Source organism: Pteropus medius, unplaced genomic scaffold (assembly GCF_902729225.1).
Source record: "Pteropus medius unplaced genomic scaffold, Ma_sr-lr_union100, whole genome shotgun sequence".
NCBI classification, from domain to species: domain Eukaryota; kingdom Metazoa; phylum Chordata; class Mammalia; order Chiroptera; family Pteropodidae; genus Pteropus; species Pteropus medius.
The window spans coordinates 25,820,889-25,892,977 of record NW_024355205.1 but is presented as its reverse complement, the minus strand read 5'-3'; the positions used below and the strand labels follow the sequence as shown (position 1 = coordinate 25,892,977).

The 72,089-nt window shown below is 35.9% G+C and overlaps 3 protein-coding genes across 7 annotated transcripts in view; 1 reads left to right on the top strand and 2 right to left on the bottom strand.

Annotated features, from left to right (window-relative positions):
* Positions 1-19,823: 19,823 nt before the first annotated feature.
* GABPA (GA binding protein transcription factor subunit alpha) lies at positions 19,824-53,000 on the bottom strand. 4 transcript variants are annotated; one of them, XM_039857991.1, is made up of 10 exons: positions 52,371-52,721; positions 48,001-48,103; positions 44,609-44,753; positions 41,455-41,539; positions 39,265-39,510; positions 30,698-30,892; positions 26,967-27,020; positions 25,888-26,028; positions 25,463-25,655; positions 19,824-20,508 (listed from the first exon to the last, which is right to left on the bottom strand). In XM_039857991.1, exons 2-10 carry the CDS (start codon positions 48,075-48,077, stop codon positions 20,280-20,282), a joined length of 1,365 nt encoding a protein of 454 aa, XP_039713925.1. In that variant the 5' UTR covers positions 48,078-48,103; positions 52,371-52,721; the 3' UTR covers positions 19,824-20,279. The 4 variants fall into 4 exon arrangements, with proteins under 4 accessions (XP_039713925.1, XP_039713924.1, XP_039713926.1 ...); XM_039857990.1 differs by lacking the exon at positions 52,371-52,721 and adding an exon at positions 52,872-53,000 and having other exon boundaries at positions 19,916-20,508; XM_039857992.1 differs by lacking the exon at positions 52,371-52,721 and adding an exon at positions 49,860-49,882 and having other exon boundaries at positions 19,916-20,508.
* On the top strand, positions 52,330-62,057 carry ATP5PF (ATP synthase peripheral stalk subunit F6). Of its 2 annotated transcripts, XM_039857994.1 has the most exons (5): positions 52,330-52,462; positions 52,898-52,953; positions 56,487-56,657; positions 61,214-61,338; positions 61,879-62,057. In XM_039857994.1, the coding sequence occupies exons 3-5, from the start codon at positions 56,494-56,496 to the stop codon at positions 61,914-61,916; spliced, it is 327 nt and encodes a 108-aa protein (XP_039713928.1). In that variant the 5' UTR covers positions 52,330-52,462; positions 52,898-52,953; positions 56,487-56,493; the 3' UTR covers positions 61,917-62,057. The 2 variants fall into 2 exon arrangements, with proteins under 2 accessions (XP_039713928.1, XP_039713929.1); XM_039857995.1 differs by lacking the exons at positions 52,330-52,462; positions 52,898-52,953 and adding an exon at positions 52,971-53,086.
* Positions 62,058-69,434: 7,377 nt separating this feature from the next.
* The window catches only part of JAM2 (junctional adhesion molecule 2), a 51,641-nt gene continuing 48,986 nt past the window's right edge, over positions 69,435-72,089 (bottom strand). The window contains exons 9-10 of the mRNA XM_039857260.1: positions 71,792-71,834; positions 69,435-70,141 (exon numbers count right to left, since the gene is read on the bottom strand). Coding sequence (XP_039713194.1) covers positions 70,109-70,141; positions 71,792-71,834 — 76 coding nt within the window. The 3' untranslated portion in view covers positions 69,435-70,108. The remainder of the gene's footprint in view (positions 70,142-71,791; positions 71,835-72,089) is intronic.

Below are 72,089 nucleotides of genomic sequence, written 5' to 3'. Positions count from 1 at the left end.
TTTTTACTTTTCCGGTTTACATCTTATTATCTATCACTGCTTTGTGTTTGGAACAGAAAGGATGTCCAAAAGAGTGATGTTAGCACCCATACGAATGGAAATTCTGTATTAATTCAGTATTAAAGGACTTAAAAGGAAAAATACGATTTTAATGGTTGGAATATTTTATTGCAGTGTTTCGAAAGTGTTGAAAGGCATAGTAACTATGTGCTCTGATAAGTAAGAGTTTTTAACAACGCTGTGTCCAGTGGCTAATAGGTGGTATTTTAAAAGACTCTATGTAAATAGTCCACTAAACATTTTATTAAGTGTCTTGTGATTTCTTTTTTCTTTGTGAAAACTGGGCTTATATCCAGACTCATAGTCTTTTCACTATCTCGAGAATGGCAACAACCAATGAGGAAAATTAAAATTTCAAAGGGCAACTACTTAGCCAAACCATTAATGGCAGATACAGAAAGCAACAGAAAAATAGAATATCCGAAGATGGATGATCTTATTCCTTGGAGGTTGCATGGAGAAGAAAATGGAGAGGTACCTATCTCCTTATAGCAATCAATTATGGGGAGAAAGAAAAACCCATGCCACAGGGAATGATTTTTTTCCCTTAAAACGTATTTTTAATTTTAGGTTCATGCTTTCTAGGTATGCTGCTCTTGACAGTTTCTCCAACAAAATTCATGCCGAGGTGGAAGCTTTTCTTGAAGTATGCAGTTCTTACATTGAATTTAATGAAATATTAAGATTCTAAATTTTAAAACATTAATACAATTGAAATGCCTTATGTATAACTCAAAGCCTTATGTTTGAGAAATTTTTAAGCTGGAGTTCATCAAACTGATTTCTAGCTTATTAGCATATCAACGATAGTCTAACTATATTAGACACGCTACTGTTCAAATAACAGGAGATATGGAATGATGAATAAAATCACCGTATGGCTCTTGGTCCCAATTATAAAAAGGTTAGCATTATCTCAAACTCTCATTTTCCTGTAGTGCGTTTAAGAGTTATTTCTTTATAAGCAATAGATGTATGTTTCCGGATGTTGTCAATTAGAAGAACTTTGGTACTTTTTTCAGAGAGTTTTGTGGATGTTGTGTGTATGTATCTGAGTCTAAATATAGGCACAAACACGTGCATACACGACATATATATTGGCTGAGTGAGCTCTGTGAAAAAAAAGAACATCCTTAGCCCAATTCTCTTAGGAGATCCTTTACAGATTTTTTTTTTAACATCCCTGTTTTTAGCTATAGAAATTGCTAATCGTGCAAAGAATGCTATAAGGTTACTTGCTTAACATAAAGAGGAACAGTGAACCCCATAAGCCTCTCATACTGAAAACCAAAATACAGCAGCACTTTGGGAAGGAAGTATGTGGTGAGGAAGGAAACACCAGCCTCAGAGCCGGGTAGGTTTAGACCGGCCCGTCTCTGCCGCTGATCCGCCATGTAAACTTGGGGACTTTGTGAACTTCCTTCCTTGCGTTTTCTTACATGTAACATGAAGACGATCCCTGGCCTGAACACATGCGTGACGCGGACACTCACATGAGGATGTATGAATAAGAAAGCAAGTGACCTGCAGTGTAAACTAGATATCTGAAGATGCAAGGCCTGTCACCTTCCTGTCTTATCTGATGTAACTTAGCTTTAGCTGGTGGATACTGGTCAAGAAATTTTATTTCCTAAACTCTTCCATTGTTTCCTGCTTCTCTAGGGCCCCTGGTTATAACCTAGTAAAACTCCTCAGATCATTAGTTCTCTGTTTAACTGCTCTGTGACTTGGCTATCAGGAAGGGATAACTCAGCCCATCGTTCATTAGACAGAAGTTTAACATAGCATGTGAACACATTTTACAGTGGTAAGAGCTCTTAATAACTACAGCAAGGCATCATTTTAGGAACTTTAAAAATGAACCTCAATAAAGTGACATCTGGAGAGCAACTCGTCATCATGCAGTTGCTGAGAAACTTTGCATTAAAAACCTCTGACAATGGTAAAAACTCATAGTACACTGAAAACCAAGGCTGATAACCAGATGCATGAATCTCAAAGATATACCACACTTTGCAAGAAAGAGGAAGTCAAAATAGTGAAATTAATCAGCGATCCGCCCTCTGCCCTAGCCCACTTGTGGTACCTTCCAGAATCATCTCCTTAACTTGCTCTCAACTCTTAACCAGTGGGCCAGGACCCAGAACAGGGGTATAAACCCATTCCCCCCCAAGAGTAAAGTTTTGTCCCTAGACACAAAACTTGCTTTTGTCCCTCACGTGTATGGCCAACCCATCCCCCACTCAAAGTCTGACTAATGAATAAAATGGTGGTGATAATCATCATCACAACAGCCCAGGGACTGTTGAATGAATCAGGGACTGTTGTCATTGATTTTACAGGTGAAGAAACCAAGCCCTGGTCAGTCTGCCTTCAAATCTGATGTGAGAATAAAATGAGCTTCCTTTCTTGTTTAAGCTCCTATTAATTGGGGATGTTCCTGCTCCTAACTAGGGATCCAGCAATATAATATCATCTTTTCTAAAGCTGATTTATGCGGTCCATGTTTCTCTTATCTTTCAAAATTACTTAAAAAAAAAAAAAAAGCCAGCTTTTGTCAACCAAAGCAGTTTTTTCAATTCTCTGGCCATGCCGAACTTTCACTTTATAAATGCTATTTCCAGAGGTAACCTTTCTGTCTTTTCTCTATGTCCTTACTTTGGTGTCCTCTTTACACCTGGTCTATTAAAAGCTATAACCTTATTTCTGTCCTGCCCCATTTGGAAATGGCTGGGAGGTGACTGCTTCGAGATCTGAGATAATTTCATATTCAAGAAACCCAAATAAGCCTTGCCTGGGCTTTGGCCAGGTGCCATCTGAGCCTTCCCAAAAGCGTGGGTATTAGTGCTGCTCTCACGGCTCTTTAAAAGAGCAGATCCTGCCAACTTGCTTAGTAATGAGGCCACCTTCTCAAGCCATATATTTAATTTTTAAAAATAAACTTTATTTATGTAACAGTTTTAGATTTACAGAAAAATTGCAAAAGTAGTATAGAGAATTCAGAGAGATCCACATGTTCTACAGTCATTTCCCCTTATTAACACCTTATATTAATTAGTATAGCAATGTGTCACAACTATTGTACTTTATTAACTAAAGTACAGCTTTTCATTCATTTCATTCAAATGACTTCATTTATTTTCCTTATTGATTCCCTATTTTTAATTTCAATTTCAATGACTTCCGTTCTAAATTTTTTTTCTCCTGCTTGGTTTAGCCTTCAATGCTTGTTTTTCTCCAGTTTTCTAAGATGAGAGCTAAGATTATTTTTAGATACTAATTCTCTTCTAATATATGCACTTAATGTTTTAAATTTCCCTCTAAACACTGCTGCTGTCACTACATTCCAAGAATTTTGATAAATTATATTTTCATTTTCATTTAGTTCAAAATATTTTGAGTATCTTTTAAGACTTTATCTTTGACCTGTGACTTACTTAGGAATGTGTTGCTCAATTTCCAAACATTTTGGGATTTTCCAGCTACCCTTCTAGTTTAATTCCATTGTGATCTGAGAACATGCTTTGTATGTTTGTTTGTTTGTTATGTGCATTTCATGGTTTATCTTAGTATATGTTCCATGTGAGCTTAAGAAGAATGCGTATTCTGCTGTTTGGGTGAAGAATTGTCAGTTAGATTCCGTTGATTGATGGTGCTGTTCAGATCAGCTACATCCTTGCTGATTTTCTACCTGCTTGTATTATCAGTTACTCAAAAGGTGAAGTATTGAAGTCTCCAACTACAATAATAAATTTGTTTATTTCTCCTTGGAGTTTTATCAGTTTTTGCCACATGCATTTTGACACTGTTGCTAGGTACATAAACGTTAAAGATTATTTTATCTTCTTTCAATACTTTAGCTATTTCCTTCCACTTGCTTCTTGGGGTTTTCTTGTGGGAAGTAATGGTAATCTACTGTAATTCTTATCCTTGTTTCTCTATAGGTGAGGATTTTTTGTGATGATTTTTCTTTCAATATTTTCTCCTCATCCTGGTTTTCTGCAGTTTAAATATAGTATGCCTATGTGAAGATTTGTGTATTTATCTAGTTAATGGTCTCTAAGCTTTCTAGATCTGTGGTTTTGTGTCTGTCATTAACTCTGGGAAATTCATGGCTATGATTGCTTCAAATATTTCTCCTGATTCATTCTCTTTCTTCTCCTTTTGGTATTCCAATTATGTGTATGGTATTCCTTTTGAAATTATTCTGTAGTTGTTGGATGTTCTGCTCCATTTTATTCTTCCTTTCTTTCTCTTTGTATTTCAGTTTGGGAAGTTTCTCTTGGCAAACTTTCGAGTTCACTGATTCTTTCCTCTGCCATGTCCAATCTACTAATAAGCCTATCAAAGGCATTCTGCATTTCTGTTACAGTGTTTTTGATCTCTAGCATTTGCAATCGATTCTTAAGAGTTTCCAATTTTCTGCTTATATTTCCCATCTGTTATTGTGTGCTGTCTACTTTTTCTATTTAAGTCCTTGACATATTAATCAGAGTTAGTTTAAATTCCCTGTCTGATAATTCCAAAACTCATGTCATATCTGAGAGCGTTTCTGATGCCTGCGTTGTCCTTTGGGCTTTGCATTTTTCTTTTTCTCTTTTCTTTTCTTTTTTCTTTTTGCCTTTCAGCATATCTGGAATTTTTGTGGTCATTGTTAAAAGCCAGACATGAGGTATCAGATAATAGAAGCTAAGGCTATAGGCCCTTGAGTGAGTCTTTATGTTGATCTGATTAGAAATTGGGCTGTGATTAAAGTTTACTGTAACTGTAGGTGCCCAACACTTCAGATTCCTCGAGTGTCTTTATTGTTGTCCCCTCTATTAACTCTCAGCTTCCTTAAGAACTCTTTAGATAGAGTCTGAAGCTTGCAGCTCTTTATTTCCTAAGAAGGTATAACAAGGAAAGACTGGGAATCGAAACATTGTGATAGCAATCCACTGATATATTGGAACACTGTTTGTGTAGCAGTCCGGTTTAGGGGAACAGAAGCATTCTATAATACTATGTTTAATCCCAGTATTTCAGTGGGCTGGTGTCCCTGGGCTGTGACCTTCACAAATGTTCCCTATCTTGCTTTCCTTCTTCAGTGAGATGACTAGAAGGAGCTGCAGGGGGAGAAATGCCCTTCTCCAGTTGAGATAAGGCCCTGATTAAGTCTTTTCCACTGGAGAGTTCTTTGTTATGGAGACTGCCCTGGGTGTGCTTCATAATGCTTACTCCTCTCTCTCTCTCCCTCTCTCCCAGGCCAGGAGGGGATCTTTCTGGACTGTTCATTGTGAGAACCTGATGGATTCCTGGAGGTAAAACCTATGACAGAGTGGGAGTCCCCATTAGACTGGGCCCCCAAAGTTTTTAACTCTCCAGCTAGTCCACAGCAGCTTTTAGCACTTAAAATCACCAGTTAAGTGTTTCTACCAGTTTACAGTTCCACCGTCTTCTGCTGGAGTTGAAACAGCTAGTGACTATGGCATTGAATTCACTCATCTCTCCAGATTTCGCTTGGCCATTCCCCTGTCACTGTAGTTCTGTGATGGGTGCAGGAAAAGTCGTAGATTTTCAGTTTGTTTGTCTTTCTCCTATTGCAAGGACAGGAGTGACAACTTCTGAGCTCTTTACATGTCAGAGCTGGAACCAGAAGTCCTCCGGATATTTAATTTTAATTCTTTTATTCTTCTAAACTCAAGAAGAAGAAGCTGTGAATGTGACACAATATTCCCACAGTAATGATATACCCAAAGTGTGGGCAGAAATATTTTCAACTTGCCCTGGTACCGTATCCAAAAATAAGCGTAAATACATCGTATCAGAATGCACAGCTTTAGGCCAAGAATTTCATGCTGCTAGTGATTTGTTGATGTGCTTGTCACACTTAGACTGCCATCTCCACTCCGCAGGCTGTAGTTTTTCCTCTCTTTTCCTCTCCTTTCCTCCCCACCAATGTTGAATATCATTTACTGAGAATATATACATACACACACACACACACGCGCACACACACACTGACAGCTCTTAGAGTCATGAAATACTTTTGTGTGTTTTGTTAAGCTGTTTCCTACTGTGATATAAAACCTTATTTTAACATCTCTCGTTTCATTTTCTATGGACTTGGAAACTTAAAACTCCTTGTCTCATTGTAAAACAGACCCTGGAGGTTCCGAGTCAAAAAAATCAGAACTGATACTATGGTACAGAGTTTACAGAGGCACCAAAAAACCCAATGACTGAGGTAAATAATGTTTCAATGCAATATTTTTTAAATGAGCGCAAAAACATCTATGACGAACAAAATGTAAACGTTTTTAAAAACATCGGAATCAGTATATTATCTTGTCTAAAGACAGCAACTCCTTCACACATGGGACAAGCAAGGAACCGACTCTTTAATTGCTCACAGCATAGCTGAGACAGCTTACAGTCTTTGATAAGACTTTACACAAGGTTCAGGGGTTACAGAAAGTAATTTCAATGCAGTAGATAAGTAGTTTTACTTTAGCTATCAATGGATACGATGCTCTCAGAGCTCTTCAGACAAGAATCATCCTTATCAGTGCCTTGGCCCAAACTGCCTGAGGATAGAGGGTATCTTACCCTGCACTGATAGTAACCTTGAGTTTGTCTCCTGATATTAGTGTCCATCCAGCAGAAGATCTACACAGCAGAACCAGGATCCATCACTTCCTTCCTATATCTTAACTTTAGAATGGCTTAGATTCAAAGCTAATCTAAGGACTGAATTATCAGTTCTAATTCCCTCCTTTAGAGTTCATTTGTTCCTGAGATAATTGATAGTAAGACTATCCTCTTTGTTCAACAAAAGTCTTGGCTATAGGGCTTTGGATTTGTAATAGGGCATGAGTAAGAAATTATATCAGAACACATTAGTACTACATCAGAACATTTCTCCAAATATGGATAATTCTGTTTTAATAGCCCCACAAACAGCACATCAACAGCATGGTCCAGGCTGAATTCCATCTGGGCAGCATAGTTCCCTGTTCATGTGAGGTGCAGATCAGGCTTCATGTGGTTTTCACCAACATGTAGTCTCTCTCCTGACCACTTATGAACAACTTCTCAAAAAACAGAAGCAACAAAAACAAGAAACACACACACACACTCCAGAAAAAAGAGGAGCCGATCAGAGGCATAGTGCAGTTTAAATTTAAACAGAGAAATATGATCCTCTCTCTATAAATAATGCTACTCTGCCTTAACTCTCTCTCTCTCTCTCTCTCTCTCTCTCTCTCTCTCTCTCGTTATTACACAGACAATTCTACATCTTGAGGACTTCCTCTTCCAGTTTAAGGTATCTGCTTAATATATGCATAATCAAATACTCTCTTCTGCTGGTTTCCCCAGAACAGCAGCCTCATGATGTACTCAGGTCTTCACTTCCTGCAAGGTTTCCACCAGTGTGGTTAAGGTTTTGAAAATATTGGAATCAAATTTTAATTAGAGCACCAACTTACAACATCTTTGTCCTCTATTTTGGCAGATCAGCACCTGTCACTAATAAAGATTTCAAGATTTCACTGGTCTTACAAATAAGGGCAAGTCTATGAGATGTTTATAAAGTTAAATGCATTTAGTTTAAAGAATACTCCTTTGTTCCTTGATTATATTCTTATTACCTCTTTTTTTTCTGTTAAATTATTTCTTTTATTCAATTATGATAAAATCATATATATTTTTTTAAATTTCTGATTTGGCTAAATAAAAGTTTCAAACCATGTGTCACCCACTTTGTGTTGGACTATGGGCTGAATTGTGTTCCCCTAAAATTTATATGTTGAAGTCCTAACCCCCAATACGTCAGAATGTGCCTGTATTTGGAGACAGGGTTTTGAAATAGATAATTAAGTTAAAATGAGGTCATTAGTTTGAACCCTTACCCAGTATGACTGGTGTCCTTATAAGGAATGATTAGGGCACAGACACACACAGAAGGAAGATCAGGGAAAAGACGGCCAAGAAGAAAGGCCCCAGAAAGAACCAGCCTCGCTAACACCTCGATCTTGGACTTCCAGCCTCCAGACTAAGAGAATAAATTTCTGTTGTTTAAACCACCCAGTCTGTGGTACTTGGTTATGGCAGCCCGAGCAAAATAATATAGTGTCGTCTGCATCATTTCCATAATTTCCCCTCCATGAAATCCCCAAATTATAGGAATCTCATATCAATTTATCATGGATCAGTTTTGCCTTATGAAGGGGTGAAAAATATTTCCTTTATATCTCCTAGCACAGAGTCAACATTTAATCAACATTTGTTGAAAACTTAGGATACAGAGAAAATTCTCAGAAAGATCACCAGAGGAATTAATTAACTAAAAAAATGCTTCAACGCACTCGCAGCAGACAAACTGGCAACTGTCAGCAATAAACCCAAATATGAAAAACGAGATTCCTTGTGACAGAATTTGCTTCACAAGGATGATTTTCCTTTACAGATTCTGTTTTGTAAACAGAAATCATCTTTTCTTCTCTTTTTTCTTTTCTCCATTTCACTCTTGTCATTATTATCATCTCAATTCAAGGAATTTTCCCCCGCCTCCTTCACGGCCGGAAGTTACTTTACAGATACTTTCTAGGAACCAAATATGTCTTCTGAACCATCTACTCAAGGAATCCCATTCAAGGCCCATTTGCAACCATGTCCTGGTCAAGGCCATGGAAACCCAGGTCCTCCCTGTGCCTTTAAAAGCCATTTTATTATTTCCATGCTTATTTTGAAATACATATGAGGATATTGAAAGACTGGTTTCCCCATTTCTCCATCTCAGGCCTGAGCGCCTTCGCCACAAAGTCTGCCTCAGGCTTCTCTCTCAGACCATGACCCTCACCGATGGAATCCTTTGGCATCCAAAGTTGTTGGCGGTGATAAAGGGCTGCAGAATCCTGATTTTCTCCAGCAGAATTCCAAACAAGTGTTGTCTTCCAGGCTCATCATTATTGCCTGTTCACAGGTTTAAAACAGAAACGATAATTCTTAGTTCATGTGTTTGGTTCTGGCTTTGCTACCAATGACATCTCACACTATTGCGTTGAATGTCCTTCAACTTTTCAAAAACCTTTTCTTCGCTGAGGTCATCAGTACTTTGATATGGAAAACTGAATTTCAAACAGGTCAGGTTTCCTGATTTTAGGCAGAACAACAACAATGACAAAGAAGAGTCATTCTTTAAAGCAACGTAAAAGGCAACTTATAATCTTAATTAGGAAAATCACCTTTCGCATCAGGTGCGACAACAGGAAACGGTCTAAAACAAAATTCTCCTTGAAAATCATGGTCGTGGGGAGGCAGGTTTCATAACAGCAAACATTTGTGTGACCTCAGCTTGAGCACTTTCCACTTGCTAATATCACAATATGCTCTGTGGGGAGTGTTAACGAATACATCTGTTTGCCTCCCTGCGCAGCTGAATAAAATCTGAAAACAGATCTGTTTTCCCATTTCAGGAAAATACCATTAAATGCTTGTTGATGAACAGTGTTTAGTTACGTAAGTGCCTTTACCTTGCCATATAAACTAACACTAAAAGATACAGGCGTCCCTAAACGCCTGTTAAAACACAAGGACACAGTATTTACTTTGAAGTTGGAAAGTGCCCAGGCTGACATTTTGTTCTAACTTCTGTTAATTTTCAGACACTCTGAACCATTACCACTCCTTTTAATAAAACACATTGTCTTTGCTTTGGACTTCCTCTGTTATCTGTCCTGACTTTCTGCAGCGAGAGAGACAGTAGTACACCAGCTCATTGTCAGAAATGTAGCCTGGAGAGGTCTACTTACTAATTTTGAAAGAGCGAAGAAGCAAGACTAAAGGCTTGAAATAAGCTACCTCCATGCACGACGGTAGTTCATAGCATGGAGGATTTACCTGCTATGTCATTGCAAAGAGTAGCAATATCAGCAGCTTCCAAACTCATTATAGATGTGTTTGTTTGCTGACTCATATGTGATCAGATAAATGCATTCGCTCAGCAATTCTGATTCCAGGAATTGAATTCAGATGATTTGCCTTGTTCCCATTCCCCAAGATATATGCTTCTTCTTGATTCGGCCATATTATTAGATTTATACCTTCTTCTTTATACTGCTTTATGCCAGATGTTTAAGATGCCTTTGCCATAGTGACATCAACTGGAAAAAGTTGGAACTAGAATCTCTAAGCAACACAGAGATCCCCAATTTCATATTTTTCTGCATTACTTATAAGTACTACTCAAATAATCCTTGTGTAAGTAACCACAAAAATCATTTCAGCTGGTTTTGGAAAAGGACATTTCAAGTTCAAGCATAAATAATTAAAACAAATTTTTATTGTTATGAAAATAACCATGAGAACTAACTTGTCCCTATTTTTTGACTCATACTTTGGAAAATATACTGGCAATGATGATAATGAGTGATTCTTAAGTTGGCCTTCGTATTTTAAAAAAGTAAATTTCTAAATAAATTTAGTATAAAAACTAATAAGCAATTAATACTTGATACTTTTAGATAAACTTTTTGGAATAGTAATTCATTTATTAGGCAAACATATTTTAAAATCAGATACATAAGGTATCAACAATGCGAGGGCTATAGATATGCATGAATCTTAGGTATTCTCTATCTCTTGAGAATTTACAGTACAACTAGATAAACAATTTACAATACAGTTGGATAAAACCTGTAAGATATAGGCTGTGTTTATTGCCATAAATGAATGCTACAAAAATTTAAAGAAAATCAGTTAGCATTTTAGTTGGAATTTGAAGAATGAGTAAGATTTTTTTTTAAACAATGCAAATAAGTATTACTTTATTATTTTTTATTCATATAAGTAATCTTAAGCTTCATTTGGGAACTAGGCTTGCTTTTTAAGCTTCGTTCCAGGGAACCGAGGCATCTGTATACACACTATACGGATGCCAGCATCTTTAGTTGCTAGTCTTCTGAGAACCAGATGCCTCGTGAAGGACAAGATTCCCTTCTATGTCTGGTCCTGTGTGAGCTCCAAGCATCGTTCCCTGTGCTCCTGGCAGGTGCTTTTTTCCTGAGTCTTGGGTAGTGTCCTCCCACACCTGTACAGGTCAGTACTCAGCAGAAGGCTCTGGGGAACCGCCCTCAGGTCTCCCGAGCTCTGTCTCTGTGCAGCCCTCTTCTCTCTCTGGGACTCTAGCTGTCTTTGCTCTGCAGGCGTCTCTCCCCGAGTTCCCACACTCTGTGCTGCCTGCTGAAATCTCAGTCCACGCAGTAAGCTGAGGCCATCGTAGGGCTTCTCTTATTTGTTTCCCTCTCTTATGATCCGGAGCTTGAGCTGCCTGAAAAATGTTGTTTCATATTTTTTTTCTGATTTTACATTTGTTTAAGAAGGGAAGATAAATCCAGTTCCTGTCTGTTCTTACTCTGAAGGCTGCCTTTACAACAGATATTTATTTCTCACGGTTCTAGAGGCAGGATACCCAAGTCAGGGTGCCTGTGTGGTCAGGTGAGGGCGCTCTTCCAGGTTGCAGACTTCTCATTTTACCGAGGGTGGAAGGGGCAGAGGCGCTCCCTCCCGCTTCCATATGTCTCATTCATTAGCGAGGAGCCCTCATGACCTAATCATTCCCCTAACGCCCCACCTACTAACACCATCACATTGGGCATTAGGGTTTCAACATATGAATTTGGGGGACACAAACATTCAGTCCACAGTACCCTGTTACTCCACCTTGACCGTAGTGGAAATGTGACCACAGTAATACATTTTCATCGTAGAAAATCTGGACTCTACACATTTGTTAAGCACCAAAATAATTCACAATTGTATCACCTAGAGCTAACAAATGTTTAAATTTTTGTGAATTACCTTCCAATTCCTTAAAATTCCATACAGATATACTCAAATGGACACACACACAAACACAAGGTCAGCTGGGAAGCTTTTCACACTGTAAGATTTAGTTAAGTTTTTTGGTTAATTGCCTCGAAAACCAATTACTCAAAATGTTTGCGTGTGAGGCAGAGATCATGCAGTGCAGGTAGGGGTGAGAGAAGGCTACATACTATACGGATGCCAGCATCTTAATTCCTCATTCGATATTAATCTTGCGAAAGGTCACAGACACATTGCTCAGCCTTCCTATAGTATAAAATAACAAAATAATAAATGTGTAACATCAACGACATAAATTTCTACCTCAAGAAGCCAGAAAAAATGATTATACTAAACCCAGACAAGAAGGAAAGCAATAAAGATAAAAGCATAAATCAATAAAGTACAAAACAAGTAGGAGAGAAAATTAACCTAGCCAAAAATTGATTCTTCGAAAAGATTAATAAAATCAATAAATCCCAAACAAGACCAAAGAAGAAAAAAGAGACAAACCCAAATTATCAATGTCAACAATGAAAGCAGGTATCACTATAGACAAAGGATAATAGCAACTAACGCCAACAAATTTGACAACTTAGATGAAATAGACAGATTTCTAGAAAAAATGTAACATATCCTAACTGACTCAAGATGAAATAGAAAATCTTTTCTGTATCTATTCAAGAAAATTGAATTTGTTATACAAAATTCCCAAAGAAAACTCTAGAGTTAGATGATTTCAAGTAGTGAATTCCATCAAATATTTAAAGAAGAAATAATACCAATATTACTCAAAGTTTTTCAGAAATTAGAGAAGGAAACACCTCCAACTTATTTTATGGGGTCAACATTAACCCACTACCAAAGTCTGACAAGAAAAGAATTTTATGGGCCAATATCCTCTTAAACATAGACCCCCCACCCCCCAAAAAAACATCCTCAACAAAATACTAGTAAACCAAATACAGCAATATATCAGAACAATGAAACATCAGAACCAAGCAGGGCTAATTCCAGGAAAGCAAAGATAGTTTAACATTCGAAGCATAATCAATATAGCTCACCATATTAAAAAAGCCTCTTCCGAAATCTACGAGTGCTTCTGGCTTAGCCAATGGGTTAGTAGCAGTGTAGATGGAAGAGAGGGGATGGATTTGATAGACATTAGTGATAGAGTACTTCCTGATAGATCGGATGTAAGGTTGAGGAAAATAGGGAATCAAGAAAAAATTTAAGTTCTTTCTTTTGAGCAATTGGGTGGATGGAGTGCTATTTACTGAGAAGAGAAAACTGGGAAGAGCAGAAGTAGGTTAGAAAGTTAAAAGTATCGTTTTTGATATATTTAGATTGAACTATCCTATTATGCATCCTTGTATGCTGTTGGAGATATTATTCTTAGATTCTAGTAAAGGTCAAGTCTAGATGTTAAGATTTACAATCTCTTAAATGGTTTGTAAAGTTATAGTCATCTAATATGAGGTTGGAGAAAGGGAGTCCAGTAAGTCCTGAGCCCAGAAAGTAGAAACCATTGAGGTGGGACGATCAGGTGAGCGTAATTTCAAAGAAAGTGTGTGCAAGAAGGAGGGGATGGTCAATTTAGGACAATAAAATATAGGATTTTTGTTGGGCAGAAAAGTGGGAGGAAAAGGAAAGATAAAGAGAAAAAGCTTTGCAATCAGAGGGACCAGAATGAAATAATAAGTTCCTATTCATGCTCCACCCAAACGGAGACACTAAATTGAGCTGCTAGCTATCAATTTTGGGGGAATGGAAAAAATATAAAAAGATTTATTTCTCCTGAAATATCCTGTGTCTGGAGTAAAGGTTTTCAAAGCACGAAAATAACTCCTTCGGATTCCTAAGACAGCTCTTTTGCAAGCTGAGATAATCACTGACTTTCAGGAGTGTATCCAGCTTCCACAATGTATCTAATTTACTCTCAATAGATCCCACTGGGTGGTACAAGTTCAACTATTTCTCATCTGAGAACACTTCGGATCATTCTGTTTCAAAGATAATTGCCAATGACTTGAAAACCAAATAGCTACAGCAAATTCTATCTTCACTGCGAAGTGAAAATGTAGAAAACAACCTTTTATTTATCTTTGCAAAGAAATGTGGCACTATTATTTTCTCAATGGCAATGCGATGAGCTAACTTTCACAGAAGAAATGAAAGTTTATCAAATCTATATCATGGAATATTTCAGCCCTAAACCCACCCAAGTGAATGTTTTCTCCTCTGAAAACTGACTTCTATTTGCTAAGTTCTTCTGAAGCTTACCGCTCTCAAATAGTTCATTGCTTTGCTTCCATACTGAGAATTTGACAAGAACTTGTCATAAGAATTCTGCTTGGCAGCTGCTTTTTTTCAGCTTATGGAACAAGAAAGGTTAGTATGAATTCTGAGTCTCTGAATAATACCTTAACTGGAGGATATTCCTGCCATTTCTGGAACTCTGCACCAAAAATCTTGACTTAACAAGACTGCAAGTCATTGGATCCCCTTCACTTTTTCAAACCTAAACCACTGATATATTTTCACAATGAGATTTGGGATCAATTAATCGAACAATCTAAAATTTCTATTTTGGAGAAAACATTTGAATGCAAAAGCATTTCTACAAAGTTATTTCTCAGATTGATTTTAAAAATCAAATGTATTATGGAAAAGAATTAAACATTAAAATGGTGAAAGGCTGTTTTCCTTTGTGATTTCTGTTACCCAAATATGAACCCCTCTACTGAGCGTGTTTTATATTACCATGCATGCTTCTAAAAAATAAAAAATTTCATTTTATTGTTTTTTCAGAAAGATAAAATACCTTAATAAAAACATATTTTTTAAAAGCAACGAATGTACATGATTCCCTATCTTATGGATAAACATACATGATAAATAAAATCATTCTGGCATTTTCAATCAATTTTTTTTTCTCTATTTCCCTGTTATATTGATGCTGCCAATAATGGCAGAACTGAGTTTCGATGGAATTATGTCCTAAATAACCGTAAGTAAAAAGCATTTCTATAGTACAATAATTTATCTGTAAGTGATATGATGCCATTCACTATGTGTTTTGAGGACCAATGCCACAAATAAAGCACTTCTTATACATTGAGGTCTATTTAATACTTGTTCTTTCATTTATGCCTACCTATATCCCAACTTTCCATTCACTGAAAAATAACCCTCCTTGCTCTCCACCAACACCCTCCCCTCTCCCCATCACTCAGATACTGGAATGACAAAACCCAAATACTTTTACATAGAATGGAAATGGTCCCAGATTGGGTGGGAGTCAAGAGAATGGATTCTAGCTCAGCTCTGCCCCTGGAGTTCTGTGTAACCCTCAGTAAATCACTTCACCTTTTTGACAGTTTCTCCATTTTAAAGAAGTAGAAATCAAAATGAAATTTAATTGTCGTCTGCCACATTGCAAGGATTTAAGTGTTTGATAACATGCAGTGTTGGAGACCATGTGTAGAATTTCTTTCATTTCTTAGCAATCTGTGTGAAGTCATGCACAAATTTTGTTATATCTATCCCTAATTATTTCATGTTTTTAAATACTATTGTAAATGGTAGCTTTTAAATTTCAACTTCCACTTATCTATGTTACTGGCATGTAGAAATAAAATTGAATTTTGTATATTGACCTTGTACCTTACCAAACTCATTAATTCTAGTAGTTTATCTGTTCTTCAGGATTTTCCACATTGATCATGTCTTCCACAAAGTTTTATTTCTTAACAATATGTATGCTTTTTCTTGCCTTATTTCACAGGTTAGATCTTCAGTTAAGTGAATAGAAATGGTGACCGCAAATTTCCTTTGTCTTTCTCCAAATCTTAGGAGACAAAGCATTATATACGATGTTAGATGTAGGTTTTTCAGATATTCTTTATCAGGTCAAGGAAGTTCCCTTCTAATTCTAGTTTGTTTGTTTGTTTGTTTGATCATGAATGAATAATGAATTTTATTGTGCACATTTTCTGCATCTACTGAGATGACCATGTTCCCCCACCCCACCCCCGACTTGCTGTGTTTTGTTTGGTGAGTTACACTGATTTTTAGAATTCTGGTAATTGTTTTTAAAAAATTTCAAATTGTAGTAACATACATAAAATTTACCATTTTAATCATGCTTTAGTGTACAGTTCAGTATAGTCATTGCTGTGTAACCAGCTCTTTTTCATCTTGCAAAATTGAGACTATACCCATTAAATAATTCTCCATTTTCCCCTCCCCCTTTTAATTCATTTTTTATTTTACAAAAATTTCAGTCTGTGACCAATTGAATTTAAGTGTTCCTTAACCTCAGAAAGTTGTAAAAGCAGTGTTCTAAATCAGTTGGTTTACGAGTGGTAAAAAGCATTTTAACACATGCTTGGACTGCAAATTAAAGTTTAAAGTCACACACGAAAAAAATTAGTGTCTTGGGAGAACAAATATATCTCACTAGTTTCCTAACTGATGGTTTTCATCACTTCAGACAAGGTAAAATTAGATTGTGTGTTTTTTAAAGAAATTTATTTCATGCAAACCATAACTTCTTTAAGTACTAGCACTTGACCATAAACAAAAGTGCAAGTCACATTTGGTCCTGTCCCCTTGGATTCCTACTCTGGTCCTAGCTGAAGCTTCCTGTTGTTAAAAATCAAATATATTTTTTTGATTTACAACACAGTAATTTTTTTAATTAAAAAAAGGCTTTACTAAGAATTTCTAGTTGAACAATCATAGGTTCACCTTTTGACAAGTACTCAGTCTTAGCATTTCTTGTTATTATTCTAAAATGGTTCAGCTTTGTGGATGGGATTTATTTTCTCAAAAAAGAACGAACTCTACCATCCAATTTTAGTTCACGGAATCTGTTCATCACAAATTGATAGTTTTAAAGTATATGCGAATGACATATACATCAGATGTGAACTGTCATATTTTCATCCAACCGAATATCCCTAGAATTTGACACTGTTTATAGGAATAAAACTTCTTAACAACAGAGAAATATACTGTATAATAGTTTTATTTTTCTCATTTTACTATTTTTACATTTTATGCACAAATATTTTTATCTGAGTAAAAATAGAAAATAACTGTTTTATGTAAAATTACAAAAAAATAAAAACCACAAAGAAATACATAATTGTTATTATGACAGTAGAAGTGTCTGTATTTAAAGAGTAAAAATGTATGCAAAAATCCTCCTCCCTTTTACAAAAGACTGAGAATATTTTTTTTTCTGGCAGCAAGTGAAATATCACTGAAATATCAATATTTTTACACCCTCTAAGATATGAAGACATTAAGTTAGTCATAGGTTGTTTTGCAATTATTTCAAAAACATTTTTGTGCTATATCAAAGATATACTAGTTATTTTTAAAAGGCAGTAGAATAAAATAAAATAGAGACCTCACCAAAAATATTTGGAGGTATAATCCTTTAAAGAAATATCATAGTTGTGTTTTACCATTAATCAGGGGAGAAAAACAAGTAAACAATTTTTCCTCATTAACTGACAACAGATTGATTCAAAAAAAAAAAGTGATGAGTTAATTCATAAGATCAACCACACACAGCAATCCTGCCTAATTTGTTTGATTTTCGGATGCTGACACAAAGTTCCAAACTTCAGGACAGCAAAATACCCATGAAAGTTGGCTCAATGAGATATTCATGTGGAAAACAAGTTTTAAAATAAAAGTTAACATTTCATTATTCTTGTACTTAAAAGGTACAAAAAAAAAAAAATGACCAATAATTTTGTCTTTCTTCCTTTGAATATACTGTAAATTCTCCTATGGAAAATTCATTCATAAAAACATAGCAAAGAATGAATAGCGTGAATACTTTCTTCCATAAGTTACTATTTAATAAAAGAGAAGACTATCTGACTTTTTGATAACTGTAACTTCAATAAGGGCAATGGAATAGTTTATAAGTAAGTTGAGAAAAGTAATGGAAGTTTTTAAATCAGTTGGGGAAATTAGTCTCCTTACTTTACGCATGCTGTGGTGCATAAAATGGTGAGAGGCGAAGAAGAAAAAAGACAAGCATCTTATCATGTATGAGAACTATCTCTGTTCAAATTATAATGAAAAATAAAAACTGCCAAAGGAAGAAAATGGAGTGTTCTATTTTAAAGCATCTGAAGAATGCTTAAAAGAAAAAAAAAAAGTTTGATTTTAGGGATCTATAAGAAATGTGGGTGTTCCTTACCTTAAAAAAATATGTACCTATAATTGAGACATACAGGCAGTCTGCCGCCTTGGCCAAAACTTTAACATAATATCTCCCCAAAAGCATTTTAAAGGTAAAAGTCAAGAATTTTAAGCTCTTGATAATATACCACAATAGTATACTTTTTTATTTCTTAAAACTGTAAGTTACTTGTCAACTCCCCAGGCCATAAGCAGATAGTGCAAAACCTTTTTAGCTGTTTTCTGAAACTAGAGCTCCTGGATATTATTTCATATTGCTGTTCTACTCAGATATTCTCGCAATCACTGTGCCCAAGTTATACTAATAATTTTTCAGTCTATTTTGTATGTGTTTATAAAAAGGTAAAAATGGAAGTTAGGAATTTTATTCTTTTTTATATATCTACTGCAGGGTCTTAAAGGCCTTAATACACCGATATAAATGAACCAACATTACACTTTGTAGATCTATAGCACAGCACTTAAAATTATGATTTGAGGTTATCAGAAGAGGAGATCACAGATCCCTCTTCTCCTCATTGCTAAGAGCCCCGCCTTCTATGGTTCATTCCAAACCAGGAGTGCTGACAGCAGCAACTGTTAACAATGCTGTCTTGTCTGTATCCTGATGGCCCTTGCCTCCTAGTTGGTAAAAAGCATTAACTCTCTTATAAAGCTGTTTAGAGGGATGAATTTAAAGAAAATGATGAAGGAGAAGGTGCCTAAAGTAATATTTGAGAATCAATGTTCTGCTATAAGAGGATTAGAAGCTATTTGCCGGTATCTCATATCATGATTTGTACATAAACCTTAACACAAACAACAAAACAAGAGAGAAAGCAAGAAGAGCAAGTGAGCAAGCAAGGGAAAAAAGACATTTCTAACCATTTCTGTTTAGTGTTAGCTTGTAGTAAGTAGAGTTTTATATATATAAGAATTAATTTTTTCAGAACTTTTAAAATGAGTTACCACCTTTTGAAATATCCTTCCTTTTCAATATTATTATGTCTTCATATATGTATGTGTATATATAGGAAATAGTCAAATGGACATGTATATAGATATTTGTATATTCATACACATAAATATTCAGAAGGAAAAAAAATAAATGGAAAATTTTGTTTTAAGAGAAGACCGCCTGTACTGGAGGTCAAAATTTCCTTTTTAAACTATTTGTAAGTAATTTATTAATGTCTTAAAATGTATAAAGTACTGCTGACTGATTTAAAGTCTTCATTTCATCAGAAACACAACGACTATATAAGGGGCTTTGCATAATAAACCAGCATTATAAGGTAATTAAAAAAAAAAGAAAAGGGAAGCCAAACCAAACCAAACCAATTTTCTTGCTGAGGTATACCTTTACAGTTTTTTAAATCTCTGACAGGAAAAACAGAGATCATTTCAGAATTTTTGTAATAGTTGGTTTATTAGAATTAAATGCCTCTCTTAAAATAATTTAAATTCTTGGCCTGACACTATGAATAATCTATACAGAAAATCCTTATAATTGGCTCGAGTTAAGCCAGGTTTAAACCTGGATCTCCTTCTTCAGCACTGCTCTTCTGCCAGTCGACTTCTTATGTCCTTTCCTTGCAGATATATAAATTACTTTAATAACTTGATACTCTTGTTTAGTAATTTATTAATATTATAATTTTATTTGACTATTTTAGCTCTGCTTGATTAGATGAAACAGGCACACATGCTTTAGCTGTAAAAATTCGATTTTCTGATTCTATGTAAAGCAACATCTAAAGCAGCAGAGAGGGGAAACAGTTACATTTTCAAAAATAGGTAAGCCAGACTGTTCCCTGGAGATACTTCATTCACTTTTCATCCTCAGTTGCTACTGGCTATTTTTGGTAGGGCTAGACATTAATACTGACCAGTTTAGCTTTCCTGACTGTTAACGAACTATCCCACAATGAGCCTGCCTTTGCACTGAAGCTATTGTGGTGATCCTTTAACATACACATATTCTAAAATATATGCTCAAAGTAAAAAGATCCAAATTCACAAGAGTATGAAATATTTATAAAAAAAATCATGCATCAGATTGTACAGTCTAGAAATAAAAGGAGATTCAAATTCAGTAATAAAGATAAGAGCAATATTTGCTCTAATATTTAAGAAAGACCTGGAACTCCCAGAGGGTCCTGGGCTCAATTATCCTTTTCTGTTTGCAGAGAAGCTGTAGCCAGGGCTACTGCTGTGACTGGCTGGGCAATACCATGGAGCTGCATCTTTGCAAGTTTCTTCTGTTCACATTCTGTGACTAAACGGTTCAACTCTGCTGCACTGTATCCAATAAGAGTCTTCAAGTCACAGACAAACTTGTACACAAATCTCTTGCCTTGAACTTTGCAAATCATGTCCCCATCATAATAATACCTTTAAAAAGAGAAAAATACATCAGTACTATATTATTGGCCTGATACTATGAATAATCTATAAAGTATTATATTACAATATTTCACACGCTCTTCCATAAGCAGAAGCCTACTAGAGTACTGTACTATTATAACAGCAATTAACAATGAAGTTATATAGAAATATTTGATGTTATTATCCATGGAAATTTTAAAACATTATTTACTAAAATTTTAATGCTCAGTACTTTAAAACTTTATATACTAACTTTTCTAAGCATATTTCCACAATTAGGATAAAACACTGATTTAAAAATAAATATTATTAAAACAAAACAAAAAACTTTAGGAGCAGTAATAGAACCTAAGAACAAGGGCTCAGGAGTCAGAATGCTGAGATTTGAAATCCAGCATCTTTATTAATTACTTTTGTGACCACAAGCAAGCCACATTTTCTCTTAAGTTTTCATTCCTCAACTATAAAATGAGGTTAAAAACAGTATTTACCCTCAAAGAACTATTGAGTATTAAAAAATTATCTTTGCAAAGTGCTTAGCACACAATGTCTGGCACATAGCCCTCTATAAAATATAAGCTTGTTAATAATTAAGAACTCATATAGCATGAATAAATTTTTAATATACATATTCTATGGACTGCTAGAATGTCCACTTCTTTTCTGTTTTGTACAAAATCCTGTATTATGTAGCCATGCCTTCACTTTTATAAGTTAACATGAAAAGCTTTCCTTTCAGAAAAATTCTCCAAACCCAATAGGGAGCCTCAAAAGTATGTAAAAGAGCTAGAAGAAAGAGACATACAGGAGCATAAGGAAAGAGGACACTGTAAAGTCCTACACAGGTTCCATCTGGGGAATTCATTCTAGCAGTCTAGTTTACTGCTGCTTTCTATGGAGATGGAAGTAGAGCAGGACTTATATTTACTCGGGAAAAGCACTTTATTTACCACTATGCACTGCCAACCCCAGTAATAGGGGAAAAGAGATAAGTAAAGACTTTTCTGGGCTGGCAGACTATGAAGCCTTTATTTTAAAATTACAGTGCCCATTTGCACCTATCTGACAAAAAGCTGTTAAAAGAAGGAACAATTATTTGTAAAAGCACCAGTGGTGTAAACTACCACATTTAACAGAATTTTATTATAAAAGTCACTCGGTTTAATCGAGTCTGTTACTGAAATGAGTGACCTGTACGCAGGAAATTATGCCATCTCTCCCTAGCTGTAGAACAGCAAAAGCATAATAGTTATGTGCACTTTTCCAGTAAGAGATGCCATGCATTGGCCCAAATTTTTCCTTTTGTGCCAATTACATTAATATAGGATTTAGATCTCAGCCCACAAACCACCAACTGCTTGTCATCCAGTTTAAAATGCTACTGGCATTTCAATTTCTTAAGAAAATTTCTTCATAATGTGTAAGGCTGTAACAAACAGACAAATGAGAAAAAAGGAGAATGAAAAAGGAAGGTGGTTATATTTTGAGGAGGAAAATGAAGTTGGTATAATCTTATGTTTCTTGGTAAGAGGTGATAAAAAACATATACATTAAGTTTTAAATTTACTTAATACTGCCTTTAATCTTAAATCATACAACCACATATAAAAGCATTCACTGCATTTGATCCCTCTTTAAAATGAAGTAGAAAGGAACATGATAGCTGTATTTTCATGGATATGACCTCTTTCCTTCCTTCTTTTTTTCTGAAACTTGTATATATTTTAACTTTTTAAATTGTGAAATATATTACAAAAACAAAAGACACAAAAGTGAACAGCTCTGATTTTCACAAAGTGAACAATGAATGACCTGTTAACTATGACTCAGGTCAGGAAACAGAACCCTGCCAGAACCCCGGAACCCTCTCCATGGCTCCTCCCAATCATCACCCTCCATTGCCCTAAAAGGTAAACACAAATCTGTTTTATGATAGTGATTTCATTGCTCCTTTTTATATTATTACCCAAACATACATCCTGAATGCTATAATTTAGTTTTCCTGTTTTTCGAACTTTACCATATAAATGCATTCATATACTATACACTACTCTTTGGGTCTGGATTCCTTCACCAAGCATTAGCACATTTTCACAGATACAGAGTATATTCTCTGGCATACCATAATTTACTTAATCAGTCTACTGTTGATATTTTGTGCATTCCGAAAGTTCGCATTATGCCACTTCACTTTCACAAAAGACCTATGTTAGTACCTACTTTCACTAACCAAAAAACATCTGAAGAGTATTTTCGTTTTTACAAAAAAAAAGGCAAGAAGCGAAAATAACATCCAGCGTCCGTTTTGCAGCGAGCCATTAGAGGCAGTATGCACTCCAAGCGGCGGTACCGCCCAGCTGTCCCCACTAAGGACTGTACTCAGCATGTCAGCATCACACCGCCATAGTTTTGAACTGCATCTCAATTTATTTTGTGCATTCCTGCTTTGGCTATGTGTGTTATTTTAGATTTTATGTGTCATTTGATCTGATTTGCTAGCTTATTTTTTGGGTGTGAGAATGCTCAGAAATTTTCCCATATAAATTAATGGTAACTGCTTCTTCACTTTATGCCATTTTGGCTTACAAAAGAGTTTTATGAGAAATGCTCTACTTTTGGATAGTGAGGGAAACCTGAATTTGGGTAGTTTCTCATTTGTGGATGTTATAAATAATGCTGTTATGAACATGTGAGAACATATGAGTACATTTTTATTTATTAAATATTTAGAAGAGAAACTGCTGGGTTACAGGCTACGATTTACATTCCTACCATAAGTGAAGAAGCATTCCTCACCAATGCTCCTAGAAACCATTTTAATTTTAGCCGTTCTGGTGTGTGTTGTAGCATTTAATTGTGGCTTTAAATTGCACTTCCTTAATTATTAATGAAGCTGTACACCTCTGCATACATACATCAGCCATCTAGAAAATCTCTGGTCTAAAATCTGGTCTGGTCTATTTAAGTCTATTGCCCATTTTTTTCTTTTTCCTATTAATTTGTAAGAATTCTCTAGACAGTCAAGTTATAAGTCAGATACATGGGGCGTGCCTTTCACTCTCTTGATGATGGCTTCTGATGACCAGAAGTTCTTAATTTAAATGTGGTCCAATTTATAATCTTTTCTATTAGGGTCAGTGCTTTTAGTTTTGTTTAATGTCTTTCCTCACTTATCAAAGTTATAGAGGTATTTCTAGATGCTTTCTTGTTTTACTTTTGACATGTAGAGCTACAAGTTACATGGAACTGATTTTTAGTATGATATGAAGAAGTTTTGTTTTCCCAAATGAACAGTGAATTGTCCTAGCACCACTGATAGAAAAATCGATCTTTTCCTCATTGTCATCCTCTCTCCACTGCCATCTTTAAATCAAATGCTCCTGTATCTTGGTCTGTTTGGTCTATCTACTCTAATCTATGGTCTATTTGTCTATCCTAAGCAAACAGCACAGTCTTACTGTAGTAGCATTACAGTAAGTCCCAATATCCTGTATACTAAGTCTTTCTTTTCCACTTTAATCTTCTTCAGGTTACCATGGTACTTTATATTCCCATATAAATTTAAAAATTATCTTGTCAAGTTCTATGAAAAATTTTATTCGGATGCTTACTGCAGTGAAACTTAGGTCAACGTAGGGAGAAATGACATCTTAATTTTTAATTCTAATAACTCATTGGTAATTTTGAGGGGATTTGTATGTATGCAATCATATCAACTGTTAAAAATGACAAAAGGATCTTTAGATAGTTGGCAAAGTGTTTGGACTGAATAAGTGATAAGCACATTGAAAATAAAGCACTTTAGTTACTTGTGAATGCAAAGGAAAACAAAAGGTCATTCTAGAAAAGCAAAATAACCATGATAAACTATTTAATAGTACTTACGTGGCCATTATCCTATAGCAATGAATACTAATCTAACCAAAATTTCCATATTGGGATGAGGAGACAGAAAGTGTGTGTGTGTGTGTGTGTGTGTGTGTGTGTGTGTGTGTGTGTGTGTAGTGATGAAAGTTAAATCATAATCTCTCAGTATGAAATTCACAATGTTCAAGTGAAACATGAAGTAGCAGTAAAAATGTTTAGAAATACCGAAATTGCAGAACTACATTACTATATTCACTCAAGAAAAAAATAGACATAATCCCATGATATTCCTATTATGTCCTACTTCCCAGATACTTAAAAACACATACTAGATTTCCATCACTGTAGTAAACATAATTTCTGATAGTAATTATATCAAAACATTTCATACTACTTAGGGGAAATTATAAATAATTTTATTCCATTCCAATTCTATCAGTATAAAGGTTGGATATTCAGATTTAGGGAGACTGTAGAAGAAGAAAAGATAAAAAAATAGATCAACATTTTGCATCCAATTATAAAGACAATATAAAGATGATATTTACATATTTAATAAAGTTTATACTCAATTCACCTAAGCAAATAACAATATCTTTACCTATTAAATAAATGATAGAAACTTCAAATATTAAACATGTTGGTTTTAAATAGAGCACTACATGATTTTAAATCAGATAAAAACAAATAACTTCTCCCCATTAGGCTATTAACAAATTCCTTGTAGTAATGTGACAGGCCAAGAGAGAGTGGAATGATATATTCAAAATACTGAAAGATAAGAATTGCCAATCAAGAATAACCTATCTAGCAAAGTTAACTTTCAGATATGATGCAAAAATAAAGTCTTTCCCTGAAAAACAAAAACGAATAATCAGAATATTAAAAAAAAAACCTCTACGTACCCCGAAGTTATTAAAGATCTTTTTAAAAAGATGTTTAACATAAGTGTGAAAATTTATTTTTTATATATAAAGAAAACAATATCTTATGAACAATTCAAATATTTAAACATCATCACATTAACAACATTTACACCTAGAAGCAGCAGCCATTTTTTAGAAAGGCCTGATATTAAAAAAAAAATGCTTACCTTAATGCACGACTGAGTTTTTCATAGTTCATTGTAGGTTTATTTTTACGTTGTCCCCATTTTTGTGCAACTAGTTCAGGCTGATTTAGCTTAAACTCGCCTTCATCGCCAACCCAAGAAATGCAGTCTCGAGCATCCTTGTCCGTAAGAAGTTCTAGCAAAAACTGCCAGAGTTGGATTTGGCCATTGTTTCCTAAATTGACAGGGACAAACATTGACCACAGCGTTATGAATTAACAGAGGGCAAAAGGTAACAAATAGGTTCTCTGGTTCATATCTCAGCCATGCTAAAATCATAAATGTTTTTTCAAATGCTGTCTAAGTACTGCCAGAGAAATAGTCCACAAATTTTCACACAGTGAAATAAAACAAAATATATATAATCTGACAAATTTTATAAATACCAGATGATAATGCAAAAATACCTGTTCTATTCCCAGGTGAACTTCTATCTTCTCCTGAAATCCGTGGAGCTCTCTGTACTTTAGCTGCCTTTGCACTACTGTTTATACCTTTAATGGTAGTTGGCGTAGCAGACTGCACTGATGCTGGAATAATTTGCACAGCTGCAAAGACAGACAAGGGGAAAAATTTGTTTCCTTTCTAATACAAGCAGTGAAAAAACTACTAAAAGACAAAATGCAATTAGTTTAACTAATGCCCAACAAAAGGCCTCATTTCAAAAAGCCTTAATCCACAACGGTTTTGAACAAAACTACAAAAAAAGTTCAGAGGATAAGGTCTGATGTTTGCATTACAGTTTGTAATCTAGTGAATAAGACTTGGTCTTCTAATTTTTGAAATAACTTAGTGGTGTATATACATTAGACAGTTATAAAATAATTGCTCATTAAAAATGGTTTATTAAGTGCTGGAGAAAATGTGGACAAATAAGAATTTATATTCCACTACTGACGAGAGTACAAACTCATACCATCACTTTGAGAAAAAAAACTTTGGTACTACCTGGTAAAATTAAAAAGGTAGAAACCCTATACTACTACATCCAGAGAATCTCATACACATTTTGACACATACTCATTCGATGATGTTCTCAAAGTTTTAAAAATAATATACAATAGTGAAAATGAACGAAATTGAACTTGAGTATCAATGTGGGTAAGTTTCATAAATTTTAAACAAAAAAACAAGTTATAAAAGGACATGCATAGCATAATATTTTATCCAAAAGGTTTAAACAGGTAAAACAATGCTATGGTGCTTATGGTTCTCCATAGTTGGTAAAAAAAAAAAAAAAAATGCATAAAATGAACAATATCAAATTTAGGATCTACGACAGGTAAATTTTATAAAGTTTTATTTCTTAATAGTGCACAGTGTTATAGTGTACACGGGTGTTGGTTATACTTTATTTCTTTATATATTTAAAATACTTCATAAAAAATTTAAAAATTAGTTTTCCTTTTTGCTACCTTGCAGCACTGAATAAAGGAAACATTTCTTATTGATAAATAGGCCATATATTATGGGTATGAATACTCACGTTGATCGATTGTAACTATCTCATTCATCTGTTGTTCTTGGCTTGCCAATACATCTGAAGAACACATAAAAATTTCTGTTTTCATTTAAAACCAGAAATGCAAACCCCAATCCAGTATAATTGAACTTAAAAAACATGATCCTTTTAAAGGAAACTCTACAATTAAAACCAAAACCAAACAAAAAAGCAAAACATAAAACAGCTGAAATTTATTGGCATGATAACCTAAAAATATTTCTATAGTCACTTCACAAGGAACAGATATTTTCAAGAGAAATAACAGAGTGGAAAACTCCAATTTCTTTTAGAGTTCATTATTCAGAGAATCATAGTTTTCTAAATGTAAATACTTAGATCTAAATCTATCTACATAAAACCATGTAAAACATGGAAATCTTCCAGATCAGATATGTGAATATAAACCACACTGCAATTATTTAGATATTCTTCACCAAAAAGGCTCCCTCATGATAATCTGAGAAATCTTCATAATTTACAAATCTGTTCTAATATCTACTTCTGAAAAAAACTACTTTAACTTTATAATGTCCCTTAAAGAGAGCTAAATTTTCAATAAAACTGTAGCTGTCTTACAACATGTATACAAATATAGCTCTCAAAGTCCCTAATGTAATCCTTTAGAGATTCATTCATTACTCCTCTATTACTATTCCCTATTCAAATGCTACTTTTTACTTCTCAAAAAAGAGGTATATTTCCCATTTTCCATTACTCTAGGCTACTTACTGCCATCATTGTGTGGATGGTTTTTTTTTTTGAAACTGAAATGATACCTATCAGCAATCATCTGTGTACCGAGTGAGTCCTGGCACCAGCACTTCCAACACAGTTCTACTTAGGGTACCACACTGGGATCCAGTCCCTGACACACAGGGCTGGGTAACTAAAAAGAGGTCTGACTCCTGCTTGTCAGACGAGAGCTTTCTTTGGGGTTTCTGAGCATGGAGGTTTAAATGATTATATGGGACTAGTCTCAGAAAATTCTAGGTTCTGATCTGAGTACTCATTTACTGGTTGTGTGGCTTTGGTAAATCATCCAACCAACCCGAACATTAGCTTCCTCATGTTGAAATCAGATATCCTCCACCTATCGCCTCATGAGGTTGTTGTGGAGACTAAAAGAATATGTTCTTAGGAAGTGCAGTGCCTGAGACACAGTTAACTTTTCAGTAAACTGAAGATGCTACTGTTTTATTCAGATTCCAAGTTCTGAGCATTCTCCCCAAGAACCGTTGTTTCTCTTGAAGAAAAATTCATGCCTTATGTTTGTGGTAGATTTCTCCTTAAAATTTTATAAAAGTACCTTGAGGAGGCAAAGTACTATTGAAATTGTTCTATTTGTGATTATAAATGAAGGTGCCATACCCTAAAAAGAGGCAAAAGAGAGTCACCATCACACCACACAGGTGTGACCAACCTGTAAGATCAGCTTTTAAGCCCAGACTCTCAGAAAGGGTTGGTCTGTTTCCTAGAAACTCTCAAGATAGAAGGTGCAACACAGAAAGAGAGGGGTCATTTACAATGCCTGTATGGTTTTAGACCAAGCTTTTTTGAAAGCTTGGTCTAAAACCATACAGGCATTGTAAATGATCACATTCCTCTGTAGCCCTCAAATCCTGGCCATGCATGGAGGAAGCAGAATCCTAAGAGGCAAAGCTCTGGGGAATGTGGAGCCATTTTATGAAGAAATTTCAGATACTAAAGGTATGAGGCAATTCTTTTCCTAAAGCAAACCCTCAGCAAACTGAGAGCTATACCTTTGGTGACAGAAGACAGATGTTTACACCAAGAGGCACATTATAAAGCTGGTAATACTGGAACATTTCCTAATTATCTCTCCGTGTAGGAGTAGGATATGGATGAAGTTTCAACACAAGGGAAGGTGGTGGCTCGGTAGGTAATCTAACACAAATATCTAACTTTTCCTTGATAGGTCATTAAGGAGGAAGAGATAAGACATGCAGGACTAATAACTACCTTTCAGAGATATGCTGTAGACTTCATTCTACGAGAGAGGCAAGAGTACTAGACTGTGCTCAAAGGAGCCTGTTCTGAGAAGTCAGGATTGTGCATTCTGGAAAGTCTGCCTGGCACAACCTTACACATCATTCTGCCCATTAACAAATTCTGAACTGAGCATTAGATTTCCAAACCAGATGAGACTGCGTTGCCAGGGCACAGCAGGGAACCATAGCCAGACAAGCAAAGAATTCTCTGAAACATTTACCTAGGCTGTGGGCTTTGTTACTTTCGAAAATAAAACAATTCCAGAGCAGAGCTTTTCTGAAGAAGACCCATTCTACTGCCAAAAAAAAGAGGAAAGATACAAAAGATTGCTCTGTTGCCTATACTATGGAAAGTCTCTGAATGAGCTTTAAAGTTTGAGAAGCACTAGGAGAGACAACCACAACAAAGTGCTGATCTGGGAAAGACAGTGAAAACCGTGAATTTGAGAACTAAACCGTAGACTAAGCACCGCCCTTGTTCTACACTTGAAAGTTTCTCCAAGAAAATGTTTAAGTAAACATGGCTCACATGTAAAGATCCTGAAACAATTCAGAATTCACCTTATTCATCTGCAGAGAAGAAAATCTGTGAAACCAAGGAAAAACCTTCAACCAGAACATTCAACTTATTTATAATAAAAACTGAAATTGGAAATAAATGTCTTTTAATGTCATACTTCCTCCCCATCTAAAATTTAGAAGTGTTAGTATAAGAAAGAAACTATAGATATAAACAATGAAGGAAAGCTTCTCTCCAAAGCTCGTTTCTTTGGAGATAATGCACCCTGAATGAAAACCCTAAGCATTAGATACTATGGAAAAATCCCTCCGCCAAAGCTGTCCCCTTATTGGACAAACAGTAGAACAACATACACGTTTTTACCCATAACTATTACAAAAACTAAGTCCGTCTGTCCCATTTACACATCCTGAAAAATATGTGGGTCTGGCTAGCATTTCTGATCTATGAAACTGCGTTGGGCAATGGGTTACTACTGAGACATTTTAATAGATAGCCACTGAAATATGAAATGGATTAAAATTCCAACAAAATAATTTACATTTATTTGAGGGCTTTTTATTGGACAGCTGAGTAGTTTCTAATTTCTGTATACAGTCACTTAATCAAGTCTGTGGAGCAAAGGGAAACATATCCAGTGGCTTCCATACCAAGATAGTGAGTTACATACTTATACCACTTATTTCTTAAGACCCTATTTAATTAAATTTTAAAAGATACAATCCTACTAACAATGAAGAGAATGAGAGGGAAGCCATCTGTGAACAAACAATCTTAAATTTCTAGAAGATGAGCAGTAAATGGAAGAACTGACTGATGAAACAAAAGTCAACAACTAGAATATGTGAACAGAGCTAAGCATAAGGCACAGCATCTTATTTAAGGATGCAGATTTAGTGTTAGCCCAAGTCTGGATCCTGGCACTACCATTCTCTAGCACTGTGATCTTGCAGGGCTCTTAAGCCTCAGTTTCCTATCTAAAAAATAAGAAAAGTAATGATTTGCAGGCTTTATACAGAGACTACATAAGCTAATACATATAAAGCACTTAGCACAGCCTTATACAGTTAATAAATGTTAAGTATTATTGCTATTATCAATGAACAATGACAATGATAACAAAGTTATAAAGAAATAAAACTGAACTTAAGTTACAATGTTAATAATAATTCAAATTTTTATACATTTTCGAAGAAGCTCCAGATGACTCCAAAGAATTTCTCCCCGAGGGACTCGCTGAAAAAAATCTTCTTGGTTGAGACTGCATAATTCTCGTCCTGAAATGTTGAGTGTGTTGAGCTCTATATCAGTCATGCTGAATTCCTTCATTACCCAAACTACCCAGTGCAAGACTTGGTCTGTAGACCACTGTATAGGATCTAAAAAAAGAAAAACATTACCATTAGCCTAGTTCCATCTTAGACATTATATAAATTTACAGTTAACTTATCAGTACACACAAACACACATAATCCATATAGCTTGTTTTCCCAAAGTAAATAAACTTAGTACATCAAGTAAAAAGATTTTTAAGTCATATTTTCTCCTGACTTCTCTTTTAATTTCTTAATCTAAATTTCTAATGGATTCACTTGGTTCTACATCAGTTAGTCTGGAATTTTATCAAGAAAAACAAAATGCGAAAGTGCTCTCCAGTGGGCCAAATGGAATAAAATATGACTACTCTGGAGAAAATGGAGTAAGTTATCCAAGTTAAAAAAAAAACTGTTTCATAGCAGTGTGTGATTTGGTGTGGTGAAAAAAAAGGGGGGGTTTTAGAGAGCTAGTCTTATTCTCCAAAATGTGAACAATGTACTCTTTCCTCCCTTTTGCTTCTTTTAAAAAGCTGGTTGCTCCTGCATTTACCCTTATGGTGGCACTTATAACATGCTAATTACCTATTTACTCAGCTGTCTTCTCTTATAACATATTAAGGTCTTAAATAGAAGGACGATGTCCTATAAACCATTCTATCTTCAAAACTTACCACCAGTGCCTTGTGCATGCATTTGCTAAATCTATAAAAGGTGAATCCAAATAATTTCATTACCTCATCATTTTTTATTACCTAATTAAATTCACAAATGAAAAAGATGGCCATTATATATAAATACTTCATCGTTGCATCCTTGGAACCTAAAAAAGCATTCTAATCCCATAAAAAGCTTAATAAATACTAGCTGAATTAATTTTAGTAAAGGTACTGATGCATGGAGAAGATGGTCTATCCCAACAGTATTGGTTATATGCCACAAAGATGCATGCTATTCAATAAGAAAAGAAGTGGGAAAAATGACATTTAGATATTTATCAAAAACCGATTTATAGTAAAAATGAATCAACATATCAATACAGGATTGATAGCCACAGAACTGATTTTTTAATTTGATTTTTCTCACGAAGTTTAAGGAGGAGGATTCTGAGAAGATGGCAGCAAAGTTTAAAAATTTCTCTGAATTAAAAAAACTAGAGAGCAAAACCAAAAATTTATGAACATTTATAATAAAACCAGGTGACAAGATATCCCCGCGAACCCCAAAATACATGCAGGTGAACACAAAGCAGTGACAGCCTCAAGACCTCCAGGGTATTAGTATCTGTGCAGGAGAAAGCAAAGGGAGAAGCAAAGGAACATCGGATCCATTCTCCATTGCAAGCATGGGAAAACCTGAACATAAAGGGGATGTATTCATTAAAAGCACAACAGGCCAAGGTGTAAAAGGCAGCTAAGAGCGTTTCTGCCCAATCCAGTAGCAGCTGAGTACAAAGGTCTGCAGTAAGGTTTAAGAGGTTGCAGCAGTGTAGCACCTGTGAGTTTTCAAAGTGAGCCAAGATCACTTCCAGGAGAGTAGACCACATTAAGGAGAAACTGGTGGGAATGGAACAGAAATCCAGTAGCACTAGAACACCAAGGAAAAGGAAAGAGAAGGTCCTGATAAAAGTGTGGAGTAAGAGAACAGACAGGAACTGAGAAAGCAAGTGGCTCTATTTTTTAATGCTACTTAAAAACAGCAGCATAACAGAAAAGAGGGCCATGGAAAGTTAGAAAAGCTATCCTGAAAAGTCCAAGAAAGCTCATTCTACATGAACATAAAAAAAAATGGCAAGATCAAAAAAGTTAGGGGAAAATAGAATTAGTCTGATTTCTTTTCTTAAATAGTATCAGGACTTCTGTTTCAACATTACTAATTGGCCATGTTCTCCTTGCCTCTTCTCTAAGACCCTAGGAAATGACCATAAAGGAAGTTTTAAAAAATGTAAACTCATCAGAACATGAGTGAAAAATGACAGAAAAGGGAGATTTCCAGAAAATTTTTGAAGAAAATAAGCAGAGTGACATTTCAGCAGGGTAGGCAAAGCTATAACTTAAACTACTCATCAAGGACGATACCAATAAGTGGCAGTATTCCTGCCTACAGAATCCCCATAACTGGCTCAGGTCATGGAGGTTTAAGTGAAAAATGGGGACGCTAACTTAAAGTGTAGTTAGAACCTCCAGGGCTTCTCTTTCATTCTCAGGAGCCAACCGAATGAAAGTATCCCCTTACATGTGGACACCAGGAACACTTTAGATCAGGGACACATGAAGCAGATATTGAGAGAACTGATCTCAGTAAGAAAAGTCTACAAACTGAAGAGTGAGACGCTCTCACCTTCTCCCCTTCCACATTTCTTTCCATTTCCAAAATGTAGCATTCACATACACATCAACCCTAAATCCTCACCTCAACCTTCTACTCCTGACAGTATTTGGCCAATTCTCCAGAGAAGTTGAAGAAACCCAGGAAACAGATCTATACATTATGACACTTGAAAATCTTTTAATGAGAGAAGCAATACTCTACCTTTACCAGCCTACAGTCAGCAAATCCCTTCCAGAACTTCAAACTAATTAGCTTTAAAGTTATTCCCTCTTAAATATGAAGAGATGGTCAAAAATAATCAGATATGAAAGACTAAAATCAAACCATTAAGCAAACAAAAATAAACAGAAAAACAGAACCAGGAGGAAAAATACTGCAATATTGAACTGAAAAAAGAAAAACAATAACCGAAGCCCCCGCCCCCCCCACTGTAATTAATACACTTGGAGAAGGGAAAATATATCTGTAAGATCAGAATGCCATGGAAAAGCAACAACCAAATACAAAGAGGCCCTTATAAATTGAAAGTAAAAATCAAGTAGGTTGTACTATAAAGACAAAAAAAAAAAAAAAAAAATAAATGGCAGAGGGCAGTACAAATAGATATGGAGATGAAAAACAAGGAGAAAATAGATACAGAGGATCAACCCTGGAGATTCAACAGGAGTTCTAGAAAAAGAACAGAGAAACAGAATTATCAAAATAATAATGCAGAAAAATTTCCCAGAACTGAAGGCTACAATTGTCTAGATCAGCACTGTCCAACAGAAATATGATGTAGGCCACGATATAATTTTTAAATTTTCTAATAGCTACATTAAAAAAGTAAAGAAACATGAAATTCATTTTAATAATAATTTCATTTAACTTAATACATCCAAATGTTATTTCAACATGTAATCAATTTTAAAATAAAAATTAGAGATTTTACATTCTTCTCTTTTGGTACTGGGTGTTTTATACTTACAGCACATCTCAATTCAGAAGAGGCACATTTCAAGTGCTCACATGAGACTAGTGGCTACTGCACTGGGCAGTGCCAGGCCAGACTGAAATGCTGCACTATCAACTATAAATCTACGGTAAATAAAAAAATTACACACTGCCACTAAACCAAGATAAAGACCAGAGAGAGAAAAAGATCCTAACAGCTTCCGAAAAGAAAAAAATAGGGTATGCAAAGGAACTAGAATCAGAATGGCCGCTGAACATCTCACACTATAACAAAATGGAACGGCGTCATCAAAATAGACTTTTTAACTTAATGTTCTATACCCCAATTATCAATCAGAGCAGAATAAAGACTTTTCAAATATGTAGTCTCCCTCCACAAGAAAAAGGAAGAGTATACATATATATACGTATATATATGTATTTCCTAGTTGCCCTTTCTTAAGAAACCTATAAGAGAATGAGAATAATGAATGAAAGAATAAAACTAAGAAAAGAAAAATATCAGAATCAGGTGGAAATTGGGGTACAGGACTGCAGGGAAGTCAAGGATGTCCCAGGATGACAGCTCTATGGCAGACTTAAAAAAAAATTCAACCCAGAAATACACGAGAATTTGAGAAAAACTAATGACAGGCGCAAAACAGACTGATAGAAATGGGAGAAGTCTAGGTATACGTAGAAATCTACACAGCTAAAAAACAAGTCATCGTTGAACTTTAAGAAAACTAAGTTGTATCAATGTAATCATTGTATAAGAAACAAATTCTCCCAATACACACACTGACTAATGACAAATAAGTTACATAACAATATTAACAAAATGGCGAAAAAATAAAGTTTTTTTTTGTTTTGCAGGGGAGAGAAGTATAAAAGAACTAACCTTCATGTACTATAACAGGAAGTTAATAATGATCAAAAGTAGTAAAGCAAAAACTGGTTGCGAATGGGTAGCAAGACTGAAGAAAAGAAAACCATGTAATAAATGACAGAGCTTACCCGTGGGGACAGGGAGAGCTACGGAAGTAAACAGCTAGTTAGATACAAACCAACTATATCTAAAATGCTGTATTTTTTGAATGTATGTATAACACTTTTAAATGTTAATATCTGACAAATCTGGGAGTCAAAAACATGTCTTTTTAATTATTCGAACAACTGAAAGAAAAATAAAAATAATCTCAGCATCTTCATCTTTTCAATATTCTTATTTAATAAATAACAATAAATGTTTACTCTTAATTTTAGTCTGTTTTAAAAAAACCTACAACTCATTCCCTACAACTCATCGAACTACTATAAATTCATTAATCTGAGTTTTGTCCATAGCTGTTTAACGTAAAATAGTGTAAAAAAAAAAAAATTTCAACAGGAAAAAGAATTAAAAGTCCTGAAAAACTCAAAACTGAGGGGAAAATATAAATATATATGACTGTATATAAACATATGAAAATATAATGAGGCTCTAAGCTCCTGTCAAGCTATAAAATTGATGTGTGTAAAGTAAACTTTGGTGAATTTTCCAACATGGATCAATATTTCAAAGAGATTTAAAGTAGCTATGACCAATTAACTATATTTCAATTTCGCACAGAATTAAGCAATTAGCAAAAAAAAGAAAAAAGAAAAAAGAAAAAAAGAAATATCCTTAGGTGCAGAAATAGAAATATGAAATAACTGCCTAAGAAAATATTAATCATTTCTAAAACTTTCTAGTAGATAACGATTTCATGAGAAAAATCATCAGTGATATTTTAAAGTCTTTCTGTAACTAAATAAATCTCAAATATCTTAAACGAGCTTTCATTCTAAGTAAATAACATTCTTGGTAGAAATTCAGTCAGAGTTTATAATCTGGCTATCTATGATTAATTTTTATACATTATTTTCCATAAAAAATTCTACCACTAAAGACTTCTTGTTGAAGATCTAGCAAACTCTATAAAACATTATTTCAAATGCTTTAATGATACCTTCTTTCCTTCTCAGCATTCTTAGGAGATAACTCCCAACTTACTAACACTGAGGTCAAGTACACCATCCACACTAGCTTCCACATGTCAAAAATAACTTAATATTTTCACTATCCTATCTCTGAGGACTGGCTAGATCTCACCCTTCAAACCTGGCTCTTTTTCACATTGTTATGCTCCAATTAACAACCCTTCACCTCGCTTCTTTTATTTCTTCTGTTATGAGTTCCATACCATCTACCTACAAATACACTCAGGTCAGCACCAACTTTTCAACCTTCAGTATTATGCATCTGTTCCCCCAGCGCTCTTCCCACTTATCCCCGCCCCCCAAAAAGTTAATAACAATTTTCTCCATTTCTATGTTTATTTATTTCTTATAATTCAGCTTTGTCTCTCTACCTATATAGTTACTTTTACCTATATCGACCAATGAGCCTCTGATTACCAAACTCAATAGCTATTGCACAGCTGGCATTCTTTGACTTTCTTAGAAGCATTAAGACTGACCATCTAAAAACTCTCTCTCAATTTCAGCGACACTATACACAAGTTGTTATTTTTTCTTCTCTTTTCAACTATTCCATGTCTCTCTTCCTTTTCCTCAACCCTAAATGTTGACAAGGTCCAGTAACCAGTACTTAACATTGCATTTTCCATTTTCTCTCACTCCATCAAACTCCAAAGACTTTTATGGCTTCAGTGCAAATTCAATGTGACTGAGTCCCAGACAACATCTCTATCCCTAGTCCAAAACGTATTCACCTGAAATTACTATCTGGCTACTTCCAGTTGAATATGTACTGTTACTTCAAAATCAAATACTATCAATACTTACCCTTGAAAACTCTTTCCAATACCCGTCTTCCCTACCTCCCCCATAAGCTTTGGAAAGCATGGACTATCTTTCTTGTGCACCATCAAAAGCCCAGCATTTAACATGGTGCCTGGCAAATGTAGTTCATGAAATATGTAATGAAGATGTAACCAATTTTTATCAATATTATTATTGCCCTAGTCACCCAAACTTGAGAAGTTAGATCAATACTTGAATGTCCCCTCTACCTTCACACAATCGGTCAGTCAGTTGCTCACTCCTATCATGACTTTGATACATCTCCTCCTTTCTACTCGTACAGAAATCACCTAATCTGGGCTAACCTAGACATTATCACCTAGTTGCACCTAAAGTACAACAATATGCTCCTGTTTTCCCTTCACTGTCTCTACCTGCTCCAACTTATGCCATATACCACTGCCACATTCATTTTCAACTATCATTTCCATCAATCACAAATAATTCCATAATGCTACAAAATAAATCTTCTCACTACTCATGCATATTCCCACTCTCACGTCTCAGCTTTGCACATATATTTCCTGTCTGGAATGTCCTTCCCTGCCCAACAATTTCTTTGTCTATGATAAACTCTTTCCCAATTTTCCTCCAGGCCAGTAGGAGCCCTTTGAGATTCTAATAGCATGTTTCATTTATACCAGTTACTGGCAGCTTAGAAAACATGTTACCTTTATGGCTATTATCTCTTTTCATCTATTTTCTCTGTCTTCAACTACAGTGTGAATACCCTAAGGGCAGAATATTTTTTTTATACAATCATGTGCTGCATAACAATGTTTCAGACAACAATGGACTGCATTTATGACAGTGGTCCCATAAAGTTATAACAGAGCTGAAAAATTCCTATTGCCTAGCGATGTAGCCATCAGAAAATCATAGTGCAAAGGTTGCAAAAATCAACGAGGCTGTGGTTGAGATGGGAAACTATTTAACCTGGGTGTGGATGAGGATGACACTGAAGATTTCGTAGAGGTGGTTCCTGAGAAACAGACTAACAAGGAGGTGTTGGAACAAGTGAAGGAGAGGCGAGAGAAAAGGAAACTGCAGGGGAAGAAAAAGAACTCCCAGGAAAATTCACAGTGAAGGGCTTAGCAGGAGCTTTTGCAGAACTCAGCAAGCTCCTTAAAAAGTTTGAAAACACGGACCCCAACACTGAAAGCTTTTTATTAATGGAGATAAATATTCATTGTACATTATCTGCTTATGAGCAAATCTATGATTAAAAAAACAAAGCAACCCACTAAAGACATTTATAAAAAAGAGTGACACCATCTCTCTAGAGGGGCCTCAGATAGAGTCTTTTAGGAGGTATTCCAGGAGAAAGCATTGTTATCATAAGAGGTGACAGCTCCATGCACGTCACTGCCCCTGAAGATCTTTCAGTGGGACAAGATGTAGAGGTAAAGATAGTGACACTGATGATCCTGACCCTAGGTAGGCCTAGGCTGAGTGTGTTTGTCTTTCCTTTTTAACAAGGAAAAGTTTAAAAAGTAAAAGAAAATTTTAATTTTTAGAAGCTTATAGAATAAAGATCTAAAAAAATAATTCTGTACAGCTGTATAATGTGTTTTAAGCTAAGTGTTATTACAAGAGTTGAAAAGTTAAAAAAATTAAATGTTTATAAAGTAAAAAAGTTACAGTAAGTGAAAGTTAATTTATTATTGAAGAAATAAAAATATCTTTATGTAAATATAGTGCAGTCTCAGAGTACAGTGTGTGTAAAGTCTATAGTAGTGTACGGTAGTGTCCTGGCCCTTCACATTCACTCACACTCACTCACCAACTCACCCAGAGCAACTCCCAGCCCTGTCAGCTCCATCCATGATAAATACCCCATACAAGTGAACCATGTTTTATCTTTTATACCATATTTTTACTGTACCTTTTTCACGTTTAGATGTGTTTAGGTACACAAATACCACTGTTACTACTGCCTACAGTATTTGGCAGAGTAACATGCTATACAGATTTATAGCCTAAGAGCAATAGGCAATACCGTACAGTGTAGGTGCATAGTAGGCTATATCGTTTAGGTTTATGTAAGTGTATTCTATGATGCTTGCACAATGACAAAATTGCCGAACAATGCATTTCTCAGAACGTATTCCCATTGTTAAGTACTGCATGACTGTACTGCTTTTTATTCCCAGCACCTAGGACAGTTTTTGTCCATCTTGTGTTAATACAAAAAAATAAACAAAACAGAAAATCAAATTCTTCCTAAAAATTCTACATTTAAAACAGATTATAACTCACTCTAGTAACTTCTATGTCAAGCTTAATTCTTCTCATCCTACCTAACATGTAATTATGTATTTTCTTACCATAGGGTATCCCAAGGCGTTCTTGCTCTTTCCTATAACCTTCCAGTGCAGCAGCCCACCTTGTCACTTGTTCCGAGGTTTCATCGGAAATGGTTGTAATGTGTTTTGTGCCATCAAGGGTAATCACTTGAGCTTCCTCAACGAGATGTGCTTCTGCTTCAGCATGGTGGGCATCTGGATCAATAACTACTTCAACTGTTTCCGCAGGTTTAACAATTTCAAGGATGTTGAGCTTTGGTTCAATTCCTTAACAGAAATTAAAAAAAAAAAATCTAAATGAAAACATGAACGTCACTAACAAAATTTAGTTTATATGTTCTCAAATGGTAAAGCAAAACTTCATTTTAAATATTTCTAGCATTATGTCTAGAGAACTTAACAGATTCCTATTTAATGATAAAAACAACAGAACTTTGGTAGATAACAGTGTTGTGTCGATTAATATTTTCTGATTTTGATAATCGTACTGTGGTCATGTAAAAGAATTCCTTGTTTTTAGAAAAAACACACACTGATGTATTTAGGCACAGAAGGATATCATGTCTGCAATTTATCTGTAAAGAGGTCGAAAAATATAATGTGGAGGCAAGGGAGAGAATAAACCATATCTAATAATGAAGTTAACACGTGGGGAATCTGGGTGAAGGATAACCAGGAAGTGTTTTACTATTCTTGCAACTTTTCTAGAAGTCTAAAATAATTTAAAAACACCATCACCACCACCACACATATACAGCCCTACTACAAACATTAAGAAAAAAGTACCAGTGTGGAACAGAAAATAAAAACTAGGCTAGGGAGAGAATAAATGAATAGCTACTCATCCTCAGAATTCTGAAAAATTAAAATTATTTACTGACTACTTTTCTTTTTAAAGAACAAAGCACATGTTTTATAAATGGACACTGAGTGTGTTAAACTGCATTTATATCATTAAATTCTGATATTCACTTTCAGTTGAAGAAAAACCCAAATCCTTAAGATATTCGAAACAGAATAAACTAGAGCTTTATGATATAATAACAGATATTTCTGTTAAAATGACAGCTTTAAGAAACTATCATTCTGCTTAACAGATACTGTTTGCTCACCGATTTTGTTACGATCTATACAAAATTTAAAGTGCATTTGAAAGAAAGCAAAACAATTTCAATCTCTCGTGAAAACCAATTATTCCAGAAAAATATACTGTCATTCACTAAGTGGTGTAAACAGAAGTTACTTTATTCAAATATGCATGAGAAAAACAATTAGAATTTTTGAAAAATGTTTTTCCTAAGATTTATCCCCTAATCCTCCACTCAAATTTCATCAAGTAAACGTTTTTTAAGTACACTTGCACTGACAGGTCACTAGGCTTTTCACGATAAAAACAAAGATTTTTTTTTCATATTTCCACCAATGGACAATTCTGGGGAAATTAAGGATCAATAGTAGATAACCACCATTTTCATAGTCTTTGGTTTGTGAAACATGACTGTAAGCACTATATATTCAGAGATCAAAATTAATCTAAATCTCTGGTTAGGAATCCCAATAAGCCACATTAAAAAAAACTAAAATTCAAGCCACCAAAAATGGTTTCCTAATTTTCTTTCTAACTTGGGTACCTACACAAGATTTGTAAAATACCACATGGATATGGCTGAGTGTGGTCAATCAACATCCTTTGCAAATTCCTCTTTTTGTGCTAAACCACAGAGACTAGATTTCCTTGCAGCAAGGGTCCCCACTGTAATGTAAGCTCTAGAATCACTGGCATAAGCCTTCTATTTAGAAACAAGTTAAGAGGGGATAAGTAGGCACGTGGCATCCATTTTTTTTGGTTACTCTGGATCACTAAAAAAGGCAGCATGGTCCCAAGATCACAACAGGGCAGCAGCTTTCTTGGCAGTCCAGTTCTGCTGTGCGGCTCAGGCATTCTTAGAGTTAACCCGAACCTGTTCTTCCAGCCCTCTCTGTGATCATGTTACTTACTAGTCTATAATATATCCCCTCCTGATGAAACTAGGTAGAATGTTTTATATCATCTGCTTCACCTTGACAGATAAAAGTTAAATCAAAAGCATGAATATCTGTCTATAACATGACATTAAGTAATTTAAACAACCATCTAAAACTCTCAAAACTTATAAAACTGAGTTCTTATATTTTAAAAAACTAGCTAAGCTTACACTAAAATTAACGTACCTTGGTAAGAAATTACCTGTACACTAAGTTGTACAGTTCCATCTGTCTTTACTCCTTGGTCAAACAAACTTCGTTCTGGATCCAGCTAAACATGGGTAAAATGATTAAGATTATTTTAACACAATCATCTGGTTTAATAAAAATGGATGTACCAAACAGGACTTAATTACTGAGGCATACTAATTAAATTACAAGAACACATTTAATTATTTGTCAAATCATTTAATTCTTTGCCAAATCGAAAATATTTTAACCACTGTGGTCAGAATTAAGGACAACATAAACATTTATTTTAAATGGCGGTTTTCTCTAGCTCTGGTGTATAGTTTACGATTTTAAATAATGGCAAAAAAACAACGCTTATTCTGTAAAAGTATTTAAAGTAGAAAATAATGTAATTGATCTGTCAAGAAAAAGCAAGAGTATTTAATTAGTGGGATAATTTATGTTTATTAATATAATGTCTGCCATATCTCACTTGTAACCAACGATATACACTCAAGATCAGGGTTAACTCTACATTTCTAATCACAATGTTAATAAAGTTAAAGGACTTATGACTTTACTACGTGACCTAGCTATGAACATCTTTAATCATAATTCTATATCCTTTCAATATCAATTTTTCCTTCATGTCTCCTTACAGTGAATGCATTTCACACAATGACAAATTGATGACAAAAAGAAATGGACTTTTAGACATTTTCTGTCACCAGTTTTAAAATAGTTTTTCATTGTAATTATCTTGAATAATGTATATCTCTGTGTGTCTGCATAATATACAGCTGGAGGTACAAAACTCCCCTACTCTCATTGCCGAGAATTCAGTAAATACTGTAGTTGCAGTACAAACACATTTTCTGATATTAAAAATGTCATACATATAAAGCCTAAAACCTTAAGTGACTATGCATCTAACTTAATCAGGGCAAGACAAGCTGTTTAACCCTGCAGCAGACAGGTCAAATGTGGCAATTTTGCTCCCTGACACTTTGTTAAAAATTCTCCTTATATTAAGATTTCTCCCCTCTCCAGCAAACTCTGGTATTATCCACTAGAAGCTATAGCATGTATAACTCTGCAAGTGAGCTCTCAGGTGCCAAATACACTAGCTAGTTAAGTAAGATCCATCTGGCACAAGGACAAAACTCAAGCATGGTATCTGATCCTGGGTCATACTCCTCAAAGAAGTGCAACTCAACTGTTCCATCAGCTTTCAAGTCAGTATTAATCTGAAAATACAAAAGCATTACCACAAGCAGCAAGCATTTTGACTCTGAATGTATGTTTGCATAAACTGATACGGAGAACAGAAGTTGATATCCATATCCTTTTTGAGGAGAGAAAGCGGGGACAGGGAGGAATGCACAATGACTTAGATCTAAAGTTAGCTCTGAATTCTATGATGCTATGAATAATGCATATTTCCATTTATTCAACTAATATTTATGGAAAATCTATGGTAGGTTGGGTACTTTGCAGGTTATACTTTCATTTTGGTTAGGCCAGGTATTATAAAAGAAGCAACAAATGTTAGGGCTAAAAGACAAGTAAGAGATCAAGTCCAGATTCCCCCTTATTTTACATATGAGAAAAATGGGTAAAGCCCAGTGACACCGAGTTATCCAACACAAACTTAAAATTCTGCCTCAAGCAAGGGAAGCAAGTTTTGGAGACATACAGGCCTGGGTCCACTGAATCCCTTGGTAGCTACAAATGGGAAAACTATTTAGCCTTTTTAAATCTCAATTTTTACATCTGCAGAATGTGATCAAGAATATGCTGACTTCAAAGACTGATATGAAGATTAAATAAGATAATTTAGAAGTGTTCTGTGTTCAGTTTTTCATTCAACATTAACGGCCCAGATAGCTCTAGTCCACCAATTTTTAATGGCTGCTTTGAATTCCAATCTATAGAATTTATTTATCCAAGTTTCTGTTTTTGGAACATTTACTTTCAGTTTCTGCACAACCATGCAACGGACATCTCAGATATACAGCTTTGCTCAGACAGTTGAGCATTTCTGTAAGAACACTTCACTGAGGTGAAACTGCTAGGTATTTCACATCCAAAATTAATAGACACTAAATGTTAAATTACCTTCCAAAAATATGCTAATTTATTCTTTCGCTGTTAATAAAAGAAAACCTTAAATCCTAAAATTATATTATTAGGCCCACCTACATTCTCTAGTTTTAGGAGAGCAATTTCCGCCCTCCCCCAACATTTATTAGACTTATTAAAAGGAAAACATAAAAGTATGGTTAAATGGCAACTAAAATGCACAAATTTCATTATTTTAATTTCATTATTTTAATAATTTAAAATGTACATTTCAAATTATTGTACATTAAAATCTTATTTAAAAATGGTTGACATGATTTTAATTTTTAAAAATAAAGCAAAAAGTTCTATAATATACAGGAAGAAAAGGAGTAAAGAATAAAACAAACTGAACAATCAAAAAAAAATTAGCAATATATATAAGTTGGTATTTAAAAAAATCACATAAACTGTAGTATATGATCAAGGAAGGTCTGGAGAAACTATTTGAGCAACCCGATCTAGGCTACTATTTCTTATATCAAAAAAAAAAAAAGACTAAATATGTCGCAAACATAGTATATTGTTACTATCACAGGTAAAATCCTAATGTAATAAACTCCAATAAATATAAACATTGGCATATAAATTCTTATCTAAAATTTACTAATAGAGCAAATAAAGATGGAAGGTGATGTAAAAATCATTTGGTAAAATTATCTCAGTTTAAAGATGAGGAAACTAATGCCCAAAGAAGTTAAAAGCTAGTTACATATAGGATGAGGAGGACATGCCTCTTCAGCTTCCAAGGTCAATGTGCTTCCCACTACTTTATGTTTAAGCTCTGATTCAAATTTAAATTTCTCATTTTATATTTGCGAAAATAAAAAATTGAAATATTTGACTCAGTACTCAATCTTTTAAATATAACTTTAAATAGAGACAATTTTGCTGAAAGAATTGCTTTTATTTCTAAATGCTTAAAGTTTATAACAGGTCAAATCTAGTGAGATAGATAAAGGCTACAGCTATAGAGATTAAGGGTCAACAAAAAATATTTCTAATATAGACTTAAATGTTGAAATAAATCTCAAAAAAATAAAATTACCTGGATATCTTGTAGGCAAATTTCATGAGCATCCAAAGAACACTGTAGTCTTGGTTCTAGCAGTTTCTTTAAATTGCCTATTGGCTCATTGATGTCTATGGCCTGGCTTACACATTCGGCTGGTGTGTAGGTTTGTTCTACAATGCTAAATGTTAAAGGATATAATGGTTAACAATTACGTTTTTATCCTAGGTATTAAAGTAATAATATGCTCAAAACAAAATTCAATAGCAAAACACATTTCTGGTCTTTGAAACTCATTTCTGCACAGACACCATTCATAGTGATAGACTCATCACCAACTAGTGTTGCCAAACTGAATATTGAGCTGCACAAAGAAATGTTAACTTGAAGCACCCTTGCGAATATATCTCATTATATATATATATATATATATATATATATATAGATATATATATAGATATATATATCTTTGTATGTATGTGTATATATAACAGGAACATTCCGTATACAATATTTAAGGGGAAATGTTTGCATCTGTTGTATTTTCTGTTATTTTGAAGAATTTTAGGCCCAGAAAGGAAGATTAAAAGTCTTCTCAAAATCTGTAAGCCATCATTACTAGTTAATTGCCCTTCCAAACATAAATATAATTAAGTAAATATAAATTATAAGGTATAAAAATGTAACATACAAAAACTTTCCACTTAATTTAATCTGAAAACTACTGGTTATAATCAGCATAGGACCACATTTAAAAAGAATTAAAACTTTCTTAGGGCTCTTTTGCATTGCTATTTCATACTTCTAATTCTATGGAAATGTAAGTTCCTTAAAGGAAAAATCTTTGGTAAGTAATTCTACGTATCTTTTGTAAATCCTTATTTGAGGCAAAACAGAAAACAGACACCAAGTAATATTTCCTAAACTGGTAAATCTGGAATTCAATTAGGTTTCACAACATGTTTAATTTAAATATAATTTAAATATCATTTGCAGTTGTCAAAACCAGTATGTATTTAAAAATTTGTCAAGTTCCATTTTCACATAAATTCTAAGTATAATGCAATATATATGACATTCGATGAATGCATATAGCCTAAATTCCTCCTAAGACTTTTAAAACTTATAAAAAAGACTGCTCAAGCTTAAAAACACATCATTTTTAAATAATAGTAAACTATTATTATTAGTTAAGGTAGAATAGTTGGGCCTTTTGGTTAAGTATTTTTATGACAGTGGGCTATATTTTCCTTTTTTTGTAACAATGATTCTTTAAGAGTCAGATGCCACTTTAAGACAAATTTTTAAAGACTTATTTTACATGAACTCAATATTTAAAATATTTTAAAACATTTTGTTGCTACCATTTAAACCTTGGGAGACTTAATATAAAAATCTGAATTATCAATTTCTCTTGAAAATATCTGTATGCTCTCACATCACTGGACCTAAATTCCTACATAGCAACATTCTGCTATAGCTGGGTAACAACAACTGCTCCCTTACACAGCTACTCCCCAGGCCAACATAGCAACTACCAACCTCTACAGGAAACAAGAAACATCAGCAAAGTTTTTTTGTAAGGGGCCAAACAGTAAAAAGTTTAGGCTTTGTGGAAAGAGAGAGAGAAAGGGGGGTTGAGGGGTGGGAAGGAGAGAGAGTGAGAGAAACAGAGGGAGGGAGGGGGTGGCGGGGGAGAGAGACAGAGAGAGAGAGAGAGTGTGTGTGTGTGTAAAAATAAATATATACACGTTGGGCTCCATGGTGGCTCAAATGATCCTCACCTCCTAATATTCACACTCGTTTATAGTTCCTTCTCACATTCTACTAAGGTTAGACTGTGTGAACAAAAGACTAAGGCAGAAGTGATATATCATTTCTTATATTAGGTTATTTAAAAAGACATTGCAGCTTCCATCTTGGTAAGCACTCTCTCTCAGGCCACTTACTTTAGGGGAAGCCAGATGCCATGTCGTGAGCAGCCCTGCAGAGAAGCCCATGTGGTGAGGAAATGAGTGGTCCTGCTACCAGTCTCATGAGTGATCTTAGAAACAGATATGCTAGTCCCAGTCAACTCTTCAGATGACTGTAGGCCAGACTAAGAGCTTAAATTCAAGCTCATGAAAAACCCTGAACCAGAACTAAGTTTGGGGATAATTTGTTACGTGAATGAATGAATGAATATACACACGTATATACATACATACAAGAGGCATGAAAAAGCACATACATAATCAAATAAGTTGAAATGCTCTATTAAAAATTTAAGGTGTCTCAGGTGGTCATGTCAAGACATTTTAGATGTTTTTCATCAGGAAAATATTCCTATGCCAGGGCATGGTGGTAGAGGACAAGATAAGATTTGTTTTTTGAGCTACAGACAGACCTCTCCTCTGAACAGAAGAGGAGATGGCATGAGTAACTACAGACTGCTGGCCAAACAAAACAAAACAAAAATGGGGATATGCTTAATCAACTGCCATCAATTATGCCAGATGAATAAGTTCTAGGGATCTGTTGTACAACACTGTGCTTATAGTTAACGACACCATATTTATTGTACATTTAAAAATTTGTTGAAGATAGATCTCATGTTAAGAATTGTTACAATAAATTTTTTTAAAGTCTTAAATCTCAGCTGCATTCTTAACTCTCAGCATCCTATTTAACCTCAGTAATCTTGTTCATTCTCATCAGTTATTCTAAACCTTCTCTACTATTTAGTCCTATTTAGTCTCTACTATTTTACTTTTAGCATATTATCTCATCTCCTGCTTTACATAGTAAAGTAGCACTATCAGCCCTAACCTTCCTCAGCCTTCTTCTTGACTCCCAAATCTCTATTTTTGCCGATACTCTCCCCCTTGGATTCTGAATTTATCACCATTGCCCTCCTTCCTTAATAGAGTCAGTAATAGTCCATTACTGTTCCAAGAACTAACACTTTTCACTGCTCCATATGCTTAGCACTGTGCATATAACTACTCATGTACCTGTATGTCTCCTCAAATACAATGTGGCCTCCAAGTGCAGGTTATTGTCTAATATATTCAAATACACCTGACAGTTACTAGCTTATAGCAGTTATATACATTTGCTAAACTAGTTCAGGCTGTGAATTAAACTTTCTGAAATAAAAGTAACCAGCACTAACAAAAGAAAAAAATCAAAACAGTGTCATTGTCATAAGAGATAAAAATCATCACAATCAAGTGCTTGGTTATTACCAGTTATTCTTATTACTATCTTTAGTTTAAAAATATCTTTCCCTCCCAGCTACAAACTCATTAAGTCAGAAGAAAAAAGGCAATACATGCTGAGGTCAGTTGAAAAAAAATAATAAGTCCCCAAAAGAATTCTGGCTTGATTCTTAATTTTAATTAGGTGTGTTGATAATATAAAAGGTGGTAAATTCAGAAAACACCAACCTTTCTTCTGTGCACTCTGGTTTCTCTGTTCCATCAATCTCAATTTCTATCAGCTCCTCTGCTTCTCTTTTAGTCATGGTTGAAGTATTTCAAAAACTCTGCCCTGCAAGAGTTAAATTTTAAGACATTTTGAAATTATGAGTACCAACAAAAATGCCACACAAGAAGTATACACCCAATTCAAATAAAAGTGGAGAGTAAGTAGAAGATGAGAAAGTAATCTTCACATATAAAAGAATATCCACAGATGGTATTTATAAACTAGCTTTTATTAAGATAGTGTTTATTAGTCTAACATGACTTCTTCATCATTCCATTGGAGTTGTTGTGTTTTTCAGGCCAATCTCAGCTAATAAATTAACTTGTTACTGCAAAATCAAATGAAAGATATGTCAACTACATTACAGCAACTGTCTTAATAACAGTCAAACCTGTAGCTTAAAAATCAACATGGAAATGATTTGTTCAGTTAAGAGCTATACTTTATTAGCAGAATAAAGAATGTACCTTATTAGCACTGTACTGAGAATGATGTAAAATTAAAGTTAATCTTAGCTATTTGTGTTACAAATTACATATCTTTTAAGTGCCAGTGCAATATTCTAAATCAGCAAAATAAAGTAACAAAATTATCAATTTGCACATTATGGTAGTAATTTATTACAGTAGCATTAAGAAATAGTCTCCTTTCTCACTTTGCAAAGGGCTGTAACTCTCCTCACACTCCATCTCCAACTGCTAGAGAGCTGGTTTTCTGACAATTTAGAATATAAATAGCTGGCATCCAAATCTAGAATGCGGTCTGATTTCTCTTACATTTAAGGTTGCTCTCACACACGTCCATAAGAACAAAGACCAATAAGAGAGTGGGGTTCTCCTATAGAACAGATATAAGATATACAGCATGCACATCTAGCAGACTGTCTAGGCGCCAGCAGACTTTTGTTTGAGATAATGAAAAAAATGAAGAACTACTGTTTTCTTCTCTAAGTCTTCCCTTTCACCAGTAAAGTCTATTCCTTAAGATTACTATGTGTAAACTGTGGCATTCATCCTGAGCACTACAGCAAAACAGGTGGTGGTGACCCAGTAGGGACCAACCATGCAGGACAACATAAGTTCCACCTGGGAAGGGGTATCTGTTTACAGATGTATAAAAGTACTTTGAACAATGCCTCACCCTTAGTAGGCACCCTATTAATATGTATTGAAAAAATAAAAATGTTATAAGAACTATTACACACCATATAAAATTGACTCCAGATGCCTTAAAGACAATGTGAAAGGTAAAACTATAAAGCTAATAGAAGAAAATGGTGAGCATTCTTTTGTGGTCTAGGGATAGAAAAGAAATTCTTAAATTCCCGAAACATAAACTATATAAAAAAAAATGGATTTGACTACATAAAAATTAAGATTTATGTTCACTAAAGAGGTTACAGTGTGGAAAAGATATTTTCAATATCCAAAAATGATAAAGGGCTAATAACTGGAATAGACAGGGAACTCTTTTAAATTAATAACAATCTCCCAAAAGTCAGGACAAGTTAGAAAAGCAGATAAAACACAAGAAAAAAAAATTCACATAAAGGGAAACCAAAAGAAATGTACATATTCAAATCATTAAAAAATGCAATTTAAAACAAGGAATTACCACTTTTTACCAGGTGCATTTATGTTGTGTGTTTGTTGTGCAGCAGAAATTGGAATGTTGAATACTGAAAAGAATTAGCAGACATGGGACATTAAGAATCCTCTGCCTCTTGATGGAGTACAGACAGGTCCAGCTACTGTGGAGAAAAATCTAGCAGCACTTGCCCAAATCACATACGCTTATACCTATGACCCAGCAATCTTGCCTTTAGATAAGCATTCCAGAGACAGTCTCATTGATTGACAACGATGTTCAGGGCAGCTTTGCTGGTGATAGCTAGAAGCTGGAGCCAATACAAGTACTGTGAGACAAGAAAAGTGTGAAAGTAGCATACACCATGGAATGCTGGTAGCAGTTAAGATCAAAAATAAGGTACACACACAATATTGTATAAATTGTATAAATTGTTCTGTACTGAAAAAAAAGTGAGGAACACTAAAGTTTATAGCAGAGTGGCGCTGGAGAAGATCTTTTTTTATTTTCAGGGAGGTCTACCAAGGAGGTCCACTCCTATCTTCATAACCAAAAAAAAAAAAAAAAAAGATTAAAAAGCAAGTGAATTTTCTGGGAATTTTGGAAATGAAGAAAAATATATGAGGAAGTAATCAAAGGCTAAGAAATGGACCTAAAGGCTTACCAGAAGGGATACTTGTGGTTCTCCATGATATAAGCACTAAAATAAGGACTTGTCAAAAAAAAGAAACGTCCTGTGACTTTTAAAAAATTTATAGATCAGTCTCCAGAAGGTGCCAAATAAAGAAAAAAAAATGAACTCAATATACTTTTGGAAAAAATACTCATAGTCTCTAAGTGGATCTCTTTTCTCTCTCTCAGTTCTCTAAATTTAGTCTAGGGAAGCAAAGGAGAGATTTGGAAATTGTCCAAATCTTTGATATCAATGCTTGAGTGAGTCTTAGCTCTTTTTCTGGAACCAATTCCCCAGGATTCTTTGTCCAAACTTAAAATGGCAAAGAGAACTGTTACCTGCAGCCTTTCCATCCTAGGGCTGCTCCCTGATGCTCTGGTTTCTCTCTGGGGTTACAAAATGAATACAAACTAAACTTAAATTTAACTAAAACCTCCAAGGCAGGCTTGTATTCAATAAAATACAGTTGAACATTCTCTTTTGGAGCCACAGATAAACTTGATTAGGATTATTTTTCACTGGAACACATTATTAGAGTTTAGGACAATTTTTCCCAATAAAGACAATAAAAGATAAATATATGTATTTATAATATAAACATATGTTGTAAAATATACATAAAATGTATAATATATAACATATTTTTAACGCAAATATGTGTAATCTGGGAGTACCCGCCTGATCAATTGCACATTTTCTCAAGCTAAAAAATATTTTCAAAAACCTCAAGAAATTAAGACATTTTCGTTTTTAAAAATTAAGTCAACAGTAAAGGAAAAGAAAAGCACATACATCTGCGTGTGCATGGGGAGGTAGGGAGAGAGAAAGAAAGGTGGTGAGGAGAGAAAAAGAGGGTTAGAGGAGTTGACAAGAAGCAAGCAAGTGTGGACAAAGATGAACACTTGGTGACCTCCTCCCTACCGGGTGTTCATTGTAGAATCTCATTGTATAATTTTTCAGTTCTCCTGTAGATTTGGAGTTTTAGAAATAAAAGTTGAAGGGAGATTAAAGTAAACAGCTTTAATTTACTATTCAGCCTCCACATGCTCTCATGACTTGTGTTAATTCAACATCTAGCTGGGTTATTTTCTTACTTCAAGACTGTATATCGCCCCATAACACACAGTCCTGTATGTGCAATCCAGGTAAAACTGACTTAAGTCCACCTAGCGTCAGAATATGCGTAATAATAAATAAGCATGGAAAGCCGGGATCAAACTTTAAGAGAGAGGCGTTACTCCCTTAGTTTGTAAAGAGTTGGCCAGTTTCTTCAAAAGTTTAAGACTACAGTATCTAAGAATGTTAGCACTGCCCAGTACGTCACTTTCATCAAGTGAACCTTTCTAAATCTTTGCTCCTCCCACCAGTCAGACCTATTGCGTGTATTTTTAAATTACTACTAATTATCTTGCAAGACAATAACTGTTAAGCACTGTCTTCCTTGCCGTTAACCTAACCAAACTAGGATCGCTAAATACAAACACAAACCTTATCCTACAAAAAAAAAAAAAACTGAAGAATTTGGCGAGCTACATTAATATACTACTTCTTTAAAAAAAAAAAAAAACAATGGCCACCATACACATTTACAAATGGCTTTGATGCAACTATGTATGGCGCAATTCTAGAAAGACAACTGGATTTGAACTGAGAGCGAATCGCTGAGTCGGCAAGACTAGTTTCGCATCTTCCTCGGAAATCCCAGGGGCGTCAGGATCACATCCCGACAGCAGAGGCTGCGAACCTCGACGGACAGTCGATGAGGGGACAGTGAGGGAAAGAAGCCAAGGGAGACAGGAACAGCCCGGGCCCCTGGGGCGCGCGACTTCCTAGAGCCCCCGCGCCGCGCGCCCCCCGCCCCTCCCCTCCCCTCCCCGCACAGCCTCCCCCGCCCCTCCCCACCCGGCTCCCTCAAGTCTCCACGAACGGAAATGGGAGTCACAGCGCCGGGGACCAGCGGAAACAAAACACAGAGGCGGCCGCGGGGGGGCCGCTTTGGGGGAGAAGGCCCCGGAACGAAGCCGGCCCGCGCGGGCCCGCGCTCCCCTCCACCCCCGCGGCCGCACTCACCCGCTCCAGAATCCACCCTGTCGCCCCCGCCCGCACTCCAGAGCCGGCTGAGAACAGCAGCGGCACGGGATCCACGTGCAGCGTCTCTCCCGGTAAAACCAGCGGCTCCCGCGACTCGAAGTGTGAGGCCCCTGGGCCCTTCCCGCGGAATCGGCGCCGAAACTCCAACCCCCCTCCCGCCTCCCAGGCACCCCCGGGTTCAGGACTACAACTCCCAGCAGGTTGCGCGAAACGAACGCCGTAGGCAACGGAGGCTCACGAGGCACAAGGGAACATAACGCCCCGGTCCGCTTTGTTTTATACTCTGTCACTTTGTACGTTCATACACCTCGACAACCCAAGGAGCAGCACGCTGATTAGGGGCGGGAAGGATTGAACTAAGGGACAAGGCCGTCCAAGTGCGCATGCGTACACAGCAAGGTTTCCAGGAGGGAAAGAGCAGGTCAAGTTAGGCGAAGGAAAGATGGCGGAGGCGCCTCTAGGGGACCCGGAAGCACTTACCCTCCACTTCCTCCTCCTGTTTGCAGTCTGTCTCACCTAGAGCCGTCCGGTCGCAGACTGTCTCCGAGACGCTTCCTGTCCGGTGAGTGTCGACCGACTGAAACGGCGGCCCATGATGCATTGCGATAGCGGGTAGGCGGGTGGGGGCGGGGCCAGGGCCGGAAGTAGAACGGTGGCGGCGGCGGTGGCTCTGGCAGCTCTGGACTGAGTGCAAGGTGACTGAGGGGTAGCTGGACTAGCTTAGCCTTTTAGGACTACAATTCTGAGTTTCTTCACGGGGTCTAGGCTGTCTATTACCTTTGCCCTTCAGGAGAGAGCAACTTTCTGTCCCGGGCACCTTCACGGCCTGGTCTGGGGGGGTCATTGCAGACCTCGGTGCTTTTAGGCCTCAAAGTTCGCTGTAGACCCATTATATAACCTTGATAGTACCGCTCTGAGGGCAAACAGGGATGGCGCGGATTGCAGGGAGGCGGCGGGGTTGGGGGTTTCATAGACTCGTAGCCCAGCTGTAGCAACTCAAGGTCATGCTCGTGCAGCTGATCTGCAGCCAGGCCTGCCCAATCCCGATGACGCGCGGGCATCGCTCTGAACTGTTTAAAGCAGAACGTGCACCAAAAGAGGGAAAAGGGTGATAGTCTTAAAAGTTCAAACCTAAAAATGTTGATAGTGCTAAAACTTGGTTAGGCACCTTTGTTTTACACTCTCTTTTCGAGCACAATCGTACACCTCAACAACTCCAAGGAACTGGACGCTAACTTGAGGGAGGGGGTTGGGGACAGGCTTATGCGAACACAATAAGGTTTTCCGGAATGAAAAAGAGCGAGTCAAGTTAGGTGGCTTGTGAATTTTTAGAAATATGCTTTGAAGAGTCGGCGAAAGAACTAACCTTAGGCTGGTCAGCCATCACTGTAAACAGAACCACGCTCCCTTTGTACAGTGCTGTACCTTTTTCTTGCTATTGCCTTCCCAGTCTTTTAAAGAATATGCCAAAACCCTGTCATAGGCTTTCATGGCACTACATGGTACTCGAATAGAGAACTTATACCACAATTGGTATTTTACGCTGGTTTGTGTAACAAGTTGGTATTTTACACTTGTTCTGTGAGCCAGTGGACGGTACACACCACACACTAGATAATTTAATAAGTGGGGGAAAAAATGAAAGAGAATAAAGGAAAAAGAGCAAGTTTTGATAGTGAGATTATGTGTTCATTTTTTAGACAAGTTGAATTTGAGGGCCCTGTAGAACTTAGGAAGGGATGAGAGCTGTTGAATGTATAGGTTTGGAGTTCAGAAAAAAAGACCAAAATTAGAGTGTGATTTGGGAATCAATTCTTAGATGATAGAAATTAGAGTAGTGAAAATGGACTGTACCCATGTTACAGAAAGAATAACATGATTTTTGCAATCAGAAAATTAATTGTGGGCATATGGGCAATTTAGTAACTTACAGACACCTTCCTCTAATTCTTAACAGTGTCAAAAGTGTGCAAAGAGAGACTATATATGGAAATATTTTACGAAATGCTGAGGGCTAAACAAATGTTAGATGACCCTGTTGCTGAGTATTAAGTATGTCCTTATATTGCCAGAAGGGAAAATATACCTCGAGTTGCACAATTTATAAAGTATATTTATGTCCAGTCAGATTCTGCTTGGACCTGGTATTTATATCTAAACCTCAGTTTCTGTATGTGTAAAATGGGAATGATAATAAGTAGCACCTTAAAGTCATCTGTTGTTTGCTTAAAGTCTCTTTCTCAAGCATTTGTCTCTGATGGGGTATAAGAATGCTATATGATGAATTCTTTAATTTCTTCAAATAGTTTGCGTTCTCCCTGGCAGGTGAAGGATATTTTGTTGATTGTAGGATTTCTTTAGGTAGTTTTATATGCTGTTCCGGGGCTTTTCAACTTTGGCACTATTGACGTTTTGGACCAGATAATTCTTTGTTGTGAGAGGGCTGTTATTCTTGTTATTATAGGATGCTTGGCAGCATCCTAGTCTTTACCCACTAGAAGTCAGTAACACTCACTTAATTCAGGACAACCAAAAATGTCTTCAGACATTGCCAAATATCTCCTGGAGGATACCCCACTCTATTCGTGAATCACTGTGCTACTCTACTGTCCTCTAGCCTAGTGAATCTTAATCTCTCAGGTGGTAAAGGGCCATTTCTCCTCAACACTTGTGAATACTTTTGAAGAATACAACAAAAATGAATTATCAGAAAAATTAGATGAAATACAAAACAATGAAGACACACAAAATACACTCTAATTTTTATTATTAAATTCAATTGATATAAATTGATTGCTTTACAATTTCTAAGTACTTATTACCAATTTTCGTATCGCTGTAGACCAGTAACACAATTTGTATACTACTGCTTGTCCGCAGATCACACTTTGAGCAGTAGCAGTATAACTTGATGGAAGTCCAGTATCAGTATGACGATGATTATTGTTATTAGGTAATTTGGGGGGTATGGGGATTGTTAGCATGTCTCAGGTTTTCACTTCAAAGTTTGGACATTTTACCAGGCTATATTGAGGTGTGAATCTTTTATCACTATTTCAAAATAGGGTTTGGTAAGCCTTTTCGCCTTAATACACTATCTCAATCTGAGGGAAATTTCTTCCAATTACTTATAGCCTCCTTATTCCCTTTCTTTTGGAATTCATGTTTGCATATATTTGTCGTAATTTGGAATGTTTTTGCATTTGATTTTTTGAGACATGAAATGAGGTCTCAACTGAGAGCGTTTTCTAATTTATCTACTGAAATTTTTTAGTTTGAAAATCATGTCTTTTAGCTTCAAGAAGTTGAAGGCCTTGGAAATCTGGAAGTCCTCATTTTTAAAAATCAAGCTTTTATGTCCTTTACAAATTCTATTTTACTGATGAGTTCATACTGTTTGTTTTCCCCTCTTTTTTGGTAGATTCCCTTGGGCTGATTGCTCTTTTTCCTTGCTGGTTCTTTTGGACTTAAAGATTTGGTTGTTACTGAATGCCTTGAATCTTGCAGTTCTAACAGACACTTCAGTTTCTCCTCCTGTAGGTCTGCCAAGTAGAAACTTTCAGGCTATTAATCCTGGGCTGAAGCAGCTGTCTCCGATGTCCCTGCCTTCTAGCTGGGCAGGGACATCGGAGACAGCTGCTTCAGCCCAGGATTTTGAGGGGGTCAAAGGAACCTAGCATATTTATTTTGGGGCCAGGGTTGTTCTTTTCCTGCTGAGAGGAGGCAATTTACTAACATCCTAGCTTGACTGTTTCCTCTGGTCCAAGACTTACGTTCATGGAGAAGAAACACCCATCCTATATGTAGTGCTTTCTGCATCTAACCATAGTGGATCCACACACAAGGTCTGAGTTCTAATGGCTCCTAGGTCCCAGGACCTTTTGGTTAAGAAGTAAAAACATGCCATGAAGAATGGAGAGGGAAATAGAGCTATGGTCAGGTAACTGTTCTTAGTATTCACTGAGTTCTAATATGCTTTAAGTTCTGAAGCAATTAATACAATTAGATTCCCACTATATGATATATTTAGAGGTATTTTATAACTACATACATGTTAAAGTATATTAACATTCTAGTGCTTGTTTTCAATAACAGAATCACCATGATTCTTCAGAGGCTCTTCAGATTCTCCTCTATCCTTCAGTCTGCAATCTCAGTCCATTTGAGGAGGAATATTGGTGTTACAGCAGTGGCATTTAACAAAGAACTTGATCCTGTACAGAAACTCTTCGTGGACAAGATTAGAGAGTATAGAACTAAGCGACAGTAAGTGGGTAGATAATCAACCATGGTATAAATATTTAAAGTATGTAAATTTCGAGATGGTAATTAAAAAATTACTCGGTGTTTAAAAGTGTCTGAGACCACTGAGCTGAACCTTGACATACAGGTTCATAAGGTGCTCTAAAAGAAGGAGCAAAGATCTTGAATTTTTTTTAAGTCACAAATTTTGTCTTTTTTATATGGGTTCTAAGGGAGAATCCTGTTATATCTTGTCATATTAGACATATCCTTATTATAACGCCATTTATTATAAACTAGAATCAATTCATGGAAGTATATAAGATCTTGTAAATCATTTTGGGTCTAAACAGTGGTTTCCCCTTCCATGTGGTTTCACTTTCTGTGGTTCCAGTTACCTGCGTTCAACCTCCATCCAAAGGTGTTAAATAGAAAATTCCAGAAATATACATTGCATAAGTTTTAAATGACATGTCATTCTGAGTTCTGTGATGAAATCTTTCACTGCGCTGATCTGTCTGGCCTGGGTTGTGAATCATCCCTTTGTTTAATGTATCCATTCTGTGTATGTTACCTGCCAGTCAGTCACTCAGTAACCATCTCCGTTATTAGGTCGGTTATCAGAGGGAGAGAGAGGGAGGGAGGGAGAAAGATCATGTTCATATAACTTTTACTACAGTATTTTGTTGTAATTGTTCTATTTGATTATTGATGTTAATCTCTTACTATGTAAGAATTTTTAAATTAAACTTTATTGTAGGTATATATGTATAGAAAAAACATAGTAAATATAGAGTTCAGTTTTATCTTCAGTTTCAAGCATCCACTGGAGATCTTAGAATGTATTCCCTGCATATAACGGAACAACTGTATTTGAAAACTTAAACCCCTTAGACATTGATTAGCCTTAAGTCATTAAACTAATTGGGGGGAAAAACATATAATCAAAATATTCTAACTCAATTTAGTGCCATTTCTGTGACATCGTGATTTAGGGGAAATAGTAAACATAACTTTTTTTTTAATGCTTTTTCCATACTTATATATTTCTGGGAATATCAAAAGACAGAAGAGTCTGAAACGGTATAAAACAAGTCCAGGAAAATAATGATTACAGAGCCATACAGTTTTAGAGATGAATGATGACCTTAGCCATCATCAAGTTCAACCCTTAAACCTTTGGAAAAGGTTTATAATTTAATAATTATAAACCTTTCAGTTAATAATTTGATTTTTTTGGTTTTATTTTTAAGTATTTAGTTGTCTCCCATGTGCAAAACACTGGGCTAGCAATTGTGGTGGGCCATAAAGAAAGAAGCCACACTATATTTCCACAATATTCTTAATATCTGCTAGAGATAGAAAGCTTGTAAGCAAGTAAATACACTATAAGATAAGATGAATTAGATGCTGAGATATTAGGACATTCAGGTGTTTGGGTAGTTCATAGGAAAGAAAGCTCCTTTCTAGTTGTAGGCATTTTAGAGGGTGTCTTGAAAGAGTGACTGTTTTGTCTTGGATTTGAAGGCAGTGTTTGAGGTCATTTATCCCTCTTGAGAATTTCATGGACAGCTATGGATCATTGTCCTAGTTTAAAAAAAAAAAAAAAAAAGAATTTACTCACAATTTTGCTTATAGTTTGAGAGGGTTCTCAGACCCACAGAGGTCATCAATAGACACACCCAGGAGTCTACCCAAAGCTACGAACAATTGGTGTTTAGATAAGATTGGACAGATCAGTGGGGGTGGGAGGAGAATATCTTTTAGGAGGAAAGAATGGTAATGTGAGCTAAGGCATGAAAACTAGAAAGCATTTTTGGGAAATTGTGTAATGCTATTTCCCAGGACTGTAGGGTATATGAGGAGTGGGGGGTGGGTAAGCATAGAATGGGGTTAGAATGAGGGGTTAATGAAGGCCTTGATTATAGACTGGACAATTAAGATATTATATGAAAGCCATTTATGAGACATTAAAGGTTTTTGAGCAGGATGTTGGGGTGAAACGAGACTATTCTGTATTAGGAAGATAATTTTAATCACAGTGTATTGGGAAAATTGGAATGAGAAAAGGAGGAAAACATGTTAGAAAAGTGTAATAATCTAAGCATTGGTTGATGAGCACGTTGTCTTTACGGCAGTGAGAATATAAAAATGACAGGGTCAAGACACAGACTTTTGAGACTAGGCAGCTAACTACATGGTTTTGTCATTACCAAAACCAAGGAGCGGGGAGAGTGAACGAGTTAAAATGAAGAGATTGCTATGAAACTCGCAGCAACCTTATTGATTTATCTACATTTTATATATTAGAAAACTAAGGCTAAAAGGTTAAAATTTGCCTAAAATCACACTATTTAGTAAGTGGGTGTTGGAGAATTTGAGTGTCTTCTGTCTGGAGGTGTCAAGGCATCATAGTATTGATGCTCTTTGCACCTCAACTGTCCTTGAAGCCTGTCGTATAAGAAGTCAGTCCTTTGGTATACCTAAATCTAAGGAGTCTAGCTCATTCATTTGTGTGGATGAGCTAGACTCCTTACAATAGCATGGAGAAGTGTTCTGAACATGGATGCTGGGCGAGAATCCAGCTCCGCCACTTATTAGCTCTATGATGTTGGGCAGGTTATTTAACTTCTGTATTCAGACTACTCATGTGTAAAATGGGGATGATGGTAACAGTACCTGTTTCAAAATGAAGTGGTTTAGTAAATTAGCATGCCCAATATTTGTTAAGTGAAATAAACAAATCTCCCTTGAGTGTCCTACTTTGTTCTTGTCACCAGGCTAGAGCCTGGGGATATACTAATAAATAAGGTGGGCTGGGAGAGACTTATAGTCAGTTGAGGTAGATGATTCCTGGCCCTTTTTTATCATGGGTACATATTAAAGTTGTAACAGCCATCATCTATCAGTGACCGGTATATTGATGAAACTGGCTGGGTCTTTTCAAAACAGTTTCTAAAGCTTGTGGATCCCAGAACTGGAAGGCAATCATCAAAATATCTGGTAGAAGGCTCTATCAATTGCACTGTATATTTCAATAGCTATTATTCACATGAGACTATTCAAATTCTAATTAATTATAATTAAGTTTAAATAAAAATTCAGTTTCTTAGTCACCTTAGCCATATTTCTAGTGCTCACATATTCGATAGCACAAATAGAGAGCATTTCTATCATCACAGAAAGTTTTATTGCACATGCCGATCAGAAGAAAATTGGGTCCATGACAAGAAATATTAATAAATGACATCAATCTATTTATGGCATTTAGTAGTTCAATCACTGAAAATGTCAGATCCTAGAAATGGCATTCCTACGTGAGCTGCACTTTTTTTTCTAAATAGGAAAAGGGTTGAATTTAGATCTGTCTCTAAATTTAGGTCTATTTTTTTGTGGAAATCCTGTAACATTAAGACCCTGTACCTTTATTATAGACATGTGTAGAAATATTACTACCCTTGCTGGAATTTTCACTTGTAAATTTTTTGTTTATTGTTCATTGATATGCAGGCAGTAACAGCATGACAAACACAGAAGAATTTGTGCAAAGATTTAAGTAAATGTAATTGACCCCATTGCTATATTTATCTTCCCAGAGCACAAGTCTACTAATTTTGTTATTTTATTTCTTAGCAAATAAAATACAAAACTAGGCTTAACATTGCAGGCCTCCTGTGATTTGCGTCCTGCTGGCTTTTCCATCTAGACCGCTTAATGTTCTCCACATATATTCAATTCTTCATCATCTCTATATCTTTGCTTTTTCAGTCTTAGAATGTCTCAAAATAAAAATCTGACCCAAATGCATGATTTGCCACAAATGCCACTTTGTTAAAATGAAATTTTTCTGATTAGATTAGCAGAAGTGCTTTCAACTTGAGTAGCTTTTTGTTAAACTGTCTTTGAAGCTTGTCACATGATTCTCTTACAGCATAAATGTTTATAAACATGTTAATTTTTTCTTATAAATGGCAAAACCTCTGAGGATAGGAAATCATTTGCTTCTTTGTTAGGCCCCTATTATAGAGACTTAAAGTTACTAAGATCTTTTAAAAGCCATTTAGTGGTAGCTGATTTAAATCAGGTAATAATAATAGGTAGCATGAATGTTCACTATGTGCCCGGCACTATGCTAAGTGGTACATATTAGGTGGAACCTTGAGTTTTAGATGTGAAACTAAAGTTTAGAGTGCATCCCGCATTGCTCCGTTGATGCAGTTACTAAATTGCAGAACTGACATTCAAGCAGAAGTAGTTATCGACTCCAGAGTCCATGGACATAGTCATTCCTCCTCATTGCAGTTTAGACCCCGAGGGATGCTGACTTAAAAAGTGTCCTTGATACCAGAAACCCTTGACTGGTAGAGGTGTGTTTAAATTTGTCTTACATTTATGTGAAACCTCACATTAAAATAGTTTGAATTGAAATTCAAGTGGAAATACTTATTTTCTTTTGGCAAAGTCTGTATTTCCCCTATGTGAGTATCTTTAAAAGTCTACTGAAACTTGATGGTGAAAAGTAATTTTGGTTTTGTAAACTAGTGCAGAAAATGAGTTTTTACTCGATCTTTTACACACAGGTCATCTGGAGGACCTGTCGATGCTGGCCCCGAATATCAGCAAGATTTGGAAAGGGAGCTTTTTAAGCTTAAGCAGATGTTTGGTAAAGCAGACATGAATGCGTTTCCTAACTTCAAATTTGAAGGTGAGTCTCGTTAATCATGGATTCATTCTTGTGGGAGATCATTTTAAGTGGAAAATATATGCACTTTTTAAAACTTACTTGGATTGTTTAGAGGATTAAATGATAATATGTGAATTTTTTAGGACAGTGATGTATGTGTGGGAAGCTCTGGGATAAATGTTTGGCATTGGTATAGAAGATCAAATAATATGTGGATCTGAAATCAAACTCCCTGATCTTGAATCCTGACAATGTCACTTAGGAACTGTGTGATCTTAGATAGTTAACTGATGCCTATTTCTCATCTGACATTTGGAGAGAATATCTTTCTTATGTGGCTGTTGTACTTAAGTGATACATGTAAAGTCAGTTAATAGTTTGGCTCATAGTAGGTGCTAAATAAATCTTTAGCAATTTAATATTTCCATATAGATGTTTGAAAACAGTAGATATTCACTAAAACAAAATCAGAAGATTGATGAGTTAAATATTGATGCCTTCTCGGTAATGCATTTTATTATAGGGTGGCTAAGCTTGAACCTTTTTATTTTCTCTTCTTAGATCCCAAATTTGAAGTCTTTGAAAAGCCCCAGTCTTGAAGAAATAATGTAAGATTTATTTGTAATTTGTCCTAGATAAGTTGTACAGCTGATCGGAAGCTATCAGAATAAACATACCTTTCACAACTGTCAAATGTTCTTTTAATTCTGATTCCAAATAAATTATTCGATGACATGGGATGTAGGCTTAAGTGTATTGAATTCTGTGGTTCAGCATCGTTTTTAAATCTTCCTATTTGGTGTTAACGAAGCAGATGGAGAACTTAGGTAAACTGGGCACAACCTGCCTATAACCTGGCAGACTGTCCTCAGTGTGCAGGCGTCCTTCCCACTGTGCAGACTCTGCTGTCTCAGGGGGCTGCCTGACCGGAGTGTCTGCCACGGAAGGCATTACATCCGCGTGTGACGAAACGGTTTATGAGTCCTTTATCACAGCTGCTTCAGGAAACTAAAGTGTAATTTTGACTATGTACAGGAATATCCATTGTGTTTTAACTTCCATCTCCTCAAATATTAAATGCTTTTATCCCAGTAACCTAGGTCTTACCTATTCCCTTACAGTTTGTGGTCACAGTTTCTTACAGTGCTATGTAGATAGAGGAGGGAAAGCTGGCAGCCAGTAGGGAGGAAGGTCTACAAAGGAACTCTGAAAGATTAAAGTTGTATGTACGTGTTTTCCCAAGTGTAGGAGGATCCAGCAGATACGTCCTGGATATGTGGCATAGCAGGCACATCAAAATTTCAGTAACCGTAGATAGCTGTCACATTTTTTTAAAAAAGGAGAAACAGCCCTGCCTTTTTATATCTAACAATCTCTGACTTGTGTCAATAAATAAGAGCCTTAATATGACTTTAAAGGTTTTCTTTCAAAATATAAAGTCAAAAAACAGCCTTTATGAGGAATAGATTTTTACTCTGATGTGCCACACTAGCTGAAGTCAAACCTACTGAGGAATATATCTTTTTCGAAAGATCTACAACTATTTCCTAGTGGTATATGTAGGAAGAAACAGCCCAGTTTTCTCTTCAAAGGAAGCTTAAGCAATGACAGTTCAGTTGAACTACTTTTATTTAACTGTAGGCGCTGTTATAGAATTTGATGTTTAATTATAGCATGATGTAAAGGTAATCGAGGAAGTCTAGTTGCTCAGGTCCTTTCTCTAACCCCCGAACCCACCTGTGGCAGGCGAGCGGCCTGGCGTCAGCAGTGCGACTGCCAGTCAACAGAAGGACCAACCCTTTCAGCGCATGTTTCATCTTTTTCCCTTTCTCCCCTACTCAGTTTAGTTGACTTTTACCTTTTATAATCTCACATCTCTTTTTCTCATACACATTTTTTAAAAAATCTCACAACTATTTAGGGTTTGCTTGTTTATTACAAATGACCTCAACTTTCTAGGCTTTTAGCTATTTAAATGTTTTCCTCCCTCGCTTGGTATAATGGGCTGAATTGTGTTCCCCTAAAATTCATATGTTGAAGTAGAAATCCCCAGCACCTAACAATGTGATTATATTTGGAGATAGGATTAAGTTAGAATGAAGTCATTAGGGTGGGCTAGAATCCAATCTGATGTCCTATAAGAGGAAATTTGAGTTGAGGAAAGGTACAGAGAACTGGAAAGGGCCATGTGTCTGAATTATCTAGTGCTGCCTTTAATAATAATAACCAAAGAAGGCCATTTAGTGTAGGTTTTTTTGTTTGTTTTTAGCTATTACTGTCTGATTGCTGCCCTTGGTTTAGCAGGCCTAAATGCTGGCTTTCTCTAGTTAGGTGCTGCATGCATGAGTTCTTGGGGACTCTGTGGGCTAGGAGGTCTCCCCATTATACAAATTACCTTAAATGGGAGGTCCGCTCCAACCCTATCTCTTCCAAACTTCCCTCGGCTCCCACTCTAATGATACAGTTCAGTCTCTTGTTTCAGACATTTGCTCTCAAGGAGACACTGGCAAGTAGGCTCAAGTCCAGCTACTTTGAAAGATACCTACTTAACCACAGGAAACGTAACCTTGACCTAAGAAGTCATGGGTAGATGGGTGCTTCACCATTTCTCCTGATGTCTTCCTTGGTATCTTTTTCACTCTGCTCACATGGCTCTTTCCTTGGCAGGTGCCTTCAACTTTTGCAAGTGATTCTCTAAAATTCTGCCTTGGGGGTGAGTTGGGGAGTAGAAGTTCTCACAAGTTTGACAAACTTACTGTCTCACACAATTTGGACAATTCTCTCCATTCCTCCCCACTCCCAATCCATCCATACTTCAGTTGACATGGAGGACTTGTTTGGTGAGATAAAGGGGAGATGACGGGTCATGATTTCAGGTTAGCACCACTGTCTCTTCATGAACATAGAAGGGGATCTTTATACCCAAATTATGTTTTTCTTTAGAAAGTGGAACACTTGTCTTCAGCTTTTAGGCAACAGAACAAGTCTGAACATTGTTACATGAATATACCTTTATGTATAAAACTTTCCTCATTCTCTTTGCTATGTGTTCCTAAAATTTAGCCAGTTTTCAAAAATTATTTTTCTACAATTGACATATTAATTGGAGGTATACAGCATAGTGATATGCTGTATACCTCCAATTAATACCTTAGGAAGTGTTCACCCCAATAAGTCTAGTACCCATCTGACACCATACATAGTTACTACGATATTGCCTATATTCCATATGCTGTACTCGATGTCCCCGTGACTATTTTTATAACTGGCAATTTGTTCTTAATCTCTTTCACGGTTTTCACCCAACCCTCTCAACCCCCTTCCCATCTGGTGGCCATCAATTTGTTCTTTGTATCTATAAGTTTGTTTCGGTTTCATTTGTTCATTTATTTTGTTTTTTAAATTCCACATGTAAGCAAAATCATACAGTATTTGTCTTTCTCTGTCTGATTTCACATAGCACAATACCCTCTAGGTCCATCCCTGTTGTTGCAAACAGTTAAGATTTCATTCTTTTTCACAGCCGAATAATAGTCCATTGTATATATATATACCACATCTTTATCCATTCGTCTTTTGATGGACACTTACGTTGTTTCCATATCGACTATTGTAATTTAATGCTGCAATGAACATAGGAGTGCATATGTCTTTTCAAATTAGTATTTTGGATTTCTTTGGATAAATACCCAGAAGTGGAATTGCTGGGTCATAATAGTTCTAATTTTTCATTTTTTTCCAGTGGCTTTTTTTTGTTGTTATAAAATATACATAACAAAATTTGCTGTTTTAACTATTTTAAGTGTGCATTTCAGTGGCATTAACTACATTTGCACTCTCATGCAGTCATCACCAATATCCATCTCCAGAACATTTTCATCATTCCAAACAGAAACTCTGTACCCCTTAAGCAATAACTTGCCATTCCTTCCTGTCCCCTGAGTCTGGTAACTGCCATTCTGCTTTCTGTCTCTATGAATTTGCCTGTTATAGATACTTCATTAAGTAGAGTCATTCAGTATTTGTCCTTTTGTGTCTGGCTTCTTTCACTTAGCATAATATCCTCAGGGTTCATCCATGTTGTAGCTCACATCAGAATGTCCTTTTTTAGGCTAAGCAATACTCCATTGTGTGCATATAATACATTATGTTAATCCACACATCTGTGAATGGGCATTCGGGTTGTTTCCACTTCCGGCTATTGTGACTAATGCAGGACCTCTGTACTGTTTTTCATAGTGGCTGTACCAAGCTACAATCCCACCTACAGTGCATGAGAGTTCCCTTTTCTCCACATTCTCACCAACACTTGTTTGTTCATTTATTGATGCTAGCCATTCTGACAGGTGTGAGGTGATATCTCCTAGTTTTGATTTGCATTTTGCTGATTAGTGATGTTGAGCATCTTTCAAGTGTCTCTTGGCCATTGAAAAAAAAAGTTTCTTGCCTACAGCAACTTCAATCTAATTAACAGTGGTTAGGATGAGTTTGAAAATGAAAAACTAAATGGCAGGGGCAATTTTAGGAATCCAACTTTGGATCATAGAAAATCTCAGTTTTTACACCATCTTTAAGAAGCACTGAAAAGCACATTCAATGTTGAAAACATAAATTAGAGGTTTAAAACAGTCTGTTCTCAATCTTAGAGAAGTTAAATAGGTCCTTTGTTAACACAACTATCCATTTGTTTTGAGAGCATTTTCTTAGAAAGTATAAAGACATTTTATACCCTAGTATATCTTAGTACATTTTTTCAAATGTACTAAACCTGGTCAAATAAAAATATGGAATATATTAAAAAGTAATAAACAAGATTAAATAGAAAGTATCAACAAATAAGAGTTTATAGTCTACCCTGAATTTCCTGACCAGTTATTACTATCTTTTTTTTTTGGTTATTACTATTAAAAGTGTTCCAAACTCTTATAGAACAAGAAACAAAGAATGGGAAATTAAATTTTAAAACCTGAAAATTGGAAAAATATTTAAGATCTTTTTAAGAACTAAGTGAAAATGGATGCCTAATAAGTAAAAGGAGTAGAATAAGAAAAATTTCTGTCTAGCCTTAATTTATGGAGCAATAATTCATGTAACTTTGCATAATAAATGAACTGGATTATAATAACTGCAGAATACAATATTTTATTAATATCCTAACTAAACCTATGGAGAAATTTTTTCAATAAATATTCTTTAAATTGCCCTTTCATAAATGTTGAGTTTAAAAAAATAATTCAGCATTCATTAGCTACTGTCTGGGAGGCTCTGAATTCCGGGATAAAAAGTTTAGACTAATAGACTATGTATAAAAAAGTGAAAGGTTTTTAGCATAGGGGTGGGAAAAAAGGGAGTTGACATTTTTTAAGAGAGTAGTCTGGCAGCAAGTGACTGATGTGGTGAGGAAGGGAGAGACTAGAGGGCAAAGGAGCCTTTAGAACAGGAGATCGAAACTGACTCAGAGAGAGTACTTGAGGGAGGACGGTCCCAGAAGGTCCTAGAAGACAAAAGGTGAAATAGTAACAGAAGCCTGAGATGAAAAGTTGTGACAATCATAAAATGCACTTAAGAGTGAAGTCAATGAATGAACGAGAAGTAAAAGATGGGGAGATTTAGCGATAGGAAGGGTGGTGGTGGTAGTGATAGAATTCAAATGGATTCATCATGTATTCTTCAACATTTTATAAAAGATTAGAGAGCTGGGCGTCTGTGGTGAGGGGAGAGTGGATGAGAATGAAATGTCCCGCCATGGCATTTAGACTGGGTAGGAGAGAAAGGGAAGACAGGAAGATGTTATAGGCTGTGAGGCTGGGGAGGGGCAGCTGGGCCAGAGATTACTAAGGATGAAGGGAAGGTGTAGTACCAGAGAAGAATTTGAGAATTTAATAGAAAAAATGTTGGAGGCAGAGAAAAAACATCTTGCCTGAAACATCTTGGGTCAGATGGACCTGGGTCATGTAGACCGATTCCTTCCCTAGCTCCATGAACCTAGCAGTCACTGATGCTCAGCCTCAGTTTCTTCATCTGTAAAATTATGACACTGCCCACTTTCTAATATCGTTGAGCTGAGATTTTATACACCCTCTTCTCCATCTGCCCCCACTCTGACATAAAGTGTTCAATAAATACCTGTGGCCTTTTTATTTTCAGAGCATTTTTTTTTTCAGTGTTTGAGAGGTTGGCAGGCATCCAGATTGAGAGATGAGATTCTAATCTCAAGCAGCTAAAGAGCTAGCCCTGTAGCTACAGATGGTAAGAGGGTGTAGTTTCCTGGATTTTACTGAACAATAGGTCGATGACTCTTCCCCTGCACTGTTTAAAAAGTTTAACAAGTTCAGCTATTTTTATTAATGTAAACTTTAATAAAACCATCTGCGAGATAAAGGATTTTTTTTTGCAAAGCTGTATTGAAAAACAACCACTTGTTCCAGATACAGTTAGGTTAAACTTTCAACTAAAAATAAATTAAACCTACATACAACAGCAACGATAATAATTAAAACAAAACAAAACTTGCTATTAAGGATTCTAGAGCCCGAATCCTACAGCACAACTTCACTGTAGAAAAATAAAATCAAATGCTCTAAAAATTATAATGAGATTTTACCAATCGCTACTGAAGTCCTTCAAATAAAAGCAATTGAAGAAAAAAAAAAAACACGCAAGCTCAGACACAGGTGGATATACTTTTAATAATTGGAAAGTGAGTGCTCAGTACTCTATCCTTTGTGAGAAAGCATTCTTCACACGATTTTTATTTAGCTGTATACAATATTTTAAGATAATATGTAATATTTGACATAAAGTGTTAGATGCTAACACTGCATAAGGTGAATCCTCTAGCCTGTGTGGCTTAGAACCTTTTCATCTATTCGTAGAGCTAAGGCACTGCTTATTTTTCCCCCCCAAAATGGACTTGTCATTTATAGTGCATTTGATCTTGCATGTTGGTAGCTATGTTTAAAGAGGCATCTTTGAGACTCATATATCCCCTTGGCACTTGGTAATGAAAGAAGAAAGCATTACCCCAAACAAAGCAAATCAAAGGATGGGTAACATTAAGCATAATTTCTACAAACCTTACAGTTTTGTTTTTTGGTTTTTTTTTCCATGCTTCACCATCAGGAGTTGGGAAACTGAATGTAGCCAAATCCTGTCGTGACTTGTTTTGTAAATAAAGTTTTATTAGAACACAAACATGACCACTCATGTGTGGCCACTTCTGTGCTACAATGGCAGAGTTGAATAGTTATAAAGGACCATATGGCTTGTGTGACTTAAAATTCCTACTATCCAACCCTTTACAGAAAGTGTTTGAAGGGGACTGGTGAGAAGCATTCAATGCCACAGACAAGTGTGCGGGGGCAGCCTGACAATAGAAGTCTTCCCAGTGACCTGGTGTCCAGGCACAGGTTAGATACTCAGTGAGTGCTTAATCCATTTGTCCAGCGAATCCTGAGAATTTGCTTTGCCTATTGGCCAGAAAGAATAGACTCTTTTAAAAGCAGCTTAACCATGTTCAAAGTTGTCAAAGGTAGCAAGTGACCTTACCATCCAGATTTGCCCAAAACTAGAAATGCCCTAAACATATTTTGTTTTTAATGTGAATAATCAAAACAAGTTATAGATAATTATTCTTTTAACATGGACTAACTGACGTTACTATTAAACTGACCATTGGAATTTTCACTCTGTTACACTAGCTGGAGGCCCTTGTGATTAATCAGTGGAGACCCCAGATGATTAGACCTTTTTCATTTCAGCCACTGTTTCTCCTCTTTGAAGCAAGAAGGATGCCAAGGCAGGGAGTCACAGTGAACTCCTCCGACTCATCTTACTTGTCAGACAGCCACTCCTCTCCTTCGTATCCCCGGCTTTGTGATCAGCAGAATTGACAATACACTGATGATGAGAGCAAGGAACTTGGCCTAGTCCAGGATTTCCCTGCATGATTTTTAGAGATGTGAAGTTAGCATCCTGAAGGGAAGGGGATCTGCAGGGTTCTGTATGTAGGCTCCAGGGGCCAGTTCTGATGTCAAGGTCAACTGATCCTCTACAAAGTGGTCTTAGGGATAGGAAAAAGAAACAAGCAGCTCTGGGCGTAAAATAAGACACTTGGGTTTGACTCTCAAAATTATGTTTAATGAAGAAATCAATGGCACACGCCAGGTGAGTGAGCTCTGGTCGTTAGGTATTTTTCTTCATGTTGTTTTTGGTTCTCAGAAATGGAAGTAAACACGAGGTGCAAATCCTTGGGCATAAGACCCACTCCCGCTACCTCCCTCCTGGGGATATATTCATGATAAATGAGCAGCAGAATAAGGATTGTATTAGGGGAGAAAAGAGGATTTGGGTGGAAATGAGACCAGTTTCCTTTTGCATCTGTCAGAGTATTTTCTGAACCCTCTAAATCAGACTCTTGCACAGAGGGTGCTTGCGGTTTACATTTGCATGTTCTGTGGATTAATTTCACAATGAATATATGGTATATTTTAATAACTTTCTCTAGAAGTTAGGACATTAACATTTCACAAACCTCAGAATGTTACAGAGTATTTTGTTTCTTTTAACTTAGTCCAGACACAAGAAGCCAGATTATATTTTAGGTGCTGACACAACTATTTGTTTAAAATAACAATTTCAAGTGATTTAGCAGTCATAAAAGTTATAATGAAATACCAATTTCATCTTGCCATGAACCTCTTTGTAAATGTAAGACAAAGCAGAGTTTTATAATCTTTTAATAACTTGTGTAACAACTGTGGTTTTGGTGTATCTCAAAGGTGGAATTCTTTTAAATTATAAAGGATTTTGTATGCTTGAAATCCTAGGAAAAGAAAGAAAAAACCAAGTTGAAATATAATGTATTAATTTATAATTAAAGAAATATATATATCTTATGAGCATAAAGCTATATCCGCTATGGGAATCTTACAGGTACAAACCAGCTTATATTTAAATCTATTCTATGGGGAGTTAAATGATTAAATACTAGGAGACACAGTCTTTGAAACTTTGCCTACAGAGTAAAGAATTAGGAGTGGGAACTAGAGCAGGGAAAATCTTGTTTGCTAGGGGTAATCTACTGGTACCTAGTGGGTAGCAAGTGGTGAGGGGTGCTGCTAAGTCTTCTCCAATGCACAGGACACAAACAAAGTCCCCCACAACAAAGAGTTATGTGGAATTATAAGACTTCATTATATAAGAATTATAAGAAATTGTCATTTCTTACATAAATTCTTACATATGAAATATAAGACGTCAGTAGAGCCAAGGGTGAGAAGCCCTATTCTATGGCAAAACAAAGTTGGAGACTCTAGCTCTCAACTGATGAGAGCAACAGAGGCAAATAAAGAAAAAGGAAAAGTTCTTTGGACTCATCCACAAAGTGTTTCTCACTGGTGGGACGAGATTATTTTATTCCACATTCTAGGAGTATTTTCCACAATTGTGGAATTACATATTGCTTATCTGCTAATTAAAGAATAAAATGCTTTCAGTGTAGTAAACTGGAAAATAAAGTGACTCCTGTGACAGAACCTGAAGTAGACAATTTTTTAAGTTTTTGACAGAAAAAACTCTATAAAGCAGTATGTGGATCAACATCGGGGTCCATCAGAATCAGTTAAATGTTTAAATTATTGATGTCATGCCTCATCCCACTGTAGTAAAAGGAAATTTAAGAGAATCTCTGCTAAGGGATTCAGAGAACCTGCACCCCACTTCTCAAGAAAAGGCTTAGGCCTTTAAAAAAATTGGAACCCCACTCCCAACTATATTCCTGAAAAATAATCTAGAAGGTTGAATATCCATCCAAAGAGCTACATAATCTGAGCAATTATGGTATTTACAGCTTCACTGTAGGGTTTACAAATGCAAAAGTACGGCAGGGTTCAAATGTCTAAACTTTGTTCCCTCAACCATCTGATCTAGATAATAACTGCATCTTTTCAAGGATTTCTGAGACACTCCTTTCAGCAAGAGCAGAAGATAACCCTGTTCCGAAAATGTTTAAGTGCTTTGAAGAACCAAAGGACAGTCCTGGCATCCCGGTCTGCAGAAGCGGTCTGCAGAAGCAATCTGCTTGGTCCAGCTGACAAAAATCAAGGTACCTAGGTGGGAGCTGGGCTACTATAAACCCTCGAGAACTTGTATATTAATTTCCTCATCTATAAAACGGAGCTGAAAATGCCAGACCTAATGATACTAAGAGGCTGACTAATAAGAGAAAACATCATGAGAAAAAATAATGGAATGGTAAAGCCGCCTTGCTCTACAAATGCTGGCCGACTTTATTATGCCATCCCAGAGAGGGAATGGAAGCTAACGTTCATTTAGCTCCTCCTAAAGACCAGTGGTAGACACTCGTACAAAGTACATTATAAGTGAAAACCCATCACTTCTGTACAATTACTTCATTTCCTTGCCCTATTCCCTAAAAACATCCATTTTATAAATATGCTTTAAAAATACTCACATTTTCACTCATTGTAGTGCTTTTAGATGCAGAACCACTCTTCCTGTTTGTGGAAAATAAAAAACAATATTTACTACATTATCACTTCCAACATATCCTCTTTCAGTTAAGGTTACCTCCATACACTTTCTCAGCAGGAAGAAGAACATTGATCTCAGCCAGGTACAAAAAAAAAAATCAGCAGTCCTGAGTTTCTTACATTTATAGACAATATTTACGGAGAAAGCCATGCAACAAAATATCAATGTGTGTGAAGTCCTGTGTATCTAATTGTAGCCTAGGGCTAGTATCCTAAAGA

Bases quoted from the DNA above. Each gene is read 5' to 3' on its own strand.
- GABPA (XM_039857990.1), bottom strand. From the start codon at position 48,077: ATGACTAAAAGAGAAGCAGAGGAGCTGATAGAAATTGAGATTGATGGA. The intron at 39,511-41,454 runs GTACGTTAATTT...ATTTCTGTTAAG, and splicing joins ACAGGTAATTTCTTACCAAG to GAATTGAACCAAAGCTCAAC. The intron at 20,509-25,462 runs GTAAGCATTTTT...CTCTTTTTAAAG, and splicing joins AAACTCAGTCGTGCATTAAG to GTATTATTATGATGGGGACA.
- ATP5PF (XM_039857994.1), top strand. From the start codon at position 56,494: ATGATTCTTCAGAGGCTCTTCAGATTCTCCTCTATCCTTCAGTCTGCA. The intron at 56,658-61,213 runs GTAAGTGGGTAG...TTTTACACACAG, and splicing joins GAGTATAGAACTAAGCGACA to GTCATCTGGAGGACCTGTCG. The intron at 61,339-61,878 runs GTGAGTCTCGTT...TTCTCTTCTTAG, and splicing joins TCCTAACTTCAAATTTGAAG to ATCCCAAATTTGAAGTCTTT.